This window comes from Maylandia zebra, linkage group LG17, assembly GCF_041146795.1.
Source record: "Maylandia zebra isolate NMK-2024a linkage group LG17, Mzebra_GT3a, whole genome shotgun sequence".
Taxonomy (NCBI): domain Eukaryota; kingdom Metazoa; phylum Chordata; class Actinopteri; order Cichliformes; family Cichlidae; genus Maylandia; species Maylandia zebra.
In genome coordinates this window covers 32,411,567-32,483,655 of record NC_135183.1, presented here as the reverse complement: position 1 = coordinate 32,483,655, position 72,089 = coordinate 32,411,567, and the positions used below count along the sequence as shown (strand labels likewise).

The 72,089-nt window shown below is 39.6% G+C and overlaps 1 protein-coding gene and 1 non-coding gene across 2 annotated transcripts; one reads left to right on the top strand and one right to left on the bottom strand.

Annotated features, from left to right (window-relative positions):
• The first annotated feature begins 11,370 nt into the window (after positions 1–11,370).
• pdzrn4 (PDZ domain containing ring finger 4) lies at positions 11,371–56,079 on the top strand. Its single transcript, XM_004560872.2, has 10 exons — positions 11,371–11,501; positions 11,640–11,869; positions 38,433–38,698; positions 39,482–39,584; positions 46,693–46,791; positions 48,321–48,383; positions 51,154–51,255; positions 51,443–51,550; positions 53,055–54,113; positions 54,205–56,079. Exons 2-10 carry the CDS (start codon positions 11,801–11,803, stop codon positions 54,775–54,777), a joined length of 2,442 nt encoding a protein of 813 aa, XP_004560929.1. The 5' UTR covers positions 11,371–11,501; positions 11,640–11,800; the 3' UTR covers positions 54,778–56,079.
• Positions 30,142–30,214, bottom strand: trnak-cuu (transfer RNA lysine (anticodon CUU)). Its single transcript has one exon. It is a non-coding gene; the product is annotated as a tRNA-Lys (tRNA).
• Positions 56,080–72,089: the final 16,010 nt, after the last annotated feature.

Sequence of the window (72,089 nt, the reverse complement as noted above, 5' to 3'; positions counted from 1 at the left end):
TTACTAAATGTGATTCTTTGCATTATGGCCAAACATCTTCACCTTGGTCTCATCTGTCCAAAAAAAACTTTATTCCAGACATCTAGGTGTTCAGATACAACTTTGGAAACCTAAGTTGTGTTACCGTGCTATTTTTCAAGAACAGCTCTTCCAAACAAGCCATAGTTGTTCATCTATCCATCCATCTATACATTTTCTTCCATCTATACATTTTCTTCCACTTATCTGGGGCTCGGTCGCGGGAGTAGCATTCTAAGCAGAGAAGCCGAGACCTCCCTCTCCCCATCCACCACCTCCTCCTATGAGGGAATACTGAGATGTTCTCAAGATAAAAGATATATAAGACATAAACGATATAATGTCTCCATTGTGTCCTGGGTCTGCCAGCAGGGCAGCAGGACATACCTGAACTTGTTCCAACTAGAGTTGAGTGATCAATCTCTGATGAAAGAAAAGGTAACTGTTAGACAAACTGCTGAAATTGTTTGGGAGTAAAATGATCAAAGTTTAATTTAATGGAATTGGATTAAGGTTGGAAAATTTGGTATTGTTTGTGACGATTGATCATAAATAGTTTGTGTTGATTTAACATACGCTACTGCCAAAGCAAACAATCTGTGTGCCATCGGTGTCCACTGCTCAAATGAGTAGATTTAATGTGTAACTCTTTTAAAAATACACAGGAGTGAGAGAAAAAAAGAGAGTGAGACGCTAAAAAAGTATTCTTCAGAAAGGAAATGGAGCATGATTAATAGCAATTGCTGATTATACTAAGAGTTATTTTGATATAACAAGTTACTCAAGGTCATGGTTGCCATAATGACAGAACTCTATTTGCACAATAAATTCCTTGAAAAGGTTGGGTTTTAATCAGAATCACCAAAATGTTCTAATTTTGAAAATTACCATCTCCATCTGTTGATACTTCTGCGAGTATATTGTGTAATTGTCCAGTATAAAGGTCACATAAAATTTTTTTTTTCAATTCCAGACTGAATGAGAATAGGCTACATATCAAAAGTGCTCCAGACTGGGAAAAAGTTAAAAAAAAAATTCCACACTGACAAAAATAAATGAGAAAAAAGGGAAAGTAAAGGGTTTCATATATTCATGTCAGATGGAACCACAAGAGACTTGATTATAGAAGATGAGCAAAACTGTAAAGCGTTAGCAAATTCATTAAAGGTTTAATTAGTGACAAATTATGCTTCTCATAGTATCTCACACGGTTGATGTGAGTATATTTATCTATGTGTTATTATTATTTTAAGGAAGCATGAAGCAAAAATAAAGTACAAAAAATGAATAATGTTAGTTTGTGTTAGATTTTTATAATTTGTTTTAATAAATATCACAACAACTGTAGATTGTCTGGGGTTGTTCTGCTGTAGCATATTTCTGCTGGTTGTTTACACCTTTGGGTAATATTGAACAACCCAGTAACACAGTATGTGCATGCTTGGCCAAGCATGGCTCTAGTCCTTATCCATAAAGCTGAGGGATGATGTGTCCTTGAGCTTCTCAGTCTGCCTTTGAAGTTTTAGCTAAAATCTGTGCATGGGAGTGCCTGGATGGGTATGAGTATGTGTGTGTGTGTGCCTAGCCTTGTGGACCTCTGTAATCCTTTTAAGCACCTGGACAATAGAAGAACAGCTGGCTTGGCCTTCCTGTGCTCTACAGCATGGAGAAAAGTAGGACATTAATAAAGTGGCCAAATCTAAGAATATCTAGTCATCTATTTTTGTTGTATCAACTATGTTTAACTCTGCCCATTGTTCTATATTTGAGTTTGTCTTATGTGGCTTCCTCCCTTCATACCTCATGGCCCTGGTGCTCAATCCATCCTTACGGTTCAATACTGGCACAGATGTTGTGGAAAGTTTAAGGGGCCCACTTGTGCCATTAGTCCAGCAGCAGGGTCTGGGAGCAGCAGGGGAAGACTTCTCTAATCAGTTTTATTGCAGCTATGCTATTGGGTTAACACAACAGGGTCAGGCCCAGCAGCACTCCAGTGCAAATGTGTGTGTGTGTGTGTGCGTGTACACAGGGGGAATCTTTGTATGCTTATACCCTAAGGCAATAGCATAGATAGTAATGCCTTCCTATCCATTCTCTTTTGTGCTCTCTCTCTTTATCTCACACACACACACACACACACACACACACACACACACACACACACACACACACACACACACACACACACACACACACACACACTGGTCAGAGTGAAATGTGAGATTCACATGTGTAAGGGCTCCATTTGGTTTACATTCTGTGATCAAATAACTGCATGAAATCAGAATGTATATTATTAAAATATGATTAATTAAAATAACCGTAGCATGAAAAATAACAAAATGCAGCAACGCAGCAAGTTGAGCAAGATGAGGTCTTTGAAGCTCTGCTTAACCAGATCATCCACATGCTAATGTTAACATGCTCAACACATACAGTGTTTAGTTATAGACTGTGTGTGAAAGACAGACAGTTCATGATTTGCTTAACTGACTGATTTGTGCATTAGCTAACTTGCAATAATGTAATATTAATATCATCTTAACAAGATTGAACCTATTTTACACAATCATTTTACAAGAGAATGAAAACATCTAAAAATCTTTTTAAAAAATACATAAAAAACACAAAGCCAATAACCATTATGGTATCTCAATCATCGCAGGTTAGGGTTAAAGTTGTTTTTCTAGCCATTTAGTTTTAGATTTAGTTGAGTGACGACTAACTTTTAAAACGGCATATTTTCTTTGTTGTCATTTTACTACCACTTCAACTGAACTGAACTGCTAAAATTTTAATTTGAAAAAAAAATCTCCTTTCATACTGTTTAAATTTTGCTGAGTGGTACACACCTACTGCAGTATCTTACCATAACCCAAAATATTGTACCGTCATTTAACTTTATTTTGAATCTCAGCTTAAGTATTTTGTCTGTTGTTCAAATCAATTCAATTTAATTCAATTTTCTTTATGCAGCGCTAAATCACAACAGTTGCTTATGTTAAACATTGTAGCCTTTGAACATTTCTGAAGGATCCAGGTAGCTGTCCTGCTATACCGAACTTTGGATCTTACTTTGGTTATAGAACTTTAATGTAAAAAAAACCCCAGAAATAATTCAGAGCTTAACCAAGAAGTAGTTATTGTTTTCAGATGATGCTTTGTGTTCTTCCAATCATAGCTGAATAGGGCACTTAACAAACAGCTAGTCGGCAGCACTCAAAGTACCCATGGCCCTTAAAGCAGCGGTCCCCAACCTTTTTTGCTCCACGGACCGGTTAATGTCCGACACTATTTTCACGGACCAGCCTTTAAGGTGTCGCGGATAAATACAACAAAATAAAACCAGTACTGGTACCAAAAAAAGAAGATTTATTCATAACACATGGGAAAAAAACCCAGGGAAACCGAGTTAACGATAAAAACAATTAAAAACCCTGAAAACCATAAATTTCACACCCGAGCCTCAACTCTCGTGGCCAGGTACCAAACAACTCACAGACCAGTAACGGTCTGTGGCCTGGGGGTTGCCTAAAAGAACAAAATAACAACAAGTGATTACATTTGCTGTAAATTTGGGCCTTTTAACAAGGGAGTTGAGTTTATTTTTGGAATGCATGGTCAAGAAATCATTTCAAGAACTCCATGTTTTTGCTCCTTCTGCCTTGTCTTCATTTTTCAGCTCGGGAGGTTTCCACTTCGTTTCTTAAAACCTGCTCATGGTCAAAATATTTTATGTCAAAGAGAAAAGGATCATCAAAATTCTTCTAAAGGCAAATATGAATATCTTGGCAAATTTCAAGGCATTGTATTCAGTTTAAAAATGTTCAACCACATAATTCTGCAGGTCTGCAAGACAATGAATATGGAAGGTTAACAGGATTCAATCTCAAGGATTAATGTACAAAGGTAGACTGACACACCAGTGAGCAGTGGAAACCAGTGTGCAAACCAGCATGGATGAGTGTATAAAACATACTTGAGCTATCATTTTGTCAGAGCAAGTACCTTCTACGTGTTGTAGGTTGTTTCAGAGCCCTGTTTATCCCTCCATGCTGCTCAGTTGTTAGAAAAAAGGCTGCTGAAGGAAACCTGAACCTGTGTCCCAGTGCCTGAGGACAACTCCACCCTTATGGGCTACTTGAACCTACTTGGTGTGAGGTCAGCCGGTCAGACGCCAGTTTGGCTGCTGGCTTACAGAGTAAAGGACGCTGTCACCATCACAAGAGCAGACTGGGAGGAATATGAGACCATAAACTGTTGTATATACTAAATAATGAAATTAGCCAAGCAGAGAGTAAAACAGCATCGGGGTGTCTGGTCAAGAGGAAGAAGAAGCTTTTCTGAATAGCTTTGTTTAATGGAGCACTGAAAAAGAAGTCAGTGACTGATTTAGCAACAATTTAACTTCTTCATATGGTTCCATTGCTTTTCTGTATTTTCTGAATTTCTGTGTATGTGCTGGCCTCGTTTTGCCTGGCTGCTCAAAAGGGACACAGTTTCTACAACAACTCATTAATGAATGATTTTTGCCCCACTGGCAGTCTGCAAATTATGAACAAACGGCTCCTCTGTGTTTTGCTGAATACATCCCAGTTAAGCTATTTAGTGTTTTTCTCACTTTTGTCGATTGACTTCCTTTTGTTCCTATTATAACTATGATCATAATTTGATAATTAAATCACTAGAATCACTTTTTTTTTTTTTTACAGAGTCAGTAATTTTGCTTTAACAATCAGGATCGGGAGACAATGAGCAGAAAAGAGACAGTCATTATGAGGATTGGATCTGAGCGCTGGCCTCTTGCAAGCTAATTAGATAATAATGAATAGTTACAATGTAATTACAAGAACAAAAAAAAGAAGAAAAGAAAGCCACTTTTCAATTACTACAGTGCACCATTATTTGCTCTCATCTTCCAGTTCCCTGCTATAAGTAGCAAGCTAATCATATTTTTACCTAGATGAATGGTTCACATTGTTGAATAATGTATTGGTTATGGCTATTGAGAGCTATGTGTGGGTCGCCCCCAGGCTTTTCTCACGCCGTTGGCTTTGAGACGCCCAGTTGTCTGTACTGGCAAAAATGCCGCTGTTTAGTCTTTTAGTCTTTCCATACATGCTGTGGCATTTAAAAGCTTTATCACTACAGGTGGCCATTACTGAATTTAGAAAATGGTCAGGTTAACTGACATTAGAACCTATTAGCATACTTTCTACTTTGGTCATAAGAAACATGGTGCAAATATCACTGCTGGAGAACACTGATCACGGCTGTCATTCTAAGGATTAATAAATGACACTTCATGAAGGACATTCTCCCAGGTTATAAAATGATTTACAAGTCCTGGAGGTGTTACCTGCCTGCCTAGTTTTAAAGATGTACCTTTGCCTTGTCTGACTGTTGATTTGCTCCAATCAGCTGTATGGGAAAGGAAAGGAATGCTTGCACTGGTACGTTATTTAACAGTTTCTTGGTATTCTGCTGCACAAAATGACTGTGTGATTATTAATTTTGACTAGTTCAGTTCTAATGCCCCACTACTGCACTACTCTGTTGTTCAATTCAATTCAATTCATGTTTTTTTCTCAATGTATAGTGCCAAATTAATGTTGTTGTGATTTGAACATCTTAGTAACGGACCCAGGTAGCTGTCCTGCTATATCTAAGAACTCCAAACTTTCCTAATAGAACTGAATATGTAGATGTAGATCATCAATTTAAAGCTGTTAAGAGCTTAACTAAGAAGTAGTTACTATTTTCAGGTGGAGATGTGCAAAGTGCTCCATTTTCTTCTAATCATAGCTGCACAGGACATTATGTTAATGTGGTGTTAGGCTTTCTTTGAAGTGCAACACTTTCCCTGTGCCAGAGAGCTATTTTTGGTTAACCTTTGACTGGCGGACAGATCTCACTGACCGACTTTACTAATGAATATAAAGTTGCTCAAAGCCACCTCAGCCCTTCTAACCTTAAAGTGAGCTGCCGGTCAAATACTTTACTGGGAATACAAACGGAAGGGTAAGACACCACTCTACTACTTTATTGGAAGTCCAATTCTCAGATAGTGGAATCTTTTGTTTGAGGATAGCTATATTATTCTATACATCATTTCTTAATATTTGATTATAAATTCCATGGTTCTTAAAGTTATACAAGTCTTTGCAACTTTAAATGAGCACATGAGCTACAAGTTTGTCATACACCTCATCTACAAAAAAGCTATAATTCAGAATGATGAAACTGCTGAGCTGAGTTAAAGTGGTTAATATGAACTATAAAAAGGACAGGTGAATGAGGCGAATGACGCCTTGCATCTCAGATTTGCCTTAATATCAGTCCAAAGATAAAAACTGAAAAGTCTAAGATCATAAATGAAGCACTTTCTATTTTGAATTTATTGCAAAGTTTCTTGTTACTGCCAGCTCAACTGTTTGGGCCGACAATGTTAATGCTGAGAAATATACATGAGGATTAGGATATCGTAGCATTTAAAATGTTTAAGTATGAGCTGGAGATAACATGGAGTCTACAGTCTTCTAAACCATGTTGTTCCAAGGAGTTTTTTTGTGAGCTTTGTCCAATGTGGTCGAGTTCAGCCGACTATCTGCCAAGTCAGATAAAGTTAGCACTGCCTGATCTTTGGTTGTTAAATAATTCTTGTAAAGCTTTTGGGCGCGTTTGGGTTTTTTCCTCTATAGATTGTAAATAACAGATGGGATGGATGTAGCAACCATGATGTCGCAGCCCACTCTGGATTTTTATTCACAAAATTAACATATTAGCTGCTGCCTGTCCTTACTAATGCTGACAGGTAAAACACTAAAAGTTCACTAACCAAAACTGGAGGACAAAAGGTCCAGGTTACTGGTTTTTTTAATTAGTGTAGCAGAGGCAAGGCCTAGCAAGGGGCTAGCTACAGCTGGTGGTGTTTACAGTGCAAATCAAGGCAGTGATGTTATAACAAAATGCAAAAGGGTGTTGTTTTGTTTTTGTTTTTTAAAATGTTTCTTTTCTTTTCCATGCTGTGATCACATTGATATCATAGCTCATTTGGGGCATTTTAACATACAAGTCTGTTGGGACTGACTTGCTTGCAGACCAACTTGAGGAAATTAAGTTTTTGGCACTGCTGTATTGGCTCGTTTTTCAGCTTTTCAAGTTGTATTATCATGCTGCAGTATGAATCCTTCTCTGGAAAGATACAAACCCGAGGCAGCATGTTTCTGTAGAGTTGTATTTCTCCTTGGACACCGATGCTGATTTACCAGAGTGTCCAACTCCATAGTGGCAATGACTTGCTCTACTGCTGGCTTGATACATTACAATCTCATCTGCTCGTTCGTCTCCTTATATACAGTCAGAATACTGATATGTCCAGTCCACTCCAACAACTTGTCCCCTGAGACCACTACTAGACAGCCTAAGACAGTAATGGCGTGTTACAGTCTTTATTTAGAAAAATCTGTAATGAAGTAGCTTTTCTCATGTGACCCAAGCCTGATGTATTGATCGTCTGATGGTGTGGTCACTTTTGGTCTGCCTGATCGCGCTTTAGATACAACTGATATAGTTTCTGGGAAACGTTTTAGAGTGCCATTAGAGGCCTTCAATGCTGGAGGCACGTTTAGCTCCCTAGTCATTTATGTGTTTGTCAGCAAATCTCGGATTATGGATGAACCACAGTGGCAGTTTAACCAGAGTCTGGTAATATTGGTAATCCTTTGGTTAGACTGCAAACGTCAGCACTAAAAGAGATTTCGAGGCACTTGAAAAAAGTAAAAAAGCTAAAAGAAAATCTGAAAGTTCATTATTTGGTGATATCATCCTGAAAAGTCACCTTCAGAGATTAACAGGAAACACAATGACCTCATCAGAATGGGACAAAAGTGGTCGGAGGGAAAGGGTTAAGTGTTATCTGGGGGGATGTATCTGGATTTGCTCTGACACCCTTGACTGAACAAGTATGGTCCCTGTACCTGCATGACTAGTGATAAGGACTATGACACATCTGCGCTCTCTGCTCATAGTCTTAGCGGTGACAGCTATTCGTCATGCAGGCATGCTATATCTGCTTCTTGACTAGAAGTTCTTGTTTTTCCATGACACAGCCACTGCAGTAGATTATGTGGCAGTATAAACTGTCTGTTGCAGAGGAAATAAACTGCATACCATGTTTGCTTAGAGACAAAGGGTTTTCTTGCAAATCCTTACAAATGATCAACGAAGAATATGTTATAGTGTTCCAGTTTACTTGAAAAAATGTTATTTTTTTTAATTTGTGTTGAGCTGACGTGAAAGAAATGTGTCTATACATGTATTCATTCAAAAAGAAATTACATATTTTTTATTATGCTAGTGGCTCAGGCTCACACTGAGCATCCTCTTCTTGACTGTTCTGTCCATATTTTGGTCCTGACTTACAGTGCTGCACGGAAGTCACTAAAATATTCAGCTTGTAAGAAGCCAGACTTTCTTGTCTTTTTTAAATTGGTCTGGAACAGTAGTTTGAAGCTTTCTGAATGCCTTTCAATGCTTTTCTTTAAACATTAGCTTCTTTTTCCCTTATTTGCAGTCCAGTCCTTGAGTTTAATCATTTTCAGACGAGTTTTTAAGCCACTTAACTCTGACCTATGAATCATTCAAAAATTTAAAAAAAGTTGTTCTGCAAAGGATAAACAAATGTTGTGATCAATCTATATTAAAATATAACACAGATTGGCAGGCATAAAGTGGTGTTTTTTCACAAACAAGGTGGTTTTCAAAGAGATTTTAGCCCAAAACACTGAGCAGGGCATGTATTGTGTTCTTAAGAATTCAAGGAACTAAGCAAACGGAGGACAAAAGAAGCAGCAGACCTAAAGCCATATCTTTAAGAAATAGGAATAGATCCGGCAAAGACTTGACACAGGACCCAAGCAATCTATCTGCCCCTCTATTTGAGCCATCTTCACTGAAGCCTCATCAGATATGGTCTCAGAAGAAGTGCGGTAGTCTTCCTTAAGGAAGTGAAGCAAGGAGAAAAAATTGCAGTGGCAATAAGTCTTATACAGTGATGAATCCAGATTGAAACTTTTTGGTCAAATATTGTAATATGTCTGGAGAAGGTCAGGAGAGAGGTACAACAGTGAGCCTATAGCCATCTGCAAAACACTCTGTAGGCTGTGTCATGGTTGTGGGCTGCATTTTAGCCAGTGGTGTTGAGATTAAGAACATAGAACAGTACCACCAGATTTCTATCTGCAGGACTATCTGGAAAATGTCATGATTGGGAATGGCTTCAGTTTTCAGCATGACAATCACCCCACACACTCCCAACACAGTAAAACCAAACCTCGATAGAAAAACAAGTCAGTCATGGATTGGCTTTCCCAGAGCTCGGTACTCAACATTACTGAAGCAGTGTGGGATCATCTTGACCGAGAAGGGAACAAAAGGCAGCCAACATCCAAAGAATCCAACATCCAAAGACATTCATTGTCTTTCAAGAAGGCTGGAGAACTATTTCTGAAGACTACTTGAAGAAATTACATGAAAGCTTGACTAAGAGAATTCAGGCTTTTGCAGAATAAAGGTAGTCATTCCAAATACTGACTTTCAAACTTGTTAGAATTATTTAAACTCAGTCTTTTATAAATATAAAGAACCTCAAGACGTTTGCACAGTCCTGTAAATATCTTACTAACTAAGTCACTTAGCTGCTAAATATGATATAGACATGAAACGTTCTCAGAGGACAAGTCCTGCTGTTCACTCAGTGTTCACTATACTTTTCTGCGTTCACTGCGTTTTAAAATATCACACATCAAATTACACTAAAATAAAAGGGTGACCACAGTGAGTATTTTATCTGCTAAACACCAGCATGTTGGTAATGGCACTGTGAGTGTGATAGCTCATAGCAATCCAACCTGCACTTGGCATCCCATCTGGTTTGGACCCAGGAACTGCCAAACCATTTCAGGCCCCCCCCTTTTCTTTTTACCTGTTTTATGGTCAAAGTCCCAAGGGAATGTGCCAAGTGTAGCATGGAGGGGGAAATTTGGCTGATATTTGCAAGATGCTCTGATATATATATATATATATATATTTAAATATATCGATATATATAGATATATATAGATATGAGCATTATCAACAGTTTACAATTTGCTGGATGAGTTGAGCAATAACCATTTATCATTATGCTACTAGAAGGATATTTAGGGCATACTTGCTACTGTATAAACAAAATTGCTAGTAGAGGCTTGTAATGCCATTGCTGGACTCTCAGTTTATCTTAGCAGCATCTCTGAGTTTTCCATCCTCCGTTTTTCTTCCTCTTTCCTCTCATCCATTCTCTCTCCTTTTTGTTTCCTCACCCCTGTAGAGATGGATCAGTTGGGCTGGAAGCTAATTTGAAGCCAATCAATACTAGTCTGTGTTTCTTCCTGTGTATCAACCCAGTCCAGTGCCCTTGTCTAACTGCCGGCAGAGAGAGAGGGAGAGAGGAGGGGAGCATCTGTTTTGTGACTAACGCCCTCTGACTGTAAATCTATGGCAGCCGCTAAACACCACTCCTCCAACCATTGTGCTAAGTGCAAAAGACTATCTGATTGAATCCAAATTAGATTGATTTCAATGCCAAATCCAGTTGTTAAATGTGTGGACTGACAAAAAGCCCTCTTAGGAACTTGATTAACTGCCTTCATGGCATTTTAACTGATGTCTGAGGGTTTTTTTAATTATAGATTGAATGTTTGGTTGAGTATGTACACACAGAAAACTAACAAATGTACTTTACGGCATACAAACACAGATGCTAGTGCAGTCTGCACACTAGCGCTGTGCAATACTGCAAATTTTGATATTGGTCCGATACCAAATAAATGCAGGGCCAATATTACTGATACCAATACTGATACTGATACTTTTTAACATGTAAATAAGAGGGGGGGGGGGGGGGGGAGTTGTAAATGTATATGTCTCTAAAGCAGTTTGGGTCACCTTCTGTTATTTAAAGTAATTTAACCCAATTTACTGGACTACATATCTAACTTAGAGCATAGATAATCGATCCAATCATGCAAGTATCAATACTATGGATATTGGGATCTGTCTGCCCACCTTTACTACACACACACGCACGCATGCATGCAGCCTGTCCTTTCCTTTGCTTACACGCAACAGCACTGATGTTCAGAATCTGACTCTTCCCAAGATAAGAGCAGTCCCCTCCTCTCTTTTTCTCCCAGCCCCCTTCTCCTTAAACAGCCAATGAGGATGCCATCTATTCATGAGGTGGAGTAGGAGCAGCCATGTGTAGGCAGCCTGCCACAGGAGGAGGTGTGACTCCATGAGCCAAAAGTGTGTGTATGCACAAGAGTGTGCTCACACTGAGAGAGGAGGTGGTGGAGTATAGAGAGTGGAGGGAGAGAGTGTATGTAGGCATGCAAGTGAGACTCCAGGGAAGGAGTGACAGGCAAAGAGGGGAAGAAAGCCAGGTGCGTTTCACTCATCTAATTACTGCTTCACACAACACAAAAACACTTACAAACACACACTCACTTCACAAACTGAAGGTAGTACTTCCAGAGCCTGCGTTGAAACAGTGAATTGAAACACGTGTGTGGTGTGCTCAGAGCGACAGAGGGGATCTCTGAGGATACACGGATGAGAAAGAGGTGTGGGGGAGCCAAGGAAGAGGAGCCCGAGTGTGTATCGCCCAAGGGGGAGTTCATACACACCGCAGACAGCACACACACTCCAGCGGGCACTCGGCACTGTTTCCCTGACAACTAGAATGGGCTGCAATTTGTGCACCTTGCAGAAACGGGAGGAACACTACAAACTGCTCTACGAGATCGCACAGGTAAGTGAGACTTGAAGGAGAGTGCGCTGGCGGCAGCGGAATAATCATTGCCATAAAGTTAATGACAAGCAAAGGTGACATTGTTAATGACGGTGTTTTAAAGGGATCGGGGTCAGGGTGAAACAAAAAAAACCTCAACAACGAGGATAAACTCAGAAAATTGAGAGCAAATCTAAGAAGGGGGGTATAGGAAAGAAGCCGGGTTGAGTGGGAAACCCGGAGGAGAAGAAAAAAGACAGGGTGCATGAGAGAGATGCACAAAAATGAGTTTCTTTCAAGCAAACAGGCAAAGAGCCAGTGGGTATATATGTGTGTGTGTCTGTGTCTGTGTGTGTATTTCTTTACTCCATCAAAGTGAGTGAAGCTAGTTATTTCTCCTCAGTAGCAGGAGATGTGAGAACAAGTTCAGCTCTTCTTCCCGAGCTGGCTCCGGGGGAATTCATCACATCTCCTCTGACTGTGACTGTCTAGAAGCAATACAGTTCAAAGCACAGCCAGCAAATGTGTTCTGCTGTTTTCCTTTGTGTTGTTTGTCAGAAATGGACTTCTGTGACCTAACATATGATGGGATTTTTTCCTGTCTGCTGTCATGTTAAAAAAAAAAGGAATTGTTCCAATTTAATGCTCAAGTGAAAGTCCTAAAATATAGAGTGAGAAATAAAACACATGATTAAGAAATTTTAGATACTAATGATGACGGAAACCCTGCATTACTGTAAAATGTGGTGAATGAGTAACTTGTTATATTGTACAGTGCTTGGCTGGTGGGGTGAATCTGCTGAGGAAAAACATATAGCCAAAAATAAATATTTTCTTTGACTCATTTCAGCAGGTTTCAGGTGTTTAAGACAACTTTAAACAGCAAGTGAAGGTTGGATAACCTTGTAATTTTCAGTTGCACACTTTACATCACTGGGAGGAAACACATGTTCTGGATCATCTCTTTTGTCGGGAACAGTGCTGGCAAACATCGGGCCAAAATTCATTCATCATTTAGTATCTTATACTGTTACAGACAGCAGCGAAACTAGATACAGCATGATGAGACTGAGCAGTGTTGTTGCACGCCAGTTCCTTTTGCTATGTAAAATATACTGTAATCATATACTATCATCCAAAGTGTCAATCTGGAAAATAAATAAATAAATAAATAAATAAAAAAAATAAAAAATAAAAAAAAATAAATAAATATATATATATATATATATATATATATATATATATATATATATATATATATATATATATATATGTACATGTGGGGTTCATACTTTAAATGTCAGCTTGTTGTCACTTAGTTGATGTTAATGATGTTTAATGACGACAAGGCAGCCGTAGGCGTCTTTGTTATGACCTCTCTAAAATGGAACAAATATACTGTCATTAACGTAACTTTCCACCACCGCATGATGCTGCTTTTATGAGCCTTATTCACAGCGCTGCAATCTCAAGCTCGTTATGCTTTCAAACTAAATGCCCCCATGCTTTTAATGAGGCGGTGGATGTTTGCGTTGTCTGCCTGGGTGGAGTGCAAGAAAATTGGTCACGTCAATTTAAGAGAAACTCTAGGAGGTTGCGGCTGCTTTTGTAGGAAACTGTTAATGGACTTGCACATACTTGCCAAAACAAAAGGCGTAGCTGTGATATGTTGGAACACTGAATGCAGTCAGTGCAGTCAGGATGTAGTCAGCAAAATTATAAGATTATGAGTATACAAGCATTTAAATCATACCCAGTTGCTGTCTTAAATGTGTTTATATTTTTAGATTAGAGGATTGATGTCACTCTAAAGTTGCCAAGCAATGTGGTGAGCGGAGCCCATATAAAGCAGCAGTCCCAAACCCCCGAGTTGTTTGGTACCGGTCCGTGAGAGTTGAGGCTCAGGTGTGAAATTCATGGTTTTCAGGGTTTTTATTGGTTTTTAGCATTATTTTTTTAAATAATTTTTAGCGTTAACTTGGTTTCCCTGGGTCTTTTCCCGTGTGTTATGAATAAATCTTCTTTTTTTTTATACCGGTACTGGTTTTATTTTGTTATATTTATCACCTTAAAGGCTGGTCTGTGAAAATATTGTCGGACATAAACCGGTCCATGGCGCAAAAAGGTTGGGGACCCCTGATATAAAGTAAATCAGGTGACTAGGGATTAAATTGCAATGGGTGGGACTAAAGCAACTACCAATGAGAGTGCAGGATACCGCTGATTGACATGTGACCTGATAGTACATATGTTACAGAGTTACCCAGGTTAGCCCTGCGACAGACCTGGAAGGATAGATGGATACTTAGGCAACCAGATACTGAAATGTCCACAAGCAACTCCTTTCAAGGCAACGCAGGATGAGCGTGGACGTAGCATAATGCTTTCATAAAAAATCTAGCTGGAGTCTGGTTCCATGCACAGATAACACCATCATCTCTAAAACTCTAAATTCATGTACACAACAAATAAGAGCAATATTATTTGTTTCCATGTGCTTCCACTGCTCTTTGCTGCTAGCAAAATAGCTGCGGTCTTAAAAACCTGTAAGAACAGTAAATTGCCAATAAAAGATGGACATCAACATCGTGACATCATGGTTTATGGAGAACCATTTAACCCTTTAATGCCCGAATGATGAAATAATTGCCAAAAGATTTCTGGGGGTTGAAGGGGGGAAAAAAAATCACACTGATGATATAGAAGTTTTAAAAACCAAAAATCCTTGAAGCCACAAAAAGCCCTGAAGTTGAAGTTTAGTATGAGGTACAGAATGTTACTCTTCTTTGCAGTCAGAAGGTAACCATGTCTGGCCATTAAAAAACTATCAGGTTTAAAGCCCGATGTAGGCTTGTTGTACACCTCACGATCTTTAAATTTCTTTTCAGAAGAAATTTCAAAAAGGAAAACTCCACAATTTCTTTTCTTCCTGTTTCAAATTCTTCTCCTGCAGTATTAATCCTGATATGGAGGGCTTTTTTCTGAGTGGCGACACCTATTGTTCATAAGATGACTGCAGTAAGTCTGGTGTGCCATCAAGTACCAACATAAATGATGAAGGGCTATGGTGACCATATGCCGATGATTTAACCAAGCCTGGTTTAGACCACCTTTCCTTCACTTTTAGGCCCAAAAGCTATATCTATCTTTATACGTCTACATTATAGACATGACATCATTCTGTTTGGCATAAGAGCAAATGCAACTCACTGATTATTACTGTTTTATATGACACAGATGCATTCATCCAAATGTCAGCAAGAGAACAAAAATGCATGTCTCCCAACCCTTTTTTTTTCGATTTGCAGTCTAGGACTGCACCACTTTCACTTTTCAAAAGGTTGGCATTGCTATGAATTAGCTTTCGAATGGCACCAAAAGTAAAATAAAAGAGAATAAGCCCACAGAACAGATAAATAAAGCATTTTTTAAAGTTAGAGCAAATGTAATATAAATCACGCAATTTGCATGGGGATTGGCTGGAACTAACACAAAAAGAAACCCCCATGCTTCCCTCCTATTTCAGCATCACACTATTGCCTAGGTCCTGGCACCATGGCAGATGTCCAAGAGTAATATAAGCCCCCCCCCCCCCCCCCCCCCCCCACCCCCTTACTGTTAAACGCTCGGTGGTGTGCATGTGACAGTCGGCGGACACCTACAGTCCTCATTACCAGTGTGAAAGAAAGTGGAGGAAGAGAAAGATAGAGGGCTCACCAGGCAGTAAGTGTGTCAGTATGACTTTGTACCAAAACTTGAGGCTGAGGGGATTCTGCAAATCCAGAGAGACTCCTCAACAATCCCACTGTCTCTCCTCCTTTTATCATTCCAGACTCATTTCTTCTCCTTCCTATTTCATACTTCTCCTCTTCTGTAACCTTCATTAGTCCCGCTCTCCCTCTGACTGGCTCCCTCTCAGCAATCTGTTTCTCCCCTCTCTCATTTTACTTTGGCACATGCACAGCGCTGCAGACTTTAAATGTGTTTCTGTTCTGTTTTACTTCCAACAGTGCTACCCAACAGGACACCACCTGCTCATTAAACAAGTGAAAAACTGAAGGATGCTTATAAGGTAGCTAAAGTGGGGCTTGGAACAGGTTCATAGTGTTACTGGACTCGTGTTTTGCATGAGTATTTTTGAAGATGTTGCGGTGCTATGTGTGTTGCACTTTTCATATTTAGTGGCCCTCTAGGTGGCTTTTGATTTTATTATTCAATTCAACTCGGTGTTTTTACATATATGCTCAAAATCACAAAAACAGTGATCTCTGGGTGTTTTATTTTGTAAGGTAACAGTGGGAAGGAAAAACACCCTTTTAAGAGGAAGAAACCTCTGGCAGAAACAAGCTTGGGGAGGGGCAGGGAGTGTGGGGAGGAAGACAGGACAAACAAAACACTGTGGAAGAGAGCCAGAGATCAATTATAGCTAATTTTTATTATGGAATAATGCTGTATAAACACATAGTCATTGAAAAAAGGCAACATTACTCCTACTGCAGTGTAATTAATAAAGGATTTTAGGGTCACCCGATCCAGCTCCAACTAATTTCTTTTGTCGTAGGATGTGTGAGTAACTATTAGTTTTGTTCATTAACTTTCTCTTAATTCAGATCCGGAAAGATGCTTACAAATCTTAGTGGACCAGCTCAAAAAAAAAAAGGTATTTGATGCTATGACTTCAACCTTAGGGAGATAAGTATGATCAGTTAAAGAACTGGTTATGCTAGTTTTAACTCTCTCTACTCCTTGAAAGTCTACTAGTAGTATTTAAGTTGTATTTCAAGCCTGTGCATTAGAAGTTAGTGAGGGTGGGCTCTGGCTACACAACTACACTACAAAAAAGCCCCAGAAACTATTCTAAGGTTGTCAAACCACATCTTTACTGATATACACTGATGTGTATCCATTAAGAGTACAGGGGAGACTGTGAAATGTCATCTTTATGGGGGAAAGAGTTAAAGGTCTAATAATAACTTCCTTTCTTATAAGAAGTTAGGAGTTAGATTGCCAGCTAGGTCACCAATTATGTCTGTTACTACAACACCAAGCCCATACAACCACAATCTCCTGGTGTGACAGAGCCTTTAGGGACTATGCGGACGAAACACTTACAAAATAGATTGTAGCTATTTTGAAGTTATGGTAATGGCTTGCCCCTGAAAATGGTCATATTGTATAGTACATGGGAACAGAGGACTTCAGAACATTTCATTTAAAAAAAAATACATAATAGAGCATTTTAAAGGCCAATTCCAGATTTCAGCCTGCAGGCTTTGCTGCTGTGTGCTACACCAGTGGCTATCTGTGTTCAGACAGCTGCACTTTTCTGACAGGACTGCTGGCTGCTCGACCCCAGCTGCCCAGCGGCCGTTGGGAGATTTATGACTTTCGTCAGACAATTTACAATTCAGTGTTTCATTTGTAATTTTGTGCATGAGTGTGTCTGCACTCTCCCGCCACAGGACTCCATTCACTATGTTGCAAATGCCATTCTGCGAATTTTGCTTGTGGCTGTGTTAAATCGTTCTAAAGCCTCTGGCCTTCAGACTCTCATAGGGCCTGTGCGCTTTGTGCTTTTAGTTGTAGCAAAGTCAGCACTATTTTACCAGACAATACTGACTGTGTGTGTGTATATATATATATATATATATATATATATATATATATATATATATATATAATATACACACACACACATATATGATGCAACAGCCATTTGCAACCTAGTGCATTATTCCCTCATCTACATAATCCAAGAGTGTTTGCAGATACACTCCTGCTGTGTAAACCCTCTAAATAGATGTACATATTGTACATAGTCCTGCAAATTTAACTAACCTGCCTTTTTTTGTTTTGCTTTCTTTGTCCCACCCTGTGATTGTGTATTCCACCCTAATTTCCACCTGTATTTTTATCACTCAGTCTTCCTTGTGTGTATTTATAGCCTCACGTCTTCCTCCGGCCTTTGTCAGCTTGCCTGGTGTTCCTGCCTTTTTCCTTGCCTGGCTTTGTTGATCTCACTGTTTGTCACTGTTCTTTGTGCTTACTTTTTGTTTTCATTTTGGATTTTGCCGTACCTTATCCCAGCTTTTGTGTTTTCCTGGATTCTTGATCAGGCCCTACTAAAGACTCCTTTTATTTTCTCAACATGCCTGTCTGCGTGTTTACATTTTGAGCCTTTTTTGAACTGTAAAGCACAAACCAAGTAGTTTGTATTGTTTTCAATTGTATTTGCACACAGAGATGACGTACAGACATGAGCAGGATACAAAACTCAAAAAGTCACCTGTGATTTCATTCAATGAAGAACATTCAGCCCATTATTTTATTTCAGTCCAGTGTAATGAGACACTTAACTTCTGTCAGTGCGCCCCAGGGCAGCTGTGGCTACAATGTAGCTTGCCATTGCCAGTGTGTGAATGTGTGTGTGAATGGGTGAATGACTGAATGTAGTGTAAAGCGCTATGAGGTCCTTAGAGACTGAGTAAAGCGCTATACAAATGCAGGCCATTTACCATTTACCATTCTAATGGCTGATACACGTGTATTTCTATTTGCCACTAAACAAGAAAATCTATAAGAGTGCATTCTGGCAAGAAAATAGTAAAGGTTAATTAAAATTACAGTTAAAACAGCTAAGTATAGTTAAAGTGCGGTTTGGATTAGTTAAAAACAAAGAAAAAACAGTCTTGTAGATTAGATGCTATTTTGTGAACTGTGCATGCCATTGTTTTTCCTTTATTGATACTGCACTCTTGAACCTGTAAAATAACATGGGGCAGTTACTCTGCATGAGTGCCTTCATTTAAAATAATTACACCCAGCAAACACCCCTGAACTGAAGGTTCTGTGGTGCAAAAGCAAGCCTGCAACAAACGTAGTCAGAAGGTCACTTTGCTTCAAAGAGTGATCCAGACAAACCCACTTTTACAAAGCAAGAAATATTGTTCATATTATTGTAATAAACAAAGCAAAATGTATTTTCTCATATAACACATCTCTGACTGACAACTCATGAGGTCATGAGATGGTTGTAATCAGACAACCAGTCGGGGAATACTCATTTTTTCCAGTAACCAGTAATTACTAGTTGGTAACTGGTACCAGTGGGCTTATGTAAAAGGAGCCTTAGGTAAAATTCTGAATATTAAAGGTCACAAGCACAAGTCCAGTACACAGTGAGCAAGATGTTTTCTTTGTTTTCTTTTGCCTGAACTGATAAAAAGAACTACTACTAAAAATAATACTAGAAAGTCCAGTCAGGCAGTGATGTAGAATCACAGATATTGGCACTTTTTTTCTTTTGGGAACCTAAATGTTTGCTGAGCACTGGTATAATAAATAAGCTAGAAAAACAGATGATGCCACTGAGCAGTAAATAGTCATTCAGAAAAGCCTTTTAACAACAGAGAGAAGCAGTACAGTATGTGAGGCTTCCATACCGTTCACACCCTTGTTATCGCACTTCATCGTCTCGGTTATAGCACCTTGAAGTTACATTTGTCCATTTCCCCTATTTTTTAACTAGGGCAGCCTTTTTTGCAGGCACACCCTCCAGAGACAGATGCTGTGCCTCATGTCCAGCCTGTTAGACAGCATGAAGGGGGCTACATATTCACCCCTTTCCTCCTGCCACCACCTATGGTATCCAGCGAGTGCCACAGAGCAAGCGAGGGTGTGGTCAGACCCACACAGCCGTCACCTCCATATGGCCAAATCCGACCTCAACCGTGACTTCATCCCGCCGGTGTTGCCTGCGAGGTCGGAGCTTCTTCTCAACCAGTGTAGCGATGTTCATAGGTGAACATGATCAATGAAGTTGCACTAGGTGGAATACACATAACATAGAGGTCTGGGATTTACTAAAAGGTGGCATCGGTGATGAATGTAATCTTCTGCTGCCAGGCTTCAACTTTTATTGATGTGTTTGGGCCAATAAATGAGTCCCAGAGGAAGAAAACAGTTTCCTTATCAGAGGAGCACAACACACATGCTTCTTTTGTCTATATCTGTCTCCTTGATGGGATTTCGAGCTTTCGCAGGAAAGTATCGGCTGAACTGACCTTTCCATTTTTTTTCTTGCATTTTTTGGGCCCAACAAGTTGTCTGTCTGACTGTGTGGGTCACTGAGTTTGACCTTTCCACCTGTGACTGTAATTCCACTTGACAAGTCTTTCTCTCTCTCAAACACACACACACATGCACAGTTATGTGCACTTGCTGTGTGTAGTCAGAAAAAGAGAGGTCTCTGTGCTGAATCAGTGTGTACCTGCAGGATTGACAGCTTTTATGATCTGTCAAATTAATTAGCATGACTTGTATTTCCAAAAAAACAAACAAAAAAACACGTTAATCTAGTATTATGGAAATGAACTCTGCTGCTAAAGACAGATCATCTGGTGTCTTCCATCATGGTTATAGTTGCTCATTGGTGCACAGCATGGTGATAATACCACATGATTTAGAGGTGCATATGGCCTCGTCGCTGGCGCTGTGGGTAGCACGTCTTCTGGTCGCCGGCCAAAAGTGGAAACAGGAAACGGGCGATCATTCAGTGCCAGTTTAATACAGTAAACAGCGTCCTTGTGTCGCACGAGAAACAAATGAAATAGGTGGGATATCTTTGATAATAAATACAAGTATGTGTGTCTGTGTGTGAAGCTTAGCAGATTGTGGTGGACTGAAGCATAAGCGCATTTAATGTTCCTTTTTCTTTCTTTGTGCATCTGTGAGCAAACATGCTTTTGTCCCTGTGTTTGTGTCTGAGGGGGAGTCACAAAGTCAGGGGAAGACAGGTCCAGTGTGTGTGGTGGGGGAGGTTGCGGGGGCAGTAAGAGTTGTCGTTTCGCACCACCGGCCAACAATCTCCCCCTGTGTTGGCTCTGATAAGCCCAGGATGAAAGCCCTTTCTGCGGGCAGAGTGACACTCCTCGCCTCCCTCCCCCTGCAGCCCCTCCAGACGAGGCAAAGAACGCACACATGACTCGCGTACACCCAACTACACAGCACGGAGGTAGATATGCCTATTTGCGTATCACACAAGCAGAATCGCAGAGGCCATCCATTCACCAGCTTTACTGCGTTTGTTCCCCTCCATTTTCACGACTGTGTAAAAATGTCATTCAAGCCCTCAGCATCTGACAAGAGGACTTATCAGTTGTTATCAGCCTTTCCCTGATTACCATACTCACTGATCAGCCAAGTGGCCTGGACAAGATAGAGGGAAAAAAGGGTGAGGTGGAGGTAAAATTGGAAGGGAAAAGCCAGCATGAGAGAGAATGAGGCAATTGAAAGCAAGGAAATGTGAGTTGTCCATCAATAAGTCTCCAAATTCTCCTGATTTTTTCCCTTGTTAACCTCGCCCTCTCCAAAACACAAAGTGTCACCCTCGTCCTCCCCCCATCACTTATCAGTCACCAGACACTGTTTCAAGTCCGTTCCGTTTGGCTGCTCCTGTCTGTCTTTTTGCCTGTTTGTCGCTGTCTTTCTATCCGACTCATTAATACACTCTGGCATAACCCCACCGTCGGAGGTGGCATGGATTTTCTGTAGACCCTGGAAGGAAGAAGATAGCAGTGGAAGACACAGAGGCAGCCTGTCATTCACGTGTGGCACAGAGAGCCAGTAATTTTGTCTAGTCTCAGTGTGTGTGTGTGTGTGTGTGTGTGTGTGTGTGTGTGTGTGTGTGTGTGTGTGTGTGTGTGTGTGTGTGTGTGCTGTCAGCCAATGACTGTTATACAGTCTGAAGTCAACCTTGTGCCAGAATAACCCAATAATACACCTTATGGCCACACGCTGCAGGCTATGTTTTGTCAGGTTAGACAGATGTTATGACGAACCATCTGGAGCTGTTATGGATATGTTGCAGGCGTTTGCTCCTACACACTGCTGAGAAAAATGCACACATACGCGTGAAATATGCAGAAAATACTCCTCCAGACACTCGGCTGTCACAGCAAGGGGGGGGCACTGAAACACAACTTCTGAGACATAAAAACCTCACAACCTCCATGTTAGTGTAAAATCTCTCTCGGTCTTTGGAGAAGTTCATTGGCAGAGAAGGTGTGATTCTCATCTGAGACCAAATTTAAGTCATACTTTTAATAGTCAAACATCCTCTTTTTTCCCTTTAATTTCATTGCCGGGAATTTCTCAAGCTTGCGGGATCATAATATCCACTGCAATGTTTTTCTTTCACGGCCTCCGTGTCGTCTGCTTGGCAGCATGGTGTCTGCATGTGTCTCGAAGACGCTGTTAGCGGTGTGCTTAAAAATGCAAATGGACTGTTATTGTTTCACAGTCAAGTGCGTTTTGAACCCACGGGGTGTATCCAAGGTCCAGGTGGTCTAGAGGGAGATTAGGTTACAGCTGGGAGATGGTGTTGAATTCCCACTTAACCAACTCGGGTTTAGGAGTCATTAGGCCCATTCAGAGCCTGGCATCGAGTCCAGTTACAGATAGAATAACACTAAACCATCTGCATAGTGGGGGGGTGTAACCATAAGCCTTATGCTGAGATGGGAAATGCCCTCTGGATGGCAGAGTGGCTGAAGCTCTGCTGTTGTTGTTGTTGTTGTTTGTTTGTGCGAATATATATTAAGAGGTGCTTGTTGTGATTAGGGAATGTGTGTCAACCAGTCTCACCAGCTTTTGTGCTGTAATACAAACCAACTCTCTGTACAGTTAAAGGCTTGTGAAAAAAGTGAAAAACAGTTCACTACATCTGCTGTTATTGCAATGACAGATAGAAACCTGAGGATGTTACGATGACCTTTTTCCCAAGACGTCCAGTGATATGAAACAGAAACTTGTATCTGTAGAAACTGTGATAGCTAGGCATGACTAGGCACCCAAAGCCCACTTGACTGTTAACTCCGGATCTTTCAGTCGTATCACTTGGTCTTAATCAGTTGAAAGCTTGTTTTTATTGTCATTGAGAGTAAATAAACTTAAGTAGAGACTGTCTTGTAAAAGGATGTTACCAAGATCTTTGAAAAGATGTTGATTATTTTTGGAAAAATACAGCACTGTGGAAAAGTCTTGAGCCACCCCTCATTTCTTCATATTGTACTTGAGGGGGTGGGATATAGTTGTACATAGGAAATACACCAGGAAAAATGAAGATACATTATATAAGGCCAAAACAAAATTTAAACAGTTCTAATAAATTTGAAAGTCAATATTTGGTATGACCACCTCGTTTCTTCAACACAGCCCGAGTTCTCTTAGGCAGCTGTCTTCTTCAAATGAATCTATGATTGATAAATGGTAAATGATAAACGCTGGTTTTTATATATAGCACCTTTCTACTCTTCCTGAGCCCTCAAAATGCTTTATACAAAATGCCTCATTTACACGAGCATTTTATTCAGTGCTTCATAAGTTTTACACTCCAATGGATGCACTGAGGAGAAACTTGGGGTTAGTGTTCACCACCCGAGTATATTTGGCATGCAAACTGGAGCAGGCAGGAATTGAACCACCAGCCTTGCAAATTGCAGATGATCTGTTCTACCTCCTTACTACATCCACCCTGAAAGTGAGTTGCATTGTGTGCTTTTCTATCCATGATGCTTTTATTGCATTGAGATCACTGTCATGCTGGAAACTGAAGCCTTCATGAATCAGATGCTTTCCAGGTGGTATGACATGGTGAATTGTAGTCTGATGGTACTTATCTTCCTAATTCCATCAATATTGACAAGTTCCCCACTACCCCTTGGAGAAATGTAGCATCACAGTGTTTTCTAATTTTTTTTAAGTACACAGCATGTCGAAATATGCATGCTAATAGCTAATAGCTCTTTGGCACCTTGCTGGTACAGAAATACTATTTTACGCTGTCAAACTGTGTTAGCGTTAGCATTTTTTATAGATTTAACAAACGAAATGTGAACAACTGGTGTTTTTGCAGCAGGCTTCTAATGACAAGGTGTCTAAAGATCTAAAGATACACAGAAAACTGGGTTGTTTTTTTTTGTTAAGTTGTTCATTATAGACACAACACTAATTCATCTCTTATTCATAGATCAGCATTAAGTGGCTTAACAAACAAAAAGCCTTTTGAAAATGGTCAAGTGCAAGGACTGGACTGAAAATCAGTGAAAAAGCTGAAGTCAATGAAAGACCAGTTTAAAAATTCCAATAAAATTGTTCTTTTTGAAAGGAAAAAATACAAGAAAGTGAAAGGTGAGTCAAGCTTTTTTCACAGTACTGTATAGGTCCACAAACTACACCAGGGGTGTCAAACGTATGGGCCACAGGCCGGAAATAGGCCACCAAAGGTTCAAATCCAGCGTGCTGGAGAAGGAAGGCATCAATTTTGGATTTTTACACCAGGACGCTCATCATGATAGAGGCTGTCCTAGTGCTTAATTTCATCCGAGCATTAGCCACCGTTTAACCACTTAGAGACAACATATGCATGAATTTTAGCATTAGGTTAAAGGAACTGTGTTTCCAGTGTGTTTAGTTCAGCTCCTCTAAAGCTGATGATCAAGGCTCATGTTGTGGATGCACTTCTTCATGCAGGATACTAGAAAGCAACCCTATAAGTAATAACAGCTTTCACAACAGACCCCTTGTTGGGGAGAGCGGCCTTAAAAAACATTTTTCACTCTCTGTAGGAAAAATAACACAAAGCAACCCAGTTTGTGCCAAGAGCTGCATTGTTCAAACAACTGCTTTTGTACCTTTGAAACAAATATAATATTTCACACAGCTACAGCAAGCCCTTTTCAGGCCAGGTCATAGATCATTTAAGGCATGACCTGTGCTGTAGCCGTTCTTGTGAGGAGAGATAAACAACATGGAGCAAAAAGATGAGCGAATGTGTTCTTACTCAGTGAGCCATCATTGTTACAACATGCTTCACTGCCTTGTTATTTAGAAACTCATATGAATCAGATATGCAACACATTTTGAGAAACAATGATCTGATTTAGCGAGTCAGTTTGAAATTCGGCACAGCCCCGGCCACTAATCATCATCCGCCTTATATTATGTTGGTGGCAAACGTGATTAGATATTCACTCAGTCATATTGCAGACGTACACTCTACTGCCTGAAATGGTGAATACAGTTTAAGCCTTGATTAAGCTGGGTCGAATGAGGGGTAAATTGCACCACAGTGCGTCTCTCACTTAACTAACCAGCCATGCTTTTGGATGGAAGTATTTTTCATTGCTGGAAGGAGCTCTTCTCGCCCGCTCACAGCTAGTGAAGTGTGAAGTCGTTTTTCTTCCCCACCAAAGGGCGGACCGAGCGAGCTTCATGTGATGAATAATGCTAATGTGTTAGGTGCTTCCAGTGTGCATAAACATGCATCACTTTAAAATGAAATAGGCTAAAATTCGGTAGGAGGAGGGAAAATGTTAAGTTCACACTCTAGGCTTCTTTAGAGGAAAGAAAAAGACTTAATTTTATGCAAAAAGCAGCACATAAATCTTTGATTTTTACTGCTCCCCAGTAAAATGTTTTTACTTCCCAAGCTTTAACACTTTTGCTAATTATGCCCTCTGCATCCAGCTTCCTTCTTTTTGGGCTTTTTTTTTTTTTTTTTTTTTGCCTTCAACCACATTTTTGCCCATGTGAATAACTAAGACTCACAGCAAGTCTGCTTCAGTAATGATGCCTACTTCCTGAACATCTCATATTTTATTTAAACATACATACATCACAAACGTCATGGCAAAACAAATATTAAATATCTTGTTGTTAATCGCCAATCAATTAACAAATGATGTTGATATTTTCTTCTGCAAAATCCTGCAGAAAAATCTATGTTAGTTGGGTAGATGTTTGTCACTACTTGCTTCAGTTCAACAAGAGGCTAATTTCCGACAGATGTCACAGTCAGCCTTGGATTTCTCTGTGTCTCTTAGCTGATAATGAATATGGTGTCAGTTCCTTGAACCTGTTAAAACCCTAACAATGTTTCTGTATGGCTAACCCATAGCTATGGGGTTGAGTACACACAAGACAATAAAAACAAAAGGGTCCTCGAATGGAACGTGGCCACACTTAAAGGTATGAGGCTGGACAAGTTCTAATTATTTCTTATCCCACATCATTTTTTGAATACTATACATTACATCCTTTAATCCTTAAAAAAAAATAATAACACTCATAATACTTAGAAGACTTAATATTTACTAGTTTCCCTAGTAAAAGTGAGAATCATAACAAAAACAGTGGTTATTGTTCAGTTTATAGAAGAAATTGTCATGGTCCTGGGCCATGTGGGCCCAGTATTCTTAGTTTTCATGCATTTTTGTATTTTGTTCCTTATTTAGGCCATGTTTTCTGAGTTGCCCTGTTGTGTTGTTCCCTAAGTGTTTTCCCTTCATGGCTCTTCCCCTCTGTGTGCCCTCTATGTATTGATGAGCCCTCTCTCCCCTTGTGGTTGTTTCATGTTTCCCCAGCCCGTTATGTCGGTGTTTTCCCCGTGCTCTCTCTCCTCCTGTCGGAACCTCTGCCTCTACATGTCATGTTCAGTCCACCCCGCCCTGTCTCGTTATGGTTATCTGTGTCACCTGTGTTCCCCGTGTGTTCCCACTTTCCTCGTTAACCCTCTGTGTATTTCTGTCTGCGTCTTCCTCTGTTCGGCGTCGCGTTCTCCCTCATGTTGTGTGGATCTCCCTGTGTCTCTCTGCGTATGTTAGTTTACTTTTCCCAGTTTAGTTTTGTATTTCCTATGTTCTGCCATTCCAGCATTAAAGCTGTGATTTTGAGTTCATCCCCGTGTCTGTGAGTTTTGCTATTGGGTCCTTCTCCTGCCTGCCACACAACGTATCATGACAGAAATGAGTCGACATTGGTTTAGGAGAAATGATTTGCCTGGTTTATGATTAATGCCATAAATATTAAAGTAGAAATGCTGTAATCTGATGACTTGTTTTGCTATTTGAAAAGGGCTTTCAAGGATAAAATTGTGCAAGAAAACGAGGCCATCTTCTTCTTTCCAGCTGCTTCTTTCATGGGTTGCTCCAGCAGATCATCTGCCAGCATCTCACCCTAGCCCCTGCATCTTGTTTTGTCTCACCAACCCCTCTGCTTGTCCTCCTTCACTACATCCACAAACCTTTTCTGTGATCTTCCTCGTTTCCTTCAAAATCTTCAAAATGTGGCTGGGTTTGCATGGTATTTAGTAACTAAGTGAAATCCAGACTCAACCTTTTCTAAATTTCAAAATTATGCACATACAGGAGTGTTGTTACATTTTCTCATACAGAAGTGTTACATGTAACCTCTTTGTGAACTCAACCGTCTGGATGAATTATTAGGGTCTAATCGGTGACCCCGAGAGCCTAATTCAAACTCATTGCTAGTACGTATCAAGGGGCTGGAGGAAGGGGCGCTCTATTGTTAAGCTCGGCTCGCTGGCTGTTGTTTTAATGGCAGATGAGAGATTAATGGCGATCTAATGGCTGTGGGGAGGACTCAGAGCAACAATAGAGTCCTGCTACAGTGCAGCCCCGAGTACATTAGCCAGTCAGAACAGCTATCTGCTATAAACACACACGCGTGAAATGCACACATGAAACTATTCACTTATTCTCCAGGCACCCAGACACATTCATATGTACAGATACACGAGTGAAAAGGATTCACACCGCATTTATTGATTTGTCAGTAAAGAAGTTTTGCAGTCATCCATCATCAGCGCATCCCATCTCATCACGAGCAAAACAAACAGAGCTAATTCTCAACCCGGCAACCCCCCAGTGTGACAAAAGGAGGCTAATTTATGCATTGGCGACATGGTGTGCGGGGAATAGGAGCGTGGCAGTGGGGTTGGATGCTCACTCTTGGATCGTGGTAATTGTGATTTGGTTGCTAGGATGTTGAGGGTAATGAATGTCTTGTTGATGCAGTTTGTAATAACCCGTGCCATCCCTGGCTGCTTGAGGACACAGAGCCTATTAGTTAAACACAGACACATTGGCCCTGCCATGATGTATGAGCCCACCATCTAGAAGGCATTAGTCATTTTATGAGAGAAAATAAAGCAAACTGCCAGGTTAGAGTAGGTGCTGAATAAGAAGCAAACCTCTTGACTCTTGCCACTAGCTTTTTTTAATCATCAGGTAGAAACTGAATGAAAGTATCTTTTAATTGAAGCTGAAATAGCCTGGATTGTCTCAGGGATGATACAGCAGGAGGCTGTTTTTTGAAACTGTAGCTCACACTCTGTCTTATGAATAAAATATTTTTTCCCCCAAAACGCACAAAATAAGGCAAATCATGTTTCATTCTAAGGCTGAACCAGTAAGAAGGATCTGTATTCATGAAGCCTAATTGAAAGGAAGCCCGTCTTGCATATAGAAGTGGTACAAAGAGCAGGAAATGAGATGGTTCTTAATGCATTCCCTGACAGATGATAACCTCTGATTTCCCCCCACTTACATCAGAAAACTGCTGCTTGGGATGACAGTCACAAGTCAACACTCTCTGATGTCTGCGTGCATGTTTTACTGCTGGTGTTGGTACACCGGGGTAGGAAAAGATAGACGTGTGGAGCGAGAGAGGAGAAAACCCTTGAAATACTCGAAAAAAGAACAAAAACAGAAACACAGAGATATGCGGCATCTGTTTATAGCAACTTCGGCTATATAGAATCTATTTTTAACCTTTTAAATCAAATTGAAATGGGTTATATGTCGACAAAAAGACGGGAAAAATACCTAGACTACAAGATAAAGAAAATCAGTCCACTGAAAAGAATTTAACAAATAAAAGTACTGATTATATCATATCAGCCATTATAAATAAAACAGAAGCAAACAACTGCTGTCAGTATTGTATTAACAGTAGGGAGAAATTGTGTGAAACCATCAACAAGTACAATCAAAAGAATATAGAGTACCATACAAATTGTGTACGAGACGACTGATGACAAAAGTTTGTAGGATTTTTTTCTTAAAGCTGAATATGATATAAACACAATCCTTTTGTAAGTGGATTTTCTGAACTATTTCTTTATATTCATCCTCCATAGCTGCTCGTCAGTGGTCAAGTGCTATTCGTGACAGTGGGGCTGTAAAAAGATGTCCACTAATGCTCATGTTGACAGATTTGTGACCCTGTTATTTTTTTGTTTTGTTTTTGTGAGCAGCATTAAACTTGAAATCCTCTCTAAATGACAGTAAATCACAAAGGTATTCAACACCCTTAAAAACTAATTTAGCGTGCACTGATGAGGTGCATATTTGAAAAAGGTAACACCCTATCCTTCGAAATGTATCTGTATATGTAAAATCTGTATGCGAGGATAAAGCTACTAACACACTGGAAGCGATTTCCTCTTCTCTTTGAAGTTGACGGCTTGTCGCTTGCGGACAGTCTATGTTTCAGTTGCCAAGGTAACCTTCTAATGTGTTTACTACAAGGTCATATGCTATTCTTCACAATCATTGGTAGTCACGTCAGTCGATCACCTGGAAGTAGAGAAAAGTTTATCTTAAGCCCCGCCCACTTCCTGTTGCCTGCACTTTTTTGCCTATAGTTGTCTTAAAGCCTAATTTGTCTGTTCAGCAGGAAACGCACTCTACCTACAGAGAAAACTCCAATCATATGACCCCCTATGAGCAAGCACTTAGCGACAGTGGGAAGGAAAAACTCCCTTTTAACAGGAAGAAACCTCCAACAGAACCAGGCTCAGGGAGGGGCAGCCATGATCAGCTGGCGTTGAAGGGAGGGAGACAGAATTTTTGCTACAGAAAAAAACGAAGAAAAGTGTAGACTGCAGCTCATGTCTCTGCTTTTTGTGCCATATTTATTTACTGTTTGTTTTGATGCTTCTCCCCGTTCCCAGTGAACTCCACTCATGCTCCTTGTCCTATACTTGCCCATTTATCAACCAATCAGCATTCAGCAGATGCATATGGGAGGTGTACTTGGTGAAAACCCCACTCTGCTCAATGGCCAAATGAAAATGTATACGGGAGCGGACACATTTACGGAACCTTAAATTACGCTTCGCAGAATGTCATTCACTTCCTATGGTCACCACATCACTGTGAAATGCTTCCAGTTTGGATGTAGCTTAAGATTCTTGGTTTCTGTTTGTCAACTGAGCTGAATTAACCAATCTTATTGGAGCAGACTTTAGAGCAGAAAAAGATCCTGTCAAGAGAAGGTGGAAATGCAAAAACAAAACCATCAGAAAAAGAATACTTTGGAGAATCTCTGAGGAAGTTACGTAAAGAATTCGCAGCAGTGAACTAAATGGTTTTTTTGAGATTACAAGGGAAAGATGGACCAAACTCTATCTTCTGTACTTAAAACAGCTTCCCCCAACATGGGGATCGAACCCACGACCCGGAGATTAAGAGTCTCATGCTCTATCGACTGAGCTAGCCAGGCTACACCTGCAAACCATTACCAACACTTTCCAAGCGCACTAAGATCCACATGGCTCCAAGTGATGTAAATTTGTGAGAGGGAAGGTCTGTGCAGACATCCCTGTGCCCATCAGTTTTTCTGAGTGTGCAGACTTGTCTGCGGAGACTTTACATTATACCCTTACAACTGTGCAAGTGCCCCAGGCAGCAGATATACACCAGGATTAACTACAACATCCTTCATGTCTCCAGTTGTCCTTGCCAGTGTCCACAACAGATTGTAATCAAAGGTTAAGTCATCAAGATATGGTTGAAAGATTCCTAGATTGTATAGTTTTTCACAAAATAAATATTACCACAGTTTGTGAAGTCTACAAACTCAGATATGTGCTGAGTTTTGATCCTTACTGGCTTCTTAATGTTTAAAAATGCTAATCAATGCATTTAAAAAAGAAAAAAAAACTTGGAACAGAAAAGGAAAAATAAGAAACTGTCTTTTAACTGTCCAAACAAACATGACAGCATATCTTCAGAGCAGAAAACGACATCTTGTTTAAGCACACTTGAGAGGTGACCATGACCCACGTTGAAGGGTTTTCAGTGCAGGATAAGTAGTTGAAGGACAAAAAAACAGCCTGTTACTTTCAGCGATTATCATTAAACAGAGACACACGGAAAACGCCAACTTCTGTAGTTTCAGACCATTTAAAGGACACTCCGCTGTAGCAACATTTCCACCATTTGCTCCCTGTGAGGCTAAGCTCCAGCAGCAACAAGCCAGCGTTGTGAAGAGTGTTTCCTTGAGGAAACACAGTCTAATCTTCAGCGCACAGGCACTGTGATGTGGAAGGGAGTGACCTGAGCGAGCTACTTAACATCCGTCCCCACAGCAGCTTTTTAATCTGTTTTTCATGTTGTCATGCCATCTTCCTCGAGCAGAACTAATTGGTTGTTTTCGCCTGTTATGCAGGAGCCAACATAGAAAAAAAAAATCACTGAAGGACACTTGTAACAACTTGAACGCACACTCACAGGACACGGATGCGATCGCAGGTGCAGACAAGTCCAAGTGGGAATTGCTTGACTCAGTTCGACAAGTAAGGGTCCTAATAAAAGCATTTAGTGAACTCTTAGCTTATCACACACACACACAAAATGCCCCCCGCCCCCTTCCCGGTCTGCCTCCCCGTCTGATTTGCATTTTGGTTAACACTCTAATTGCCTCTCATTAAATACCTTGTCACTTTGATTAATTGGTGTGATACAGAAATGTAAAACAGCAGAGCGGTACAATGCATAGTGAACAGTTTCTGATTGGAAAAGACGAACAAGCCCATCTAAAAAAAAAAAAAAAAAAAAAGCACCGGGACAATAAACAAAGTAAGTAAGTTTTTTTTAAAGAATCTGATTTATCCTGAGCTTCTCCTTCTGAAAAAAGGCCGTGCTCTAAATGTTTCAAACCTGAATTGTTTCTGGTTTGGATCAGTGCAACAATACACATTCATCTCTCCATGGACAGCTATTAAGGTGACTATAAGCATGTTAAGGTGCCCTTGAGCGCATCCCCAGCTGCTACAGTTGGTCACAAGCCAAAACAATTGGCCTGAGTTGATAGGAGTAAGCCATTAAAAACATGCTTGCCATTTCTAAACAATCAAACATAAAGTTTCCTTTTGTTAGTTGCTTAGACTGAATTAATGATAATAAAGATGGTGGAACAGTTGATAGTTGGGTGATAAGTTTGACTTTAACACACTCTGCAGTCACTCAGTGAGAAAGTGTGAGCCTGCTTTCATTACCTGACCACAAAGGCTAAGATCACTGAAAAAATTCCTGCTGTGACAGAGAAACAGAAAATACCTTGGAGCCAAAATATGAGGACCACTCATCCAAACGCCTTCACCCTCGCCAGCACACTTACCAAGTGTGAAGTAGATTGCATGAACAGTGCATGGTGAAGGACAGACACACAAACGCACAGGGACTTCCTCTCTTACATTTATTTTGCTAACAAAAGAGCTACGTGCTCAGACAATATTCTCTAATTAAAAATAGGTTAAAAATAATCACAGTAAAACTCATCTACTTCAGAGAGTCATCGCACTCGGCTTGAAGTTGGCTGTGACCGGGGTGCATTTGAACTTAAGCCGCTCTGTCACGTCTAAAAGCTATACAGATTCTCTAATGGCTTTAAAGTGGCAGCTTTTGCATGCTTGTTTTTTCTTTTCTTACTTCAGGGCACTTTAAAAGTTTCAAGGAAACTAAACTTGACCATTTAAAGCTCAACTGCTTGGTTTTTCATATCACATAAAAAGGCACTCACGCTTTGAAAAAACTGAAGATCACTTGATCAACAAAAGATCGCTTGCGATTGGTTTTGAATTTGAGAGAAGATAGTATGTCTTATAGTCAGGCAAGAAAGCAGTGTTGTATTAACCATGTCTGTCAAGGAGAATCGTGAACAGCAAATCATAATCTCCATTTTTAAACTGATATTAATCATTGTAAGAATTGTGTTCTAGTTTAACCAAATTAAAACCTGAAGCAGTTTACAAATTCTACAGCTAAATGCAGTTAACTGTTAACAGGTTCACTTCCAGGCTAAACCTCCAAGTGTATCATATCTCATACATACATTTTTGAGTCCTCTACATTATTTATGTGAATTTTTCTATTCCTGAAAAATCCGATGTATGCATACAGACACATGTATTGCTACAATCATTAATTATGATTGCAATTAAATTAAAGTAAAGATACCAGCTTCCCAAAATTTGAATTTACAGGCAATTATTTCATGGTTCAGGCTTTACAGGGATAACTAACCATAGCCTGTATATAAAAGATGGATGTGGCTTGACTGGAAAAAGCTCCATGTGCTTAGTAAACTCTTCTTGAACGAGATCTTATTTAATACAGCATGGAATTTCTTTTTCAATTCATTAACCATTCAATCCCAACCAGTTGCAGCAAATGGCTGCCCCTTCCGAGCCTAAACGTCTGACAGACGTTTCTTCCTGTTTAAATGGGTTTTTTCCATCCTACTTTCCCACAAGTGACAGTTCATCCCCAGATTGTTGGTCTTCAAAATATAAAGTGCTTTGAGGTTACTGTCGTTTTGATTTGGCCCTACATAAATAAAATTGGATTAAAAGGGTTAGGGTGCATAAGCAGTGGACTTGACTGAAAAGCTGTACGAGCGTGCAGGGATGCCGAGTTTCTCAGTAAAATGCGCTTGTAACATCTGATTTCAACAGATTAAAATAGCGAAACCAGTAAGTGGTCTAAGGTTGTTTATAAAAAATGGATGTAGCCAATCTATGTATCTGAGGCTTTGTGAAACAAGTCTATATAATGTAAACCTTTAGATGATAATATAAATCAAGGCTTTAGAAAGGCTGATTCAAATAAAGCTTTATTTAATCCCACTCAGATTTGTTCTCCTAGTTTTCCCTGGCTGTTTGTCATACATGCATCACATCTTATTCAGTTGGCCGAGCATATAGCTCACCAGTTGAACAGCCTGTCACTCAAATGTATGAAACCATGAGCTTCTTTGCTTCTGCAGCACTAGGAGATATTGCATGTGTTTTATTATTGACTTTTATTATTGAAATGAGACATTTGACAGTGGGCCCTCTCGAATCATCTCAATACAACAAAAGAAGAAAGAGAAATGAGATTTGGCAGATTACCAGGGCACACCACCTGCGTTTCCTTATTCATCACAATATAACAATTTCCATGAATGTAAAAGCAGTCTTGCATGCATTCAGCTTAGGTTCACAAAAATTGCGATTATGATCTGATAAAAAAAACAAAACAAAACAAAGCAAAAGAAAGAAAAAGAAAATACTGCTGGTGTTGAGCTTGCATCTCTTCAGGGGCAGATGAGGTCAGGGTTGAATAAATGGAGGGGGGTTCTGTTCAGGAGCTTATTGTTTCGTGGCCCATTGTGTACTTATTCAGTAGAAGATGCTGGTATTATTCAGTCAAACGTGCTTGCAGCAGCCATATCGTAGTGCTGTTTAAAGTCTGTCTGGAGCTAATGTAATGCTGGAATTGTGTGTGTGCATGTCTTCTCTGTGTGTTGGCTTCCATTTGCTCACAATGACACCATATCTGTCAGATTTAGCTGTGAGGCTGAGTGCTTTCCATCTTATCTCTGTGCAGCAAACACAACCATTCAAAAGTACAGCTAGACGCAAGCTCACCCATAGAAACATTTGCTGTTATCGCTTGGCTTTTCTTATCTCTCCTATTGGATTTCAAAAGAGGAAACAACATTTAACCATCTTAGTGGCTAACTGATAAAACCTTTTGACACTTTTAAAAGGTGACCAGACATATAGAGAATATTAAATGCTTTAGGCCAGATGCTGTGCTACTTTCAGCCCGCTCTCAAGACATATAACAATCATTTCTTCATCATGGTCCACTAGTAACCCTTCATAGGCAATGGTGTGTGAAATGCCTGCATCAAAGGCAGCAAAATATTACAGAGAGCTTGGAAGTGAGGCTTGATAGTACCAAATTCTTTCTAGTCATTAAAGTAAAATATCAAAGCAAATTTTAACATTTCAGACTTGACAAAGAAAGGGACAGCTTACTTGGACTAAAGTAAGTCTAGGATAACACTGATATTCAATTCAATTCAGTTTTTGTTAATTAGCATCAAATCATAACAACTGAAAAGGCACTTTGTAATGTAAGGTAAAAACTACAATAACATGAGAGAAAAACCCCAAATGAGCAAGCACTTGGTGACAGCGGGAAGGAAAAACTTCCTTTTAAAAAGAAGAAACTTACAGCAAAACCAGGCTCGGGCCATGTGCCGTGACTGATTGAGGGTGATTGAAGGAAGACAGGAAGGGAGAAAATGCCTTGTTGGTGTTAGAGAAGAATGGCCAGACTACTTTCAGCTGATAGGAAGGTAACAGTTATTTAAATAACCACGCAAAAGATCATCATGCCTACGCCTAAAACAGCAGAACTCCACATTGGGTGCCACCCTTATCAGCTAAAAACAGGAAACTTGGACAAAAACAGAAAATAGAAAAATGTTGCCTGTTCTGATGATTCTTGATTTGGATGTTAGCATCAGAATTTAGTGTAAACAACATTAAAGCATGGATTCATCTTGCCTTTTATGGGCGTTTCAGGCTGCTACTGGTGGTGTAATGATGTGGCGGATATTTTCTTGGTATACTTTAGACCCCTTAGTACCAACTAGACGTATTTTTAGGCACCACACCATACCTTAGTATTGTTGCTAACCAGGTCCATTCCTTTGAGGTCAAAGTGTAGCTCTCCTGATGACTGCTTTTAGCAGGACCATATGCCATGTCACAAAGCTCAATTGGTTTCTTGCACTTTGCTGAATCTATGTCATCAAGAATTAAGACAGTTCTGGAGACAAAAGGGGACCCATTGATAGCGAGACGTATCTGCTGGTCCAACCTATCTGGGAAGACAGCACTAGCTAAAGATAAGCTAAGCTACATTTTCTTTACTAATTACAATTACTCAAAAATCTGTATTGATGCTGTAATGTGTTAAGACATCAGTTTGTTATAGCTACAGACAACAGATAATTTCAAGCATACTTTATATAAAAAGTACATATTAAAGATATCTTACTAATTACCTAACTATTGCAGAATTAGCAGCAGTAGCAGCATCTGCTACTCTATAGAATTTGTTTGGCACTGTTAAGCTCCCTTTAAATAAATAATTTAGATATTATATTAGAAATTAGATATACAGATATCTTGATATGTTATTTTAATTCAATTTTAAGTTTTGAAACTTTATTTTTTCTATTCATAAAATGAAGTTTGGAAAATGGTAAACCTTAAGTACAACTATAAAACGGTCAAACAGTAGGCTTTTGATACTTATTCGACTTACTGATCGTCTTATTGCCAACACTACGCTCGCTGAACACCTAAAGAAACACAACATGAACTACAGTATACAAAATTCATTCCACTCCAGGTGTAGCAGACCGCTTTGGACCTCGACCTTTCGGGAAGAATGTTTGGACAGAAAAGAAGCTTTAGTTTAAGTCTACTGGGAATGCTTTTTATTGGCAATGATAACCTTTAACTTCAGAAGTATATGAAGGCTCTGCTTAGATTGTTGGTTCATTACAGCTGTCCCCATGGGCCCCCTTGAACTGATGCTATTTTTAACACCCTCTTGGAGCTTCTGCGGGTCATATAGATGATGCAATGCTGTAATATTGTCTCTTTGTCACCTTGGTCACAGGAGCATGCTTCAGTAATGAGAAAGGGATCTTGTCATCAAAATGGAATTACTTCTTCATATTGATGGAATCTGCACGCCTATATATATGTCTTAATACACCTAGTGCTTATGGATGCACTGCTCCCATATATGCTTATTCACACCCCCACACACATACAGATAGAAAGGTAGATGCTGTGACTTAATTAAATTCACAAGTTAAAAACGCATCAACAGCAGGGAGCTGCAAACACGCAAGAAAAAGAAATACATAAATTTACTTTGTGACTCAGAAAATGTCTCCACAGTCCACATCTTAATTGTCTCAAAGCTTTAAAACATTTTTCGAACTTGTCTGCATCTCTTTATCTCCTCATTTGTGGCTTAATTATCCCAAAAGCCATAGATTTAATGCATATGATCTTCAAAATGCGCAATTCACAAGCACTTGCAGACAAACACACATGCACGTAAAACCTACACGTTCTGAGTCATTATCCCCGGTCTTTGTCACATCTGCTGGCTATTAATCTCGCCCATTTACCTCCTCAATAGTCAGGTTGAATAGAGGAACAACAGCAGGTAAACACGCCGGCAGGTGTACCCGAACAAACAGTTTCGGCCTTACAGAGCATTCCTACTGATTGGAGATTAATGTGCCCATCTGGACCTCATTAGAACTTAAATATGTGATGAAACTTTCTCGACACGTTCTTTAGGATGAGCATAAACAGAGTAAACTGGGACTTTTCAGTTACAGGTTTTGATTTCAAAGGTGTAGTTGCCAGGATTTGGTGTGTAATGATGAACTTGTGTTAGTCCTAAAAACAGCAACAAATGTCACATATGAGTGCAACATAATAGCAAAAACCAGTTGTACAAAACACAGATTTTGCTGCTAATGAGCACTTCCCAGAGGGTCGGTTGTCTGACCAATGCTAAATGTCAGCACAGGTCAAAATTCTGTAGGTCAATTCTGTAAAAGTGTTAAGGTGACATTGAGCTCATTAAAGAAATAGGTACATAAGAATATACAGAAACTGTAGTGACTTGACTGGATCAACTGGAGGACCATACGTTGTTTCTGTGTTTCATTTATTTAGGCTTATAACAATTCTCCAGATCCACAGATCGGTTCATGCTTTGGTTTATCTTTAAAGGAGATCTTTACACTGTTTACACTCCAAGTTAAAGCACAAACATGTCCACCCATAGGGTAGAATCACGACACTTTGGTAATGAATTTTTACCAGCATATCTGTTCTCAGTTGCTTCTCCTGTGGCTCAACATTTTCTGATCTTGCGATTTAAGTAAGTGCTACTTGCTAAAACTGGTGCTCCCAGTGGGGTGAAGTCTACTCACTCCACTTTGCTCATTTCCCTAAATCATTATTATTATTCTGCATCTGCATCTAATGGGCCTAATGGTTGGGATTCAGAGTAAATAATGCATCTGAGTTAGACTGATTTGCAGAAGAACATGAGGCAAAACTGCTCATTAAAGCATGCTTAGGGAGTATTCTCAAAAGCATTCTCTGTATTTTCTAGTACAGTCTCTGTGGATTTACTACCAGTTGAAAGGTTAGCACATTTTTGAATAACTGGTCAACAGTTAAAATGTTTGAACCTGCTGGGAAAAGTGTGCTGCGTTGTTAAAAAAAAACAAAACAGGAGAGTGCTATATGTAAGGTGCTCTCGGCATCAAGAATTACAGGCAAAGTGCCCTTTATAAAAGCACTTAACTAATGTGGTAGTTGCTTCATTGGAAGCTATTAGTGCTTAACTGTGGAGAGTTATAGCTGTACTGAGATTTCCAGGTGTGAATTTGGAACCAGTTGCTCCTGAAAAGAGCGTGGATGGCTGTCAGATGCATCCTGGATTAACAAAAAAACACTGGGATCTTAAATACAAGGCTTGTTTCCTTTGCTTTCTCACAGTGACACATTGCAAGACTCACTTCCTGAAACTATTTGCTTTCTGTTTCCCCCCAGGTAAATGGTTTGGCCAAGGTCGAACATGATGAAGCAGTGGTGGAGGCCATCAGGCGAGACCCTATCGTTGTCCAGGTTCTCCGACGTACCCCCACCAGAGCCGCGGCGGCTGTCGTACAAAACGGCACCAGCTCGCCGCAGGACGTGTGTGTGGTCGATGTGTGCACGCAAACAGACATCACCTTTGAACATATTATGGCACTGGCCAAGCTTCGGCCTGCTACCCCACCAGTCCCTGACATTTGTCCCTTCCTGCTGTCTGACAGGTGAGGGCAAGCATTTACGTAAAGGTAAATGAGTGTTAATGTTACACAGGATGGAGATCCTTCCTCTAAATGTTTTTAACCACAACTAGGGAATTATACTCTTCCTGGCCCAAATGAATCTGAAGCTTACCGGAGGTTTCAACGCCGTTTTCTTTCATTTCCTAGTAGCTATTAAGCAGCCGTATCATGGTTTGGAAACCCCCTGGAACGCTAAGTACTCTGATATCATTATGCAGAGCCAAACCCGCATGTAATAATTGCTTCGGTGTGCTACATCCATTTTCTGTAATGGGACCTTTTGCTGGGCGATTAAAAGCCAATGGGCTGATAGAGCAGGCATTTTGATGCTACATCCATTCTGTGGCTGTTTACAGGGCTTGGCTTGGCAACAAATGAAATCACTTTGTCCCATAAAACTACGAATATGCTAGTCGTGGTCAGTGATTACAGAGAGGCTGTTACATTGTGACAATTTTGCAGAGGTCATGGCTTTATGAGGGCAATAGTTGATTACCAAATTGCTTGTTTGGAGTTTTGTGGTGAAATGAGAATCATTATTAAGAAATGTGATATAAAATAATAACTTACAATAGCTGGCAACATAGCTGTCCTTTATATGAAATTATACAGCCCTTGTGTGGTGTCTGCAATATCGCTACATGGATTTGAACAACGTCTGTCTATTTAATGATCTGACTAAACTGAAATAAACTGCCATGAAGCAAAGAGATAACCAGCACATATTTTAATGATCTTTAACATTCTACTTTTTCTTCTTTCTAGCTGTCACTCAATCCACACTATGGAACATGAGTTTTATGAATGTCCAGAGTACCTGTCTAACACCACAGCAGATGTGGAGAGGATCGTAGAGTATGAGTATGAGGTACAGTCTTGCATCATCTTTTCAGTGATCACTCTTAAGAGTATGTGTTACATTTTTTCTAACCAGCCACCGTTAGGGACCTCTTCCTCGCACCTCGCATACACAAACGTCTTTGCTAAAAGAAAACAAAATCACCTTTTTGTTTGAACCTACACCAAATTTACAAATGAAAAGAACTTAGTGGAACAATAAGATAAAGAAAACCTTGCATCCTTTAGACAAACAAACATGGGGATAATATATGCTATGAAATGATCTGGATGGACAACCTATAATGAGATAATCTGGCAGCTAGCTAGGCTAGACTGTTTAGGTTAGGTTTTAATTTTACGCTACAATTCTAGGAGTCCATAGCACTAGCAATAACACAGCCCTAACATTTGCTTTTACAAGATCAAATTTCCATTATGAGTGTTTGTGTACAACACTGAATTCAGTTATAACAAAATGAAAGCAGTTGCCACCTTGCAGTGCAATAAAGTAATTGTTTAACTTAATAGCAAAAACTGTAGCAAAGTTGACAAAATTAGCTTAAAAAAAACTGCTGTGAACTCAGACATGTAGATTTATTTACACAAGTGGCCAATCCTGCTATACAAGTACACATGTACTTCTTCCATAGGAATTAGGTGGGTAAGTAAGCCAGGTTCTTTACTACTACAGACCTCTGAAACAATGCACTTTAAACATATGATATCAAAGTGGTAATGATTTGGGTTTGTTTTGCAGCCACAGGACATGGGCACTTTGCTGTCATTGAGTTGACCATGAACTACACTGTATGCCAAAATATTCTTATTCTGGAATCAAATGTGAGGCTGTCTGTCTAAAACTTGGTACTGCAACAGGGCAATAATCCCAACAGCAGACCTACGAGAGAATAGCTGAAAAAGAAATGAATCAAGGTGTTGCAATGGCTCCGTCCAGAGATCAACCTGACTGAAATACTGTGTATGGACCTTACAGAACAGTGCATAAACACGTCTGCAAACCTTAATGAACCGAAGCAGTGCTATAAAGAATAGTGGGCCAGAGTTCCTCCACAACAAAGTGAAAGACTGATAAAATCAGACAGAAAATAATTACTTCAAGATATTTCTGGTTCTACAAGCTCTTCGATTATTGGGTTGTCCTTAGTTTTTTACAGTAATGCAGAGAGTCCTGTGAAACCTTTTCACATAACGGCACATATTTCTGCATTCTTAAAGTTTTCTCCTGGCACCAGCAGTTTAAAATTCATAAATTAAAATACCAAAATCTGATATTTGATCACGACCAATGGCATTTCCAGTTTACATCCTTTGCTTTCTGCTATTTCTTTCTTGTTTCTGCAACTGACTTTCCAATAAAAGTCCTTCAGTACGCATCAAAACTCTATCTGTACCTAAAGACAGACATTGCACAATACCTGTGGAATAAAAGCCTCATTTAGCTAATGATGTTATTTTAATAAGAACAGATAAAACTTATTTTCCATTGATGTAGGAGAACAGAGGACACCATGAGTCAGTTATACACAATCTAAGAGGATAATACAAGGTTGGTCAAGATGTACGATGCTCACAAATCTAACAATACAAGAAAAACTGCAGACTGCAGTAATAGAAGAAAATTGGCCACCCCTTGTCAAAGCAGCATCTGCTCTTTAGATTGTTTTGTATAGCATAGCAAAGTCCCTGGATTTAGTGCGGAAGGCCATTCTTCATATAATTGTACAAAAAGAAAATCCCTCTCTGAAAAGCCTCCCAGTTGAATTACCTGTATGTTTTATTCACAGGCAGTTAGTTTCCCTTTTATCACGAACTGTCTGTCAGAAATATTTGTGCGCCTTTTCAGTCAGTCACTTCAAGCTGAATAGAAATTGTGAATAGAGCAAGCACTCATTGTTTCAGTGAGAGGGAAAAAAACTTGTAGATGAAATCTGTGGCATTTTAATTAAAGTGGCTAATCATTTCAAACAGCATCTGTTGTATATCATAACAAGAGTCTTTAGCCGTGAAATTCAAGGCAAGTTCTTTGCTAATGCCAGAATGTTAACATGTTCACAGTATATACACAGCTATGCAATATTTAGCATGTCAATTATAATTCTAGCTTCTTATGACTGCCTAACTAGCTATTAGCTGAAGCTGAAGGGAATTTCAATTGTGAGGTCATTGTTTTAGACCAGTAATTAACTTGTTAAAGTTAGGTGTCAGGGGACCACTTAAAATACACTAATCATTCATCACGTTTAGCTGACAAGGCATTTAACAAACAAGCACAAATGTGGTGCTGCCTTATAGGTGCTATTGTAAACGTGACGGGATCATCATTAAGATGTGTTCTCTGGGCACCAATAATGACAAACCACAGCTGTGCATATTCCAAGGCAATGCGTCCCAGATCAGGACCATGTGTATTGAGCAAGGTTTTGTTAGCAAACTGCTAAAAGAATTTATCACAACCCACTTCGGTATGTACACCTGTTTAACTGCTTGTTAATGCTAATATCTAAATAGCTCATCAAATGACAGCAACTTGATGCATTTAGGCATGAAGACAAAGCCAACATGACTACTGCAGCTAAAGTTCAAACCGAGCAAGAAAGGAGAAAGAAAGATGATTTAAGTGACTTTGAACATGGCATGGTTGGTGATACCAGACAGGCTGGACTGAGTATGAAACTGCTGATCTACTGAGATTTTTCTGCACAATCATCTCTGGGTTTATAAAGAATGTTCTGAAAAAGAAAAAATCAATTCAGCGGCTTATCTTATCTTATCTTAATCAGACTGCTTATAGCTGATAGGAAAGCAGTAGGAACTCAAATAACAGTATCTCTGAATGCGCAACACATTCACCCTTGAAGTAGATGGGCTACTTCAAGGGTTCCATTTACCATTTACCATTTACAGCAGTAAAAACCAACACTGGGTGCCATTCCTGTCAGCTGACAACAGAAAACTGAAGCTATAATTCACACGGGTTCACCAAAATTCAATTTCTTCTATGAAAATGAAACAGGATCAGAATTTGGCATCAGATTTGTCATGAATCCATACTGCCTTGTTTTGGCCCTAACTATACATTGTTTAAAGCCACAGCCTATCTAAGTATTGCTACTGACTCTGTCCATTCACAGTTTACCGGCAGTATCTTCTGTTGGCTGCTTGCAGCAAGGTAGTGTGCCATGTCACAAAGATTAAATGATCTCAAACTGGTTTCTTGAACATAACAATTTATATATGTGTGTGTGTGTGTGTGTATATATATATATATATATATATAACAATTCTGTAACTGTAACTTCGGTCGTTGCTGTGCTTTTTGGAAGTCGAATTTCCCAGAGGAACCCACCCGAGGGATTAATAAAGTTCTATCTTATCTCTTATGTACTCAATTGGCCTCCACATTCACCACATTTAAATCCAATAGAGCACCTCTGGGATGTGGTGGAGCAGGAGATTCACATTATGGATGTTCAGCTGACTAATCTGCAGCAGTTGTTTGCATATATACACTATCGTGCCAGTATGGACCAAGTATCTGAAGAAGAATTAAAAAAGTTCTCAAGGCAAAATGGGGTCCAACCTGATACTTGGTGTGCCTAATAAAGTGCCCATTGAGTGTATATTGTTTGGTTGAGTGGATGATTTATGCTTATTGTTCTTAAATTTGCTAATCTCTAAGTTTCTTTTTCCTTCTTACTAAAATCTTGTGATTAAAAGAGCACATTTACCACGTGCACTTGCAAGTGTCTCCATTGTGACAGATGAACCGTACCAATCAGCCAGTAGACCTCAATATCATGCCAGGTGACAGTGATGGGTGATATTTGCTACTCCCGAGGTGCCTTCGCTGGTTTAATAGGCACTTCCTGGTTCAGTGAACTGCATTGTGGGTCATTAGGGTATTGTCTGCTGCCAGCTGTGGTCTTACCTTTACAGTCGTCTGGATAAAAGATTCTCCTGTGTGGGTCTGGGGAAGGTTGAGGAGCGGAGGGCTTGTGTGTGGTAATAGCAGTAGTATCAGAACAAGGTCAGCACACACATCTATGCACAAGCACACACATCAAATCAGCTGTCTACACTTTCCTCTGTCCATTCATGTGTATCTAACTGAAACATGAATTGCTTTCCTGTTGGATGAAACAGAATAGGGCTGCAATTCCCAGGAACATTACTTCTGACTGACAGGTTTAGCTTCACTTCAGTTTGATCGTACACATGGGTACCCCTGCAGTCATAATACCCTGCCAAATGTACCATACCACAATATCGTCAAGTAGCAACAGACTTTCAAAGTAGTTTTTATGTGGATGCTTTGATTACTATTCTAAAAGATAAAGTTCACAGTTGAATAGCAAGCCATTGCAGTTAGGGTACCCAGTACCATGCGGGTATGGAAATGGGTATTTTCTTCAGACACATCTTTTATATCCACCTACCAGGCAAAGTAATATTGAGGAACAACGGATTTTAATGAAGACTCAGTGTGATCACTAGGTTGCATAGTGTGGTTAATAAAGTGGCAGCTGCCTGCCAGACAGCATTCAGTTATCTGTTTGCCAAATTAATCCTGTTCTAATGTCGTAATTATGGACTGTCAACAGGTGCCAAACTTCAAATGCTGAATTTTTAATCTTCCAAACCAAGATTGAAGCAAATACTGGTATGCAAACAGATGTGCAAGAACAAAGGGTCCTATTGAGCGCTGGGTTGTGGAAGTATAAAGCAAAATGAAAAAAATGCAAAAAGGCCTAGTACCACTTTCTCTGGATCAAAATGAAACAAATTTGAAAGAATTGAGAAAAAACAAACGTACGATGAAACTGCAATATTTCTGCAGTTATTTCGAGCTGTAACTAAACTCTCTGCAGCAGGTACATTTCTGTGTTTCAAAACCCACAGCCCCAAATTTATAGCTTGGTTTTTGGACACTCTGCCCCTAACAAACAGTATTTCCTTATAAAGCTGGTAAAGACTACTACTACTACAGTCACATCCGCTTAATTCCCTAATGCTTAATCAGTTGAATTCAACTAAGCTGAAATATCTCTAACATAACTAACAGTTAAAAGCTGAAAAGCTCAGTGAAGCTGAAGCAAAATGTGAACACTAAGCCTGAAAAACAAGTAAAATACAGAATGAACAAATGTACTATTACCTATTTACCGCAATAAATGGCAATCAGTGGGAAGCCTGTCATTTAAAATCATCCACAATCTTTTTCGGATTGACTGAATTATGATCAATATAAATTCAAAGACCGCTACTTCGAAACAGCTAAAGCTGAAAGGATATCATCAGCATCATCATCAGCCACAATGAGGACACAATGAGGCAGTGAACATTACACTTGGCAGCTATTTCTTTTAAAATGAAACATGAAGTAACAGTTAAGTGCATATAAAAGTGAAATGTTACTACCAGATGTTTAATGTGGTAATAAAATGCCACCCATTGTCAATGTGTCGTTATTTCTCCCATATATTTGTAACATGTGGTAAATGTGATCCTCCCTATTTAGGCTGGGAAACCACATCAGTTGCCATATGCATTGCAAGCCGGATGAAATTACTTTTTAAGTCATTGCTGTGCCATGCTCCAAACTCAGCGGCACAGATTATGATCCAATCATCACTAATCAAATCACTTCATAGCTTTAGCACCCGTGGATCCAGGCATCCAGTAATCCACTGAAACCTGGCGAACCGCCCAATGTGCACTGACGTTAGGCATTAGTGCTGCCTGATCTCACTGCATGCAGTTGTTATTTCACTGCCAGGGGCTGTACAAATCAACCAGTGTACTAAACTGCTGAGGAGTGTGGCTTGTCAAAACCAGCACATGGTGTTGCAATATTGTAAACTCCTTTGCACGCCCCACCCAACCTCTGAAGGTCAGGGCTGCTTCCACAGGGGGATAACATGCCAAAGAAATTAATTTCTTCCCCCTGTCAATCTTTGCCATCGTTGCTTCCCATGACAGAAAAAAAGGGGGCTGGGGATTTTTAATTCTTGCCCCCTATGAACACCACACCCACCCTCAGCGTCTTTATACCCCACAATCTATCCCACACAATCCATCCCCCACCCCGCCTTTCATATCACAGCAGTGAAATGAATTTGGCACTGAGGGGTTAATAAAGATTACCGTTGGAGTTATCTTATGCATTACATTTAGACACAGCTGAGATCAAAAGGAACCAGTTGTGAGTCAGGCTAAATTGAGAGAAAATTCCTGTGGGAGGGTATCAGTGAATGAAATGGCATCAAAACAGCCATCAAAGATCTGCACAGTATGCTGCCACATGTTCGGTTTACGTTTGACAGACTTTCATGTTATTGATTGACAGATCGCTTGACAGGGCTCCATTTGAGCCTATATCTATATATATGATGTCATGCGATACTTGGACTATATAAATTATTGTGCTGTATGTGTTTCTGCTTGCTTATCGTGTTTGGTGATCACTGCAGTTATATGTCTCTTTAAAGCAATACCCGGTAAAACAACGTGGAACTGAAAAACCTGCTCGGCCTGTAGATTCTCAATGCTGAAAATACCCAAATTCAAAAGGCTTCCTTACAAATCTTCTGCTGATTAAAAATTCTGTTATCAGTACGACTGACTAGCACCCTGCTAATCTGGCAACAAGCTGCAAAGACTGATAGGTTTTTGTACACGATAACACAATGACTGACTGCACTATAAGTCTTTACTCAGAAAGTATATAAAGTCAAGTAAGAAAGAAAGTTTTCAACGGACTCTGAAGAATGTGCAGTCTCGTGAAAAACTGCCTTGTGGAATCACCTTTACCTGCAATAACTTGAAGGTCTTGATTCTCTTCTGTTTTTAAGCCATTCTGTTGAAGATTTGCAGGTGTTGTAGTAGTAATCATTGTCCTGTTGCATGACCCAGTTTGGGCCAAGCATTAGCTGTCAGACAGAGGACCTCACTCTAGAATACTCTGGTATACAGAGGAGTTTGTAGCTGACTCAATGACTGCAGTCTGTGTCCAGATCCCGCGGCTGCAAAACAATACCTTTCTTTTGAGTAAAATGGTCCCGATCAAAGAGTCCTTACTGTTTTTCTTTTTATGTGTGTGCGTGTTTCTGCAACAGGAAGTGGAGCTATGCAGGCAGAACAGCCAAGAAAAGCTGGGCCTGACACTGTGCTACAGGACTGATGATGAGGAGGACACTGGGATCTATGTGAGCCAGGTGGGGACAGAAACAACACTTCTCATAGAAAACTGTCCTGCAGTGAAGCCCTTAAAAATAAAAAATGATTAAATTCAATAAGAGACAAAGCTGCCTGATCACGTAATAAACCGGGGCCCCATGATCAGCTTTGTTTGGAGTGATAAAAAGTCAAAGAAAGGATGAAATCACAGAAGAATTCTTGTTTTTACATACGAAAGCAGAGCACATGTTTGCTAGTCAAATATAAACTCAGAATAAGACATGCATGAACAAAAAAGGAAGTCAGCTTTGAAATGTGATTCCCTTCCTGACTTTCTCATTCCCTCCTCTTAAACAAGTTTGAATTGAAGGTTTTAATAAGCTCTGAGCGACAACCCCCAACACACAATATATTAAATGGCACATTTAGTGGAATCCACCATCTGAATGCCAAACGCACAAATGAAAGAAGAAATGCATTACGGATGTTCTTTTTTTTTATTCAAATGATTTGCGCTGCTTCCTGTTGAAAAAAAAACCTTAAATAACACAAAATGAAAACAAATTATTACATTTTTCCATGACAGAGCTGAATGAATGATAGAATTATAGGGGCTGCGAAACGAATTCAATAATGTTCAATGTTTAGTTTGACTGCAGGTGCAATTTCAATCCCATTATGAACACAAAAGGCAAGGCTGGGAAAAGTAAGAGCTACAGTGAGGATTAGCTCAGCAACATAAGGAGATAAATGGCAGAAACACAAAGACATGCAGTGTGGTTAGCTCATTTTCAGTCTTTTCAGAAATAATTTCATACACACTGTAACTCTGCGAGATGTCACGTATTCCTCCGGTTTTTCACCTGTTAGTTTTCGAAAAGCATGAAAAGGAGAAAAAAAGGGAAAGAAAAAAAGCGCAGGCACCTGCTGAACCTCGGCAGATTGTGACGGCTCCAACCGGCATAACAGATCTATTTTTATACATTTGATAGAAGGATAGAAATGCTAATTCCCAGTATTATAATGCATGCGGTATTGGTGTAACTTCCAGAAAGGCATGCTTTTTTTTCTTCAACCCCACTCCACCAAGTTTCGCTTTTTCTGCATATCGCTAAATCTCTTGATCTTCAATGCAAGAACAACAAAGTTTATGAAGTAGTTGTTGAGGGCTTTGGGTGGTGCCGTAGCTTATATGCATATCCACTGAGATGCATTTTGAAAAATATGCACTGCTGCTTCATTCTGCTAAACACAACGATGTTTATGCCACAAACACATGTTTTTAGTTTCTTCTTTCCCTTCTTTCTCTCATTGCTTTTATTCACTGCTTCGTATGTATCTCCATTTCCTTTACATGACACAAGTACCTGAGAAAATCAACCTGCATCATATCAAAAATAGGAGGCAAGAAAAATGAGTGTCATTTCTATATCAAAAAACAGACTTTTCTCCAAACATGACATAAAAGAGCAGCGGTGCAAGTGTGGTGCATCGCTGCTGTCTTTTCGAGATACAGAGCTGCGTGGTGATTGGCTGTCAGCATTGATTTTCAACTTCTTTTGTGCAGGTTGAGCCGAACAGCATAGCGGCAAAAGACGGGCGCATAAAGGAAGGAGATCGTATTCTGCAGGTGGGTATTTTCATGTCAGTGCCCGAAGTACATGAACAGCAGGTTATGTTATGAACTGACTCTGTGTCTGTGCGCAAGTATTCTTCACAGTCACATCACTGGCAGCATGTGATCTTGTACAACTGAACAAGACAAAAAAAAATAAAAGAAAACAGCAATACTCTGTTTTTCTATGTTTAATCTGGACGTCCGCCAGCTTGTTTTCGAGGCGGTCCTTTTTAGAGAATATCCAAGCGGCTGGTGTCTCCAGTCTTGGAAAGCTTATGTATTTTTAATCACCTCGTTTTACCAGGGAAATTAAAGTCCTTAGCTGCAGTTACACCAGGCATTACATCAATTCTAGGATCGCTGTCTTTCTCTGGCAATTTCTCACTGTTCCTCGTTATGCAGAAACAGCCATGGGGTCACAGTGCGTACAGTGTAAAGATGGCACAATTAGCTGTGTATAGACGAGACGGGCTGTCAGCACTTTATTTATTAACGGTGAGAAATGTCAGTATTTTCAGTAAATTGTTGTGAGGCCTAAGGGGTTTTAAACAACAAAACATGTGCAGTTCTTTACCTTCAATTCAATGTTATATATATAGCGCCACATCACAACATCAGACTGAGTTAAGGTACTTTATATTGACTGCACAAAATAAAAATAAAAAGCTGAGAAAACCCTACAATCATGTGACCTTCTATGACCAAGTGATTTGGCGGCAGTGGGAAAGAAAAACTTTTTTAACAAGAAGAAAACTCCAGCAGAACCAGGCTCAGGGAGGTGTGGCCATCTGCCACGACCAATTGGGAATGATCAGATGAAAACAGGACAAGACAAGACATGCTATGGAAGAGAGCCAGATATGAATAATAACTAATTACTATTTGATATTACATTTAAATGTCTTAAATAATTTTCCTACTGGTATGCAGGATAAACAGTGAAAGGGCTTGCAGGTGTGTGTGACCAAGGTCCCTCGTTGGGTCTTACGCTGAGCTGCTTGATGGATTTTATGTTTTTATTTTTTGATCTACAGCCTGTTATTTTGCATTTTCTTATATTCATACACATGTTCAGATAAAATATGAATTAATATGTCAGTGCATATCAGTAAGTGCATGTATTTCTACATTTATTTAAATACCCTCATAGTACTCATGCAACTAATTCACTGTAAATGTAAATGCTTTCTGCTTCATTGGCTTGCACCAATATGTTGCTGGGCTGTTTAAGCCTCTAGAGACGCACAGTCTGTGAGGTGTGCTGCTGGCTTATAGAACTGTTTGCCTCTGGCCTTTAAGTTCTTTAGAAGACAATTAAAAAATGAGGCTTCAAAGCAATCACTTATCTTTAGATTTTACTGTGTCTCAGGAACTCACAGTGATTCAGAGGGATAAAAACTCAAGAGTTCTCAAAGCATCTATCTTAAACACTTAACGCAGACTTAATATTATTTTTTTAGCATGTTACAGAACTGATCTCTTTCTGACGCAAAATCAGATCATTTCAATCTAACAATCACAACTTTGTTGTTTTTTAATATGTCTTTACCTGCACCTTTTTCTCCCTCCCAACATCCCATCCTCTGCTTCTTTTAAGCGTGTCTCAGTATAATCCTTCACATTTCGGTTTCTGTTGTTGTCTCCCCCAAAACACCAACACGTTTTTTGTATGAATTTCCTTTGATTTTTGTTTTTAATTCCATGTTTTACCTTCTATTATTGTTGTTTCTTCTATTTCTTGTTTCTTTATTTCGTTCTTTGTGTTTTGTGAGCTTTTACAGTATTTTCTATTTGCTACTGTTTTCACAAGTTGCAATTGCATTTGACCTCTCTGGGCCCCCGTACTTCTGGACTTTTATTGGGACAGTATCTCACCGCAACCTTACGACATACCTTGCCTCTATCACTTTACCAAACTCTCTGATGGCAGTTTTTGCCTTTTCTTTGGCAGTGGCTTAAACAGTCCTAAAGAGTGGTTGTGGTTTGCACCACAAAACAAAGTGACCCACACTGTTCCTTTTTTTTTTATAACAAGTGGAAAATGACAGGTGGATCGTGTTACAGCCAGCAAGTGCAGTGTTAGATCCCACCACAGCAGCCTGGATCTCATTTTTCTGGTGGACACCCTGAATGTGTAGCCTATGACATTCACACAAAGGAGTTATTTATTCATATTGCATAAATCAGATAAGTCGTCTTATTATTGATGACCTCGGTAAGCAACATCTCAACTTGCTTCTAGTCTGAACAACAATATACCAACATTACTCCTCCTCCATATTTATTGCATTCAGCACTCCATTCTCTCTACACTGTTTCTGTTTCCCGGTACTATGAATGATTGTGGGGAGCAAGGCCTGCTGTACTCCTGGCCCTATTATCTTCTTCTGACAGGCCCATTACTCTAGTGAGGAAAAGATGAACGCCACCTGTCAAAGAACAGTTAATTGTATGTCTGGATGGAGAGTAGACTCTTGTGAGGTCGGACTATGCACTCTCGAGTGAGTCTCTTTGCTATGAGTGCAACAGCGAAGACGTGGAGAGTGCCAAGAAAGAAATGTATTAAAAAAAGAGAGGAGGAATGGAGGAAGAAAAGGGTATAAAGGGGGATAAAGATCAAAAGACAGTGTGGTCAAGGTGGCTTGCTAAAACATTTGAATTCATTTTATTTGTGGTAGGTATATGGAGAAAAAGCATTTAATTTCTTTTGTAAGATATGCAGACTGTTGTGTATCAGTTCTTTCTCACTGACAGAACCATCTATTCTCATCTTGATGTACAGATAAATGGCTGTGAAGTACAAGACAGAGAGAAGGCTGTTGCCCTGTTGTCAAGTGAAGAAGCAAGGAGCATCACACTACTGGTGACAAGGCCAGAAATCCAGGTAAACACACATACACACCTACGCAGCCTTCCTGCCCTATCTTGACAGCCTGTGTCATGTCAAATAAAAGCACTTGCCTCCCGTTCCATTCCTGTCAGTGTGATTGGAGTTCCTGCTGACACACAAACACTTTCATTCAAAGCCAAAGAGAAAGAGGGAGGTTTCTGACAAGATGTTGTGATTTCAGTTAGATGAGGAGGCTGGATGGCTGGACGATGAGCAACAGGAGCTCATGGAGGAGATCCTCGAGGAGAGGAGGAAGCAGAAGGAACATGGCTTTGACAGGGGAGATGAGGTAAGATGGTACGCTAAGTGAAGCAACCAACAGACAAAGTGTCCATTAAAAGTACAGTGGTGAAGAGAGACTGTTTTGGCGTTGTTCTAGGCTAAGGAGGGGAGGAGGCGCGAAGGCCCCAAGACAGACCCAGGAAATGCTGGAGTGATTAGATGTCTGGGCTGTGTTGTGTGTCTATTTCGGTGATTTTATATTGGGGTCAAAACGAACCAGACAAACAAACACAAAAACCCCCCCACAAAAAATGTTTACTGAAAAATATCAAAAACTAAGAAATATGGGTGGTAAATAAGCTATTAAGTAATTATACAGATTGTACTTGAAAAAGCAGCAAGTTGTATAAAGTATTAATAAAATATTTTTTTAGAAAATATGCAAATTAATTGTAATTTTGAACAAATAATAATAATGTTTTTTTCTCTATATTAATTACATAACTAATTATGCTTTGAGATGAAATATGTTTTGCTATCATCATCATTATTAATATTATTATTATTTTGCTTCTCACTGTAAATTAATGTATGTTACATATTTAGGTAGATGAGGGTTAAGCTAAGGTTTTTTAGCATGAGAACCTGTTTGACCGAGAAAGTGAGGTCTGGACGTTCTTGACTAGTTATTTTCACCACCTGCTGTACTTGACTGACCCTCAACATGTACTTTGGAAAACAATTCAGACATTGCCTTTGCTGCTGTGCCGATATTATCCTAAAACAGCAATTTAGGTATCTGCAGGCTTTTAAATCCTTATGCACCACCTAGCTTAACTTCATGTAGTTCATTGAAACCTTGATGGTGTTAGTTTTTTTTAATCTTTGTTTATGTCCAAAGATAAAGCAGCCAAGTACATGTTTATCGTGGTAGTTACGTTCTGAAAATAACCCATGATAGGTGAAATCAGCGAAGTAGCCAACTTTATTTTTTACAATTATTACAGATGTTTTAAGGCTGTAAAACCCCTCACTACACAGTTTATACACTTTTCTCAGACAGGCATGAACATTTTCACACATTTCTCTCGTTTAAACACTCTCAAAGTTCAAACCTTTGTAGAAAAATAAGTCCAGTATTGTAGAAACCAAAAGCACCCGCGGTTGCCTTTGACGGTGCAAAACGTTTTGTCGACAGTGTTGTGTTTGTTGGGGAGAAAACTTACAAACACAGTACAACACTTCAGAGTCACACTGCTAGCGATCGAAGATTTATTTAATTTGACAAGCTAAACACATTCTGTACTGTACAGGAGACACGGCACGAGATTGATTGACAATGGTCTATTGCCAATCAGGACGCAGAACACAATGCGCTGTAAGGAAACAAACAAAAAAATAAAAGCATGCAAAACTGCACCAAAAAAATCTGCGAAACAGCAAGGCCGCGAAAAGTCAACCACGTTATAGTGACGGACCACCGTAAATCATTGACAACAAAGAATTTATGGTCTTACAAATGATTGAAACATTCATAAACTAATACAACTGTTTCTCTTTTAATACTCCAGAATCAAGCTGAAGAAGGGATGACAACAGACACAGCTACATGTTCTTCCAACAATCAAGACAGTGGGTTTGGACGCAGTACGGACAGTCCGGAGCACCAACCACTGCTGGCTAAACTCCAAAGAAGGAGCCCAGCTCATTGCCTAAGGGAGCGGTGGCGGGCAGAGCATCCCCACACCAAGCGAGGAGCTGTTGTCCCACGGGAAAACCAGAGCACGAGAACACTGTCCACAGGCCAAGGCCACGAAGGGGTAGGGAGTGTTCGCAATAGTGGAGGTGGGATCTTAGGTTTGGAGAATCGCTTCCAGCAACTCTTGGAGCTCAAGTGTCAGATCCGAAACGGGGGTGAGTGTGGGGTGTACTCAATTCGACACAGTATAGAGTGTAGCCTTACTGAACAAGGGGGAGAGGATGCCGATTGCGTAGATGACATAGGGGGAGGGGTGGAGCAGGAGTTGAGGATGCTAAACGAGGAACTGCGCAGCATTGAGCTCGAATGCCAGAGCATTATGCAGGCCCATCAGCTTCGCCAGTCCCATCAGCAGGAGCACTCACAGCCGTCGCCCTGTTCACCAGGAAGGAGCACCAAAGATGGACACAAGCGGCACAGCAGGCTGGCTGACATTCACGAACACCCAGAGAGGTTGGAAGCCGATAAGATGCGCGAGAAGGATAGCTCCAGTGCCTACAACACAGCAGAAAGTGCACGCTCAACACCACTGGGTATGGAGAGATCTCCTGACCACTCTCTGCAGAGACACATCAGCATTACCAACCAGAAAAACCTCAGACTGGCTTCTTCAACACCCTCAAGCCCTATTCCTATCCCCAAGCCCCAGGGCACATCTAGTCGTAGCAGACAAGCAGATCCAGGTCCTGTAATCTCAAGCAGCCCTGATCAGAGCAACCCTTCCAGGTCTGAGTCGGACCCTGCTCTGCCTGCAGATGATGAGAGGTGTGAGAAGAAAGGGAGGACCAGAGAGTCAAGGAGAGGGCTTCCTTACGCTTCTTCATATCACACGACCCCTTATCATGGCCAGGGAGGATCTAAGCAACTTCAGGTATAATGCATGTGAACCTGATGCTGCTGTGGCTTTGAGTAAAGCGCATATGAAGAACACCTCGTTGTTAACCCTGTTTTCTTTGTTGCAGAGCTACATGCAACTGCTACAGCAGCATTCATCCGTGGAGTATTCGCAGAGCCAGCTGAGTCTCCTCAGTGTCTGCCGAGATCCCGTGCACCGTAACGGACGCCCTGGGGAACCACGACTAGAGTGGAAGGTCAAAGTTCGAGCTGACGGGACGCGATACGTTGCCCGGAGGCCTGCTCGTGATCGCATACTGAGGGAGAGGGCGCTAAGGATCAGAGAGGAGAGGAGTGGAGGCATGACCACAGATGATGACGCCATGAGTGAGATGAAGATGGGCCGCTACTGGAGCAAAGAGGAGAGGAAGCAGCACCTGGCACGTGCCAGGGAGCAAAGAAAGAGGAGGGAGTTTATGCAAAAGAGCCGCCTGGAGTGTTTAAAGGAGGGACCACTGAGTGGAGCTGAAGGCAGGAAGGAGATCAATATCTTGGAGCTCAGTCACAAAAAGATGATGAAGAAACGAAATAAAAAGATCCTGGATAACTGGATGACTATTCAGGAGCTGATGAGCCATGGGGCCAGAGTCCCAGAGGGCTCCAAAGTCCATAATGCCTTTCTTTCTGTCACAACTGTGTAATAAAAGATATTAAGTCAGGTAGACAGCAATCGAGGAACTACTGCTTGTTTTTTCTTCTTTTTTTTAAGTGTACATTTCTGAGATTAAATCAAATACGTTAACGCCGAAGACGTCTGTAGCATTCCCAAAGCAACTCTGGAACTAACACTTTAAGAATGTTTGAATAGTTCAACAATCAATTGCAAGACCTCGGCCATAAAAACTGTTTTTTACGCTGGCATTTTGGTAATGCTCCCCGCTTCTGGTAGCGCGTTGGTTCAAACAGATTCACGTAACAGACTGAGGGACCAACACATTAACCTTGTGTATACCATGTACTGTGTCTCCATTACTCTCGTTTCTTTTGTGTCATTGCACATGAAGCGACTTCACTTGCCTCGATCGAGGTGTTTGGCTGTTTTTTTTATAATGGGGGAAATACGATATTTTTCACACAGCTTTTTGTAAAGAAATTTTTACACTGAATGTCAAAGTACTGTAAGCATTTTATTCTAATTTCTTATTTATGTTTATTACCACCAAATCGTCGATGTCAGAAGTGACACTAATTGATTGTATTGTAGCCCGCAGTGAGAGAGACCTCATTACATTGCTAAAGGACTACGACTCCACATCTAAAACCACTGCTTTTATTGTGTTGATAAAGTCACTTGAGTCAGACTTGTCTGATAAGCAGCACTGAATTTAAGGCACTGAAAGACTCAATTTTGCCATCTCAAAAGCTCATTTTGTTCATGAGCTGGGAGGGCTTTTTTGATACAGCTTTACCTCAACTTACAGAACAAACTGACCTGTCAAGTATTTGAATTTTGGGGCAAAAGGAATGGCTGACCTTCAACCCTCCCTTTGAAACATAATCGCGTGAATTGTGTTAAACATGTTAAACAGACTCTTATTTATATTGTTTACTGTCGTTTGTATTTATTGTAAATTCCTTTTTATAGTCTGTCTAAAATGTTTCGGTGCAGCTAGCCTTGAAAAGGCAACACTTTTCAAGGTGCTGTCAATGAAAATGTATAATATTTGCAGCCTTTCAACTCAGTCTGCTGTTTTCACTGTAAAGTTAATTGACGAGGCCTTGAGTTCAGTATTTGTTGATGGTGATATTTGTAATAAAAGAACAATAAGAAAAAAAATCTGTAGAAAGATATTTTTTCAGTGAGTAATCACCTCCTGTTCAACTGCATATCTACCCAAATATCTAGTAAGCCAGTCACATTCTTACTTATCCTGCAATAGGGTTAATCTGCTGGAGACTTCCCATGATGAATTGAGCATTTCTTTTTCACTCATCATTAGCACTCATTAAAAACTCACTCTCACTACTATATATTGCTATTTGTCCTATTCTCTTGTCCTGCTCTCTTCTCTTTCCCCTCACATCCACCTGGTGGTGGATGACTGCCACTCCCTGAGCCTGCTTCTGCCAGAGGTTTCTTCTTGTTTAAAGTTATTCTTTCCCACTGTTGCTTGCTTACAGCGGGTTTTCTGATCATTGAGATTCTTCCTAATACCACGTGCTACTCCTGTCAGCTAAGAAAAGTAAACTGAGGCTACAATTTATACAGATTAATTCAGATAGTAGGACGAGAATGTGAAATAAACATGAAAGCATGGATGCATCTTGCCTTGTATTTACAGCTCACAGTGGTGGTGTAATGGAAATATGATCTCGGCACTTTTAAATCCCTTTCGTACTTACTGAATATTGTTTAACTGTCACACCCAACCTGAGTGTTTTTGCTGACCATATCGATCCCTTTATGACCATATTCTGATGGTTGTTTCCAGCAGGATAACACATCACGTCAGCTCAAATTGTCTCAAACTGGTGTCTTGTCCATGTCATTGAGTTCCTTTAGGATGTGGTGGAATACGTTGATTCATATCATGGATCTGCAGCCAGCAAATATCTCGCAAGTGTGTTATGCTGCTGTGAATTAAGGAGTTCTGAAGGTAAACGTTTTCTGGTGAGTGTATACTGGAGCAAATTTGCATTCAGTAAATTATTTCACACAGCCTTTAAAGCTGTTTTTCTAACATAATTGTTGATAATGAAACATGACTATAGCTCTGGGGATCCCAGTTGTTCTACATTCAGATAGTAAACACTATCTGACAGGTAATAAGCACTTTTTCAGTCGGAATATATCCTTACATATTCTTACACTAAACCTATTCAGTGGCATGCTCAAGAGTGGCCCTATGAAACATAAATATTAGTTCCTAAAATCAGAATACTTGACACAATTCATATCAATCATAGGGTGTTTCTACTATGCATATCTCTCCTACGTGTCAAAGAACCCCGAACACAATTTTTAGTGATTCGCTTTGAATGTCTTCTTCAAACAAACCATGCATTATGCATGCCGAGGACAGAAGTTTACATGTTTGGATTTGAGAGAGATTCTTATAAAAGTGTACTCTTTGCAGACTGCATTGTCTCCTGCAGAGAGACAACACATTTGATGTGCGCGGATGTGCATCAGGAAGCATGAGAGGAGGCGGGCGTGCTGTTTATCTGAGACTCATAATAAAGGAATGCGCTGTAGCTGGTGGAAAGTGAAGCGACTGATCGATACTGTGCAATCGGCTACACGCTCAAATCTTTGTGAAAGATCATAAAGAAATGATTGCTCAGTGAATTCATACAAGGTGAATAAATGCAGCACATGGAAAAACACCACACCTGCCTCAAGGCTTTACCAAGACTCATGATCTCCATATTCACAGGAATTCATAAAGCATTTTGATTATTTTTTTTTCCTTTGGTGTCTTCATTGCATGCATAGTAATTTAGCCTGTCGCTACAGTTTACAGTATTCATGTATTCATACCAGGATGACTGACTCACATTGTGGGGGGTGGGATATTGGTGCAAGGGATGGGTGTGTGTGTGATGGGGGTGCATGTCCATTTAGTGATAGGAGGCATCAAAGCTAAACTATACTCCCATTTCAAAGCATTAAAGAGACACCGGTGAAGTCTCCTCATTCCCTGTCAGTCTACTGTGTGTGTCCACAGCCCACTGAACTGAGGAATTAATGAGAGACATCCGAGTGACATCCCCATCACCAGGGCCTTTATGCATAACATTAAATCAGGTAAACACTGCACCTACTTTTCTCACAGCTCCCCATCTCCTCATATAATATCCAGCCAGTTTTATCTGTGTGACAGAAGTGGCACAGGAACTGAGGAATAATTCCCTGCAGTCAGCCTAGTATTATAAATGATTAATCCCAGTGTGCAAAGCAAAGATAATTGAATGTATTTGAATGTTGATCTATTACACACCAGTGGTGTTTGGTGGGCTAGGCATGAACAGGCTTGGATTTCCATACGTGTATGAAGCACAATAGCATGACCAAAAATACATAGCTTAATACTAAGCCTTGAAACTAAAGTTGCACACAAGCTTCAGGCTCTAGAGATAAGAGAATGACAAGCTTTGCCTTTTCTTCAGTGTTTCGTAAATAAGCTGTTATCACAGAAAATCCCCTCTTCAGAAGTAAACACGTCTAAAGTTTGAAGACTTTATTTTAAATGCACAGGCATGCAGACACTGAGGAAAGCTGGATGAATCAGATTCAGGTCACTGCTGATCAATATCTGGCTGTCCAACACAATCGGCACAAAGTCAGATCATATACAGATTCGGATAATGAGGGTAAATCTCACATTCAGCCCATAACACTTGAGCATATCTCCAAGAATTTCAACTTATGCCTTAAACAACTTTCTTGCTACAATTAGATTTGAATGTCAGCACTGCTTTAATACCAGTCCAAATATACAGACAAACATAACCCAAGTATTTCATTTATTATTATCCAAATTATTCAATTATCCATTTGTCCAATCTTAACTGGCCCTATGCAGAAACTCAAGCACAATGAGAAACACAGTCACTGACATATACCAGTATGGAAAGGGTTACAAAGCCATTTCTAGGATTTTAGGACTCCAGTGAGCCACGCTGAGAGCCATTATCCACAAATGGAGAAAACGTGGAACAGTGGTGAACCTTCCTAGTAGTGGCCAAAATTACTCCAAGAGTGCATCAACAACTCATCCAGGAGGTCAAGAAAAGAACCCAGAATAACATCTAAGGAACTGCAGGCCTCACTTACCTCAGTTAAGGTCAGAGTTCATGATTCAACAATAAGAAAGAGACTGGGCAAAAATTGCATCCATGGGAAAAGACACAGAAAATTGCAAAAGAAACATTTTGATGATCTCCAAGACTTTTGGGGAAATATTCTGTGCACTGACTGAAGATAAAAGTTGGACTTTTTTGGAAGGTTTGAGTCCTGCTATATCAGCATTTCATAAAAAGAACATCACACAAAAAGTAGTGTGATGGTTTGGGCCTGCTTCTTCTCTTAATTCTTCTCTTAAAGTTCTCTTAATTCATGGATCGATGAATTCTGCTCTCTACCAGAAACATCGGAGCATCAGTTCGTGCCCCGAAGCTTGAAGTCCCTTATGCAGCAGGACAATCCGAAACACACCAGCAAGTACACATCTGAACCGAATGGCTCAAAAAAGAACACAATTTTGGAGTGGCCTAGTCCAAATTCAGACTGAAGTCTGATTGAGATGCTTTGGCATAACCTTAAACTGACATAGCTGAAAACCCTGTCGTTATTTTCAACATATTTTTTCTATCGCCAGCTTTCTGAGCATGAAGATCATTAAATACACCTTAGTTTAAACAGCAAAACTGCACTGATTAAATGCCTATGACAGAGTAACAGAATAACCAGGATCTTTTGTGTATTCTGCCAGTTCACAGTAAAAAGCTTCAACAACAAAGTTTTGGGTAACTTTCAAGGGGTCATATCACCATGTGGGTGCCTGGTCAGAACAGGTTATGGCATAAAAACCAACCAAGACAGTGTCAGAATAGTTTTCTCTCTCTAGCCTTTACTTTAATGTATTTGACCTATTTTTTGTTAATCTGTTAATTTCTTAATTAACAGATGTAATATGATATTCATTAATTGTCAATAATTCAAATAGAAACATGTACATAAAAGGGTTTAAACAAAAGGTTTCATCTATTGTTTTGCGTGCTTAAATGTGGGCTTCACTGTCCAAAGGTGCTATAGGAAAACCTGAGTATTGTTGGTTCGAGACACTGCGGTAGCAGTAATAAGTTACGCCCTGAACACAAACACACCCACATGTATTTCATCCTGGTTCGTCTTCCTTCATTCTTCTCATCTGTCTCATTCAAATTCCAGCGGGTGAAGTGAGCAGAGTGGGCCTGCTGCTGCAGCGTAGCTCATGAAAAAGCGCGGCATCCTGCCTCTCTTTAATCTAACGATGCCTTTGAAGGAGCAGCGAGTGAGAGAAACTAGAACAAAGTCAGGTGTTCTTTGCTGTGATGCTGGTTTAGACACTGTGACAGGGGATGGGTAGCACATTATGCATGTGTTTGGATGCTCACTGTGTGTGGGTCCTTGTGTGTGATTATAGTGTACAAATAACAGGAATAAAACAGAAAATTCTCAGTTGATGCTCTATTATAATAAAGAAAAAGATTATCTTGGGAGTGAAAGCATACTTCAAGACAGAACGTTAACCAGATATCATGCACAAAATAAAATAATCAAAAAAGTTATAAAAAATAAACATTTTTGTGAGTTGTTGTTGTATACTCTCTAAATTAATGTACTGTTTTTAAAATCAAGCAATTTTTACAGATGTTATTTTTTCATATTTTGAATCACTTATTGAATGATATCATTTACCATTCACTGAGATGCCCATAAGCTTTCTTTAAAAAAGTGGATAATGTACTGGCAGAAAATTACTAGGTCATTTTCTTTTCTTTTTTTTACACATTTACAGTGTTCATAATGTGTTTTTCTTTCGTATTTACATATACGCATATTGGGGGCACTTGCCTAATCTTTAATCCTAATACTAGTAAACTGAAAGAGCTGGAGATTGAACCAATGACCTTCCTATTAGTAGTGATCCACTCTATTCCTGAGCAGGAAACAGGTGCATAAGGTGGATGTCAGAGAGAAGTCGGGGAACAATGGGAAAATGTGGGTGATAAAGAACGAAGCAAACAGTCACGCTACTCTGTTTTTGCAATTGCTAGCACAACTAGTACCTTTAATAATATCTATATACTACCACTAATAAAAACATCTATTAGAAATGTGAACTTAAATAATTCTGGGGCTTTTTTTTACTGTGAATTGTCTCTACTTTCATTCATTGTCATGGATAATAAGCTGTAGCTTTTTGCTGTTCCCTGATAAGAGAGTGTTAGGAGAAGAGATAATAATACATCCATAGCAAAAGTTGTAATTATCACTACAACAATAATAGGACAGTTGGACACATGTGTTTCATTTATACATGCTGTTTCAAGTAATTAAGGTGTTTGTAGCTGAAAGGTTGATTAACTGTGCTGCTGTGTGGTAATTTCAGCAGTTAGCACCCAGTTGTTCCAGTGAAATCGCTACAGGGCAAACAGTACAAGACTGTAGTTTACGGTCACATTAATATCTCACTATATTAATATGCCAAGCACATAACAGAGAAAAACAATTAACAACGTGAACTCAGTTTAAATCTTTGCGCGGTGTTGTATGCGTGACCTACAGATGACGGTTTGATCAATCAGCTTTGTTTCTCATGCCAACAAAATCAAAAAAAGTCTACCATACATTATAACACGCGGCACAATTAAGAGTTGTGTCTTATCATGGAATAAATGACTGATTAGAGTGGGGTAATGACTGATAATTTTCCATTCATTAAACTTCTATTCATAGCCCCAATTATGCGCTATTGGCTCATTCAGACGTCTAATTAACAAATGGATCGTTTTCGCCGTCTTTTCCCCATGAAGAAGGACAGCTGACTGTATTCTTCTGTAACTTCTGTAACGAACACAAATCGCAATCATCAGAATCCTTTCAAATATTTACAGGCCCAGGTCTTGATGCTTTCCAGGTCTGCCTGATACTCAAACAGGAATCGGTGTGTTATTACTGAGGTGGATTTCAAGACATGGAAGCCTTCACATCTATATTAAATACAGTTCTCCAAGCCAACAAACACTCAGTAGTGAAGAATAAATTGAGATTTCTTTAATCCTGACACTACAAAGTTTTTGTATGAACTTCACTGCATTGTGGGATTGTTTGGAGAAAGCAGTTGTTTTTGCTGCATTCACTTTTTTGTACATTTTTAGGCTTGAATGCAGCATAAATAAAGTTCACTAGGTAGTAAAAAAAAACACTGAGATCAATACCAGACAGGCTTGTTTTTCTCACACAGTGTTAGACCTGTTCTTTTAAGTTGCCTTCCATTAGTATCAGTAGTACAACAGTATCCCAATGTACAGTTTCAGTTTGCTTTATTTTGTCACCGCAGTCTTTTAAAAGCCTCTACATTCAAAGACTTTGCAGCCACAGAACTGTTACCTTTGAAAGAAAACTCACACCCAGCTGGAAGACTCACAGGAAAAATGGCTCAACTTGTGCTTAATGAGTGGCATAAAATATTCAAAGGCCCAGCCCCAGTGCAGATTTAACACTTGTGGTAATTGGAACCGAAGGCAGGGTGGCAGGAAACAGAAAGTGTGTAACTTCTTTTCTGCGGGATGGTGGACAAAGAAGCAGATGATGCATAAATAAAAGCCTCACAGGGATTTCTTGGGTTTGCTAGGTGTGGCACAGCAGGTTTGTGTGTTTTGGAGAATGCTGCATTACACGATTCCCTTCTGGTTCATCATTCTCATAAAGCACTTCACGGAAAGAATCCCACGTTCTTCCTCTGAATCCCACCTGGGTTCATGCCATTCTCTATTTGGTGGTTGCACATTTCATATTCAAGTAATCTGCTGGAACTATGGGAAAAAAATCACTTAGCAACTCTTTCGAGAAACCCACATAAAAGCCCTGCTTCATATGAAGTAGACATAAAGGACAGATATGTTCCTCTTTAGGAGGAAAAGGCTATGATGGTGTAGCAGACTTTAATCCTGGAGTCTTGAGTCTCCTGTTTTAATCCATCCATCCACTTCTGCTTATTGAATTTAGTGGGGGGCTGGAGAATATCCCAATTGTCACTGGGCAAGAGGCAGATACTACTCTTATATGTTATTAGTAATTTATTTAATATATATGATTTCTTTCATTATCTAACACTATTACTGCATTCGGCTGTCATCCAACTCATAAGGTTTTGCACTACTACCTTTGTCCTGTGGTGAAAGATAAGAGTAGCCACAAACTTCCCTACAAAACTCCCCAAAGGCTGGCTCCAAGATGGGGCTTGGTACAAAGTTGCTGGCTGAATAGAGGATCACCTGAATTTCAGTTGTTATTACACAGGACTAGTTTACCAGAGGCAAGACAACATAGCTCCTGGGATCACACTCATGCAAACCTGTCAACAACAAAAAGGTGACAATTAATGGATTGGTCTAACCGAGAGCAGAGCCAGTTCACACTTGAGAGATTGTGCCTCTCGTGTGGCTTGGGAGAGAGCGATAGCAGCACTCTGTGACCCATATCCAGATATAGTAGGTAGAAAAAGGATTCATTGGCTTTTGCACAGGAGACTTTGTAATTTTGGACTGTTTGTTTATTTATTTGTAGTTTCAAATTGCCATTTGATTCAGTTTATTAAAACACTGTGATTTAGAAATGGCTTTCAAACTGAAATGAGATGTTTATACTTCCACGGCTACATAATGCTGTGTTAAGAAAACATTTCATATATTTTTCTGTGACCAGCCTCTCTGAGTGAGACATTAAAAAATATTGTACGCTCAAGACAAGCTGCTTTTTATCAAATCCTGACTCTTGGGCGAAACTGCAATCTGCATTTTACAGAGCGATTTGCTCCAAAAACATAAGCAAAACTATGAATACCTACCACCTAATTTCTTGTCTTTTTAGTTTTATTCAAATATCCTCATAATAGTGTAAACAAGTCTGTAATATGAGCATAATTATTTGAAACAGTCTCTTTCAAGGACTTCTCTGTCTCAGCAATGACAATGGCAGGTGGTTGCAGCTGGTTTCATAACCCAGCAATTCTAAATCCTGGTTTATCCTGAGAGACTAAGGTATTCTGTTTCAGTCTCTCCTGTGGGGTGAAGGCTTTGATTAGACAGTGATGTGCTCAGCTATTGATCTGCCTGACTGCTCCTTATCTTGCTCAGTTATTACTGGTTTACTGCAGGCATCTTGATGGGCTTAGTGGTTCAGAGTGCTGTGCTGGGAATACCAGCTCTGCTCCGCTTGGGGGGTTTAATGCTCCCTTGAGTAGAGAGAAGACAAGCATAAAAAGAAACACCTTTTTTACCAAAAACTTTTTAAATGGTGTAATAAGCTATACATAGAATTACTCTTGTGCTAATTAACGATACTAATTCACAAATCTCATCCTTTCATAATGTTGGAAACTGAACCATTATCTTTACACGAAGGTCAGAAATATTCAGCATCTTTGGGTCACTTGACCACAGCTATTCATATGTGAAGTGGGACTTTCTGTTTTGGACTGCCAGCTGATTTGATCCTTCACATTCCCTTTAATTATAATGGATATATGGTCTCTGTGCCTGCAGAGCTGGCTACTTAAAGTGTAGCTGCTTTATCCTGTGGAGCAACACTGCAACATGCTGAGCTTTACACAGAGCCAGCCAGCCAATTACATTGTCAACTGTGGTAAGGGACACAATTACTTCCACAAACATCAGACCAGTCATTGCTGTCAATCCAAGATCTTGGATGAGCTTCTGTAGCAACAGTTTTTTATGCTTTTAAACTTAAATACTTTACTCACTACATCGCAGATTTATCTGTACATTTATATCACAGGAAGTTCATTATACTGCAAGTTTTTGCAGCCTATATTTTTTTATTAGTAGTATTTAAATTTTTTTATATTTTAATTATTTTTGCAGTAAAATAAGCACTTTCGAGCCTAAAAAAATTAATAACAACAAAAATACACATGTAACACATTAATTAAAACATATATTATAAGTATATTAAATTGAAATAAAACTGACCTGTTGTTCGAAGGCATACAAATTGAACTCTTACTCTCCCGAACACAACATTGCTTATCCATCCAGCCTATCGATCAAGGGGATATTCGAGCATTCAAGGCACTTCATACATGAAACGCCCTGTTTTCAAATGATGACTTCAGGTATAGCAACAATTTCTTCATACTGTTTAATGATATATGACTCACTATATATGACATTCACTAATTATTACAGTATAAACTCACCTGATAGTTTTTTCCAGGTACACCATGCTAGTACTGGCTTGGACCCCCTTTTATGTTCAAAATTCTTTGTAACATAGATTCAACAAGGTGGTGAAAACATTCCTCAGAGGTTTTGGATATATTGCCATGATAGCATTATGTGCATGCAGCAGGTTTGTCAGCTGCACATCCATGATGTGAATGTTTTGTTTAACCACATCCCAAATGGGCTCTATTGGATTTAGATCTGTTGACTAAGGATGCCATCTGAGTGCAGTGAAACCATTGTCATGTTCAAGAATGGCTGGAAGCAGCCATCAGAAGACGGGTACACTATGGTCACAGAGGGATGGACATGGTCAGCCGCAAAATTCAGGTAGGCTGTGGCATTTAAATGATGCTCAGTTTGTACTAAGGGACCTTGTTGAAGTGTGCCAAAAATATTTCCCACAGCATTAAACCACTATTAGCCACAAAACCAACCAAGAAAAGTTTTTTCCAGCCGTCGGTTGTTCAATTTTGGAGAACCTGTGTAAATTATAGATTTTTGCTTCATAGCTGTCAGGAGTAGCACCTTATGTGATTTTCTGCTGATGTAGCACACTTACTTCAAGGTTTGAGATATTTTGTGTTCAGAGATGCTCTTCTGCAACAAGTGGCTATTTGTTGCTGTTGCCTTTCTATCAGCTCAAAGCATTTTAACCAGCCTTCTCTGACATCAAGTCCAGTTTTGACCAGAAAACTGCCACACGCTGGATATTTGTTTTTATTTTTCCTGTTTTCCTAGAGATAGTTGATCAGCAGTTTCTAAAATATTCAGATCAGTCTGTCTGGCACCAACAACCACGTTCAGAGTCACTTAACTCACCTTTCTTCCCCATTCTGATGTTTATTGTCTTGTCTTGACTGTGTCTATGGGCCTAAATACACTGAGTTGCTGCCGTGTGAGTCACTGACTACATATTTGCATTAACGAGCGGCAGTTACACCTAACGAACTGTGCAGTCAATGTATATATAAACAACCAAAGTCTAACATTGACCTATAGTTACATCACTCAGTGTTTCTAGTTATTTTACAATTTTGTGTAATAAGCAATGTAAGCCTCTTGGCTACCAACCTGCAATAAATAAGATGATTTAAATTGTAGAACAGTGTTAGCATTATGTTCTTGTGTTTTAATAGCTGGTTACATTTATCTAGCTGTTTTGCTAGGTTGTAGAGTTCATGGAAATAGTAAGAGAGCTGAAAAAGTTGGCAACTCATTTGTTAGAATGAAACTGGAGTGTATACCAAAAAGCTTTTGCAGGCTTAAACAATGAGATACCCAGATGTTCTACAAATTTGGCCTAATGGGAGGATGCCCATTAATGTCCTTCTCTGTCATGCCCAGTAATAACTGTTGTGTGCATTTCTTTTGATCCTTTCAGCTAAGTCTATTGACCATATGCATCACTGGATGAGCTACTGAAGTGTTTTTCCAAGTTACTTCATTCTGGACAAATAGCTCCCTGAACAGCCTTCGTGAAAATGGGGGTCCTAACCAAGTGTCATTAAACCTGACGAAAGTAAATTGATTTCCGTGGCAAGAGGATTTCCAATAGAACAAGAGCCTCCATGAGATTATCTCAAACACGAAGAGAACATGTTTTTCTTCTTCATCTTTTTCTTTTTTTTTTTTTGTTTGGGCAAAGGTGCACAGATGGTGCCCTCTTGTTCGACAGTCCCTGTGAAGCTGTGGAAAATGAACACAGGAAATGAGACAAGTCCCACTCAAAGTAATTGATCTAGGTTTATGAGAAACTTCCCTGTGATATTCTAGTTAAAGCACAGGGTGGGCGGGGGCTATGCTGATTTTTGGTTAAAGCCTGTTTTAAAGCTACATTATATGAGTCTCCATTGAACAGAGTGAATTTGCATAAAGGCAATAAAAAGCTGTTTAGTATGAGTTTGCTTTTTGCTTGATCAAATGGTATGTTTATACAAAAAAATATATTTTATGCTATCTTCATATGTCCTGTGATATTACAGTATCATACTGGGTATCAGAGATTTCCCATTCATTCATCCTGTGTGTGGGGGTGAAACTATATACTTTTGAGTACTATTAGTTTGTTTCTTTGTTTAAAGTTTTGAGTGGATTTATTGCCATGTCAGCTGGCACTATGGGCGTGGTTTCACTTTATTTACCATTTCACTCCTGAGGTGGTGTGCAAGGGAGGGTCAAGTAGGGCTCAGGCTCACATATAACTCTTTCTATCACTATTGCTTCACTAATTCCAATATAATGTTATCCACCATTCCCGTTTGCTTTAATAAAATCAGCATCCACAAAGGTTCAATTTAGCCTCGCAGTGACTTAATGGTGCTTCTTGCTGCTGTTAACCATGTTGCCTGGAATTAAAAATTACAGCCTAAACCATTAAAACCCCCAAATAAAATACAAGCAAAGACAGCAAATTCACTCAAGGTCAGACAGTGCAATTCACAGAGACACTGCAAAAAAATCCTATGATATTTCAGTCAATGAGTTAACCACAAAATCCTCTGATACGACAAAGTATGCTGGACTTCAATTTATCACTATCTGTCCAACTGTAAAGTTAGCTGAAACTGGGTCATGCAATAGGACAACAATTCCAAGCAAACCAGCAAATCTACAACAGAACTGCTGAGAAACACATGAATCAAAGTGTGCTGCAGACCCATTCAAAGGCCAGGCAACAATCTCACTCAAATGCTGTGGTGTTGGATTATGGAGCCCCGCAGGAGACATTGGAGAAAAAATTAAATAAAGCTGAAGTTTTGGCCGCATTCTTCGGAGGCTGCCAGCTCGAAGCCGACCGGGAGGTCGAGGCACGATGTGCCGGGAGTGCGGCATTCCCCCCGGCTGTAGTGGGCCTCGACCTCCCATTAGCTTCGAGATAGTGAGTAACAGACGTCTCCGAAAACGTCGGAGCACTTTTGCAAATATGTGATGTCCTGATAAACCGAGCAGATATTTGACGTTTACACAGCTACATTCACGCCTCAAAACATCTTAAAAGTTTATTTTGTGACCCAGAAAGAGTAATATTAAAACTAAGTAGCTGCCGCCATTGTTGGAAACGAATTGGCTGGGCTGCGCTATGAATTCTGGGATAGGTTGGGTTACAAAGCATACACCGACTCGGCCTTCAAATGCGAGATCTCGAAAAAGTTTTGCAAGATCCCGAGTTAGTTTTGCGAGATCTCGCAAAAGTTCATCTTAATTTTTTTTCTCCCATGTGCCTTGCGGGGCTCTGTATTGGATTAAGAGAGCTAAATGCCCACAAATCTCTATGAACTGAAGCAACGTGAAGTAAAGTGGACCAAAATGCCTCCATAGCGATGTCAAAGACTGATAATGTCACAAAGAAAACAATTACTTCTAAAAGAAGTTCTACAAGGTACTGAATAATGGTGTGTACCCAGTTTTTCACACATTGCTTCTGCATTTTCACTTTTTTTTGTTGAATAAATAATAATACAGTACAGGTGTTTTCCATCTGAGGTTGTATTTACCTAATTTAAAGACCATACAATGTTTTTTTTATTGCATCCTACATCAAAAACCACTAAACCGACACAGTTAATATATCTATTCTAAGCTGAACTTCTTGTTGGATAACCGGACTTCTAGAAACACGCTCCCCCATGTCCTACTTCTTCTGCAACTTTCTATAACCAAACCAAAGCCCCCCTGCTTCATTCTGTGACTGTAATTTCTCTGCTTAGTTGAGAAAAAAAACAGGGTTTTAACTTTAAGCTCTTACTTTCCATTGTGTGCATTACTGTTTCCAGTGACAGCTTTCTTTTCACTTCAGATAATGCCACTTTTCCAATGTAGCACACTTAGCATAGTGGTGATTTGATAAATATAATAATGTTTGCATGCAAAATAAAAGAAGCTTTAAACATAAGCTAAGGCTGCTGGAATTAAGGTTTTGCATGTATTTAGTCATTAGCCAAAGGAAGACTTTGACCTGATGATGGTTCAAGGTGTAAAGTAAGTAAATGTCTCCACCAAAAATCATGCCAGTTCTGAAAGTAGTGGAAATTTCAATTCAAAGCAAAACTGTAAAAAATCAAGAAGATAAGATTCAAGATTACCAACGGTGAAAAATGATGTGGGTTCTTTCCATTATTCTTTCATTCAATCAATCAAGAATTAATATCTCTACATTACAATCTCCTCTGTGAAACTGCCCTCAAGCATCCTGAATCCTACATGAATAACTTAAAGGATATTCACTGTAGATTATCTAAATAAGATGTTACACTGGATACTGACAGGCTTGGTGTATTTTGCTGGCCCTCTGTCTCTATCTTCTGACTGCATATTACTTATTTAGTCCAAAACTAGCTGAAGGCTGAAAACAGGATCTAAGTTTTCATCACATAAAGAACACCTTCACACTTTAGAAGCAAAGGAAATAGAGTTCTGAAGGATGGGTATCAATAAAAGATGCATCTAAGCAAGGAGAGTGAGGAAATAGAAAGAAAAAATGAGAAACACTGAAGAATATCAATAAAAACTGGTGGAAACCAAAAGTAGGTTGTTGTAAATCATGACAGAAGTATATGCTTTGGGATCATGCTAATTATATGTTTTTCCACAGCATTGCTCATTAAATATCAACTGAACAACTGGTCAATAAAGACAAACTCTGTACATGTTACATTTGTCTCTCCTTCTGACATTAACGTATGTTTGTTTCACACACTGATCGATTGAGTCACTATTATAAGGAGATCTTTCACCAGTCAGCTGCAGACCCTGCAGCAGACCTTCCTATTATCAGACAGTGTAACAGCCTCATAAATAATTGTCATTTGATAAAGAGTGGGGCAAATAAAAAGTAGACTCTGATGTCTACAAAATTCCCCCCAGGCTAGGCAATGCATACCAAACTTGTGATCCAAATATTCTACAATATCATTAAACGTGAAAAAGCAAAGCCTGTAGAGCAAGTTTGACGCTTTGGGCACTCTTTAGGTTCTGGGACCTTGACATTGGCAGATGGATTATTGGATGGGACCTCACTGGATTTGGGCTGGGTTCTGTATGCTTGATTAGATTGCACACTGTGTAGTTGGCAGGCCAGATAAACACTGGGCTTTTTTGCTGTGTTCTTAGTAGAGATGGACTGATCCGATATTACGTATCGGTAATAAGCAGCGGCTGAACAACAGCAACACGTTTAAGCTTGATAAGCTGTTGTTAGAATTTATTTAATATTACTTTCTACACCAGGATCTTTTTCTACGCAGCTGACGGCTGGTAACTGTGCAGGGGCGGATCAAGCAAAGTTTAGCCAGGGGGGCCGATAGGGCATTAACAGGGAAAAGGGGGCACAAAGACATACTTTTCTTTCTTATTCTCATTTAAAATGTCTAGCTTTTAATAAATAATTTTCCGAATCTTACACCCAAAGTTTTAATCTGATGTAAAATGTATAGAAGTCCATTACTGTATATAGTAACTATTAAGTCTAATATACCGTAGTAAGCTATAGTACCTTTTCCTTTGGGAAGATACCATCTGTGCAGTCTGCAATTCTGTTGAAGAAAGATGTTGAATCTATTTAATTATTCTTGAAAAATAATTGATTTCTGTGCATTTTTTTCACACTGCATCAAATTAAAGTTGATTACGTCAATTGAGCATCATGAGGTGGAGGGTGGTTCCCTTTTTTTTTTTTTTTTTTTTTTTTTGCTGGGAGTTTTAGAACCCTATTAGTTAGGTTGCTTACTCTTTAAAATACCAGAATAGGGAGGATGGAGTAGGTTTAAGTTTATTAGATTGATAAAAAAAAAAAAAAAAAAAGCAGCAAGATATTAAAAAAACAGTTTTATTGATTAAAAAACACACTATATCAGATTCATATCGGTATCAGCAGATATCCAAATTTATGATATCGGTATCGGTCATAAAAAAGTGGTATCGTGCCATCTCTACTTCTTAGATGTGTTCCTGAACAATTGTTGCACTGTCAATAGTGAATTTTACAGCTGGAGGAGCATTTACAGTTTTTTTAAACATAAGACAAAGCCTGACCATCTTCTGAAAATCCCAGGTTAGTTGCTGTGCACTGCCATAGTTGCCTAAAATATACTGAGTTAAACGACTTGTGTGATCCCATAACATGTAAATTGTGGAGGCGGGATGGTGATCCAGACCCCATTCTGCTTTACCTTTTATTATACCACAGTTTTTTCAACATCAACTTGACTCCTAACTAAATTATTGCAAAATAACAGAGAAATAAAAAGGATTCAGATTTCACAGACTCCTCACAAAAAAATCAAAATATTGTAATAAGTCTCAAACGCCTGGTCATCTACATCAGAGTTTCCTACACAGTTCTGAGTTAGCTTGAATTGCAATAATGATCTGGAGCTGCTGTCTGCAACGTCCTGTTGTTAGAAAGTCTTGAAGGACATCACTGAAGAAATGTTATGTGCATTATTTTTGAACTTTGCAAGTAATGGAGCAGCAGCTATAATGGAACCATGGAGAGGAACAGCCACACTCTAGTGTAGAAAGATGAACCCTGACCATCATTCATTGCATCATTCACAGTTAGAACCTCATGTTTAGTGACCCCAAAGGTCCACTGATGATTTAGGTAAATGAAATAATCCCTGTCCAGAGATTTTGAGCAATGGATAAAAGAAAACGACTCACTTTAGGAAGCAGAAATAATTGTCATGAAAGTATACTGTTTTCTTAGGTATCCACTGTAGGGGAATACTTAATTCTTTCTTTAATTAACATCATTTTGTGTGGACATTATTAAGTTAAATGACACAGCTGGTCAAGTGGAAAGGCAATTTAATTCAGACAACTTAAAAAATATATTACAATATTGCAGTAGACAGGGTTTATATTCATAAGTTCATAAGGGTTACACTGACTGCAGTAATAAATACCCTAGCAAGAATGTAGTAGCACTATACAGCAGCGGTCCCCAACCTTTTTTGCACCACGGACCGGTTTATGCCCGACAATATTTTCACAGACC

Coding starts and splice junctions, on each gene's coding strand:
- pdzrn4 (XM_004560872.2), top strand. CDS start 11,801: ATGGGCTGCAATTTGTGCACCTTGCAGAAACGGGAGGAACACTACAAA. Junction 11,870..38,432: donor TGCTCTACGAGATCGCACAG/GTAAGTGAGACT, acceptor GTTTCCCCCCAG/GTAAATGGTTTGGCCAAGGT. Junction 51,256..51,442: donor TGACAAGGCCAGAAATCCAG/GTAAACACACAT, acceptor TTGTGATTTCAG/TTAGATGAGGAGGCTGGATG.